This window comes from Antedon mediterranea, chromosome 3 (assembly GCF_964355755.1).
Source record: "Antedon mediterranea chromosome 3, ecAntMedi1.1, whole genome shotgun sequence".
Taxonomy (NCBI): domain Eukaryota; kingdom Metazoa; phylum Echinodermata; class Crinoidea; order Comatulida; family Antedonidae; genus Antedon; species Antedon mediterranea.
This window is the reverse complement of record NC_092672.1, coordinates 13139001-13211089: the sequence shown is the minus strand read 5'-3', so window position 1 is coordinate 13211089 and position 72089 is coordinate 13139001. Positions and strand designations below refer to the sequence as shown.

At 32.8% G+C, this 72089-nt stretch overlaps 6 protein-coding genes, 2 long non-coding RNA genes and 1 pseudogene across 8 annotated transcripts; 1 reads left to right on the top strand and 8 right to left on the bottom strand.

Moving 5' to 3' along the window:
• Positions 1–1101: 1101 nt before the first annotated feature.
• LOC140044057 (uncharacterized) lies at positions 1102–5173 on the bottom strand. The gene is made up of 6 exons (XM_072088537.1): positions 5107–5173; positions 3539–3907; positions 2771–3025; positions 1811–1942; positions 1203–1337; positions 1102–1109 (listed from the first exon to the last, which is right to left on the bottom strand). Exons 1-6 carry the CDS (start codon positions 5171–5173, stop codon positions 1102–1104), a joined length of 966 nt encoding a protein of 321 aa, XP_071944638.1.
• Positions 5174–7250: 2077 nt separating this feature from the next.
• Positions 7251–23275, bottom strand: LOC140044056 (uncharacterized). The gene is made up of 19 exons (XM_072088536.1): positions 23209–23275; positions 21651–22019; positions 20880–21134; positions 20192–20323; positions 19618–19752; positions 18771–18902; positions 18502–18666; positions 17939–18259; positions 16887–17285; positions 16229–16474; positions 16001–16135; positions 15231–15377; positions 12544–12669; positions 10283–10432; positions 9550–9849; positions 8990–9057; positions 8539–8782; positions 8158–8239; positions 7251–7995 (listed from the first exon to the last, which is right to left on the bottom strand). Exons 1-19 carry the CDS (start codon positions 23273–23275, stop codon positions 7638–7640), a joined length of 3831 nt encoding a protein of 1276 aa, XP_071944637.1. The 3' UTR covers positions 7251–7637.
• A 2416-nt stretch (positions 23276–25691) lies between these two features.
• Positions 25692–30840, bottom strand: LOC140043621 (uncharacterized). The gene is made up of 5 exons (XM_072088141.1): positions 30753–30840; positions 27043–27110; positions 26604–26847; positions 26247–26321; positions 25692–26084 (listed from the first exon to the last, which is right to left on the bottom strand). Exons 1-4 carry the CDS (start codon positions 30787–30789, stop codon positions 26248–26250), a joined length of 423 nt encoding a protein of 140 aa, XP_071944242.1. The 5' UTR covers positions 30790–30840; the 3' UTR covers positions 25692–26084; position 26247.
• Positions 30841–30887: 47 nt separating this feature from the next.
• On the bottom strand, positions 30888–31837 carry LOC140045051 (uncharacterized). The gene is made up of 3 exons (XR_011844534.1): positions 31819–31837; positions 31424–31573; positions 30888–31049 (listed from the first exon to the last, which is right to left on the bottom strand). It is a non-coding gene; the product is annotated as an uncharacterized lncRNA (long non-coding RNA).
• An 8002-nt stretch (positions 31838–39839) lies between these two features.
• Positions 39840–43565, bottom strand: LOC140044055 (uncharacterized). Its single transcript, XM_072088535.1, has 5 exons — positions 43499–43565; positions 41949–42317; positions 41181–41435; positions 40513–40644; positions 39840–39991 (listed from the first exon to the last, which is right to left on the bottom strand). Exons 1-5 carry the CDS (start codon positions 43563–43565, stop codon positions 39840–39842), a joined length of 975 nt encoding a protein of 324 aa, XP_071944636.1.
• A 4167-nt stretch (positions 43566–47732) lies between these two features.
• On the bottom strand, positions 47733–52934 carry LOC140044913 (uncharacterized). The gene is made up of 7 exons (XM_072089611.1): positions 52823–52934; positions 50634–50783; positions 49901–50200; positions 49310–49377; positions 48865–49108; positions 48485–48566; positions 47733–48322 (listed from the first exon to the last, which is right to left on the bottom strand). Exons 1-7 carry the CDS (start codon positions 52932–52934, stop codon positions 47965–47967), a joined length of 1314 nt encoding a protein of 437 aa, XP_071945712.1. The 3' UTR covers positions 47733–47964.
• On the bottom strand, positions 52935–68717 carry LOC140044912 (uncharacterized). The gene is made up of 13 exons (XM_072089610.1): positions 68645–68717; positions 67550–67918; positions 66782–67036; positions 66114–66245; positions 65513–65647; positions 64580–64711; positions 64309–64473; positions 63763–64083; positions 63265–63663; positions 62619–62864; positions 62391–62525; positions 56191–56337; positions 52935–52986 (listed from the first exon to the last, which is right to left on the bottom strand). Exons 1-13 carry the CDS (start codon positions 68709–68711, stop codon positions 52949–52951), a joined length of 2541 nt encoding a protein of 846 aa, XP_071945711.1. The 5' UTR covers positions 68712–68717; the 3' UTR covers positions 52935–52948.
• Positions 54321–55635, bottom strand: LOC140044914 (uncharacterized). The gene is made up of 3 exons (XR_011844500.1): positions 55465–55635; positions 54834–54948; positions 54321–54560 (listed from the first exon to the last, which is right to left on the bottom strand). It is a non-coding gene; the product is annotated as an uncharacterized lncRNA (long non-coding RNA).
• LOC140045586 (5S ribosomal RNA) lies at positions 55993–56110 on the top strand (annotated as a pseudogene).
• Positions 68718–72089: the final 3372 nt, after the last annotated feature.

The window sequence follows — 72089 nt, the reverse complement described above, 5'->3', positions numbered from 1 at the left end:
AATTTTCATAAACGACCTACCTGATGCAGTTAAATCTAAAGTATGGATGTTTGCAGATGACACTAAGATGTTTAATGTTGTGTATGAAAACAGAAATGATACTGTTCAAAATGATCTCAAGGCATTATCCGATTGGTCTAAAAAATGGCAGCTGAAATTCAACATTAATAAATGTAAAGTAATACATTATGGAAATTCAAATCCACAAATGCAATTCACTATGCCAACAGAGGAAGGTGACGAGGATCTGCCAAATGCCAATACTGAAAAGGACCTTGGAGTTACTTTTGATCAGTCTTTAAAATTTTCACTACATACGAATGAAGCTGTAAATAAAGCAAATAGACTCATTGGATTGGTAAGGCGATCTTTTGCTTACATGGATAAGGATATGTTCCTGCCCCTTTATAAAAGTATAATTCGACCTCATCTGGAATACGCAAGCTGTATATGGTACCCTCTCCTAAAAGGTGATTTGGATAAGCTTGAAAGAGTGCAGCGTAGGGCCACTAAAATTGTCAAAAAGTTAAGAGATAAATCTTACGATCAGAGATTAAAAGAGCTTGGATTACCTACACTAAATTACAGAAGAAGGAGAGCGGACATTATACAAGTGTTTAAAATTATCAAGGGCTTGGATGATATTGAAGCCGAAACCTTTTTTGACTTTAGAGAGGACAGTAGAACAAGGGGCCATCAATTCAAATTAAGAAAGCCAAGAGCCCGACTGAAAATCAGAAGCCACTCCTTTTCATGTAGAATCGTCAACACATGGAACAATCTATACCACACTACAGTACAAGCAGAAAACATAAATGCATTCAAGGATCAACTAAACAAAGACAGAGCAATGGGAGATAAATTTTGCTACCAATTCTAGATAAATACAGAAGAAATGGAGGGCGTTTAAAAGGCATTTGCCTTAATCAAGAGCCCGAAGATTCAAGTAAGATTCAAGTAAGATTCAAGTAAGATTTAAAGAGCTATCAAACATTACACCTAAGTTTTTAATACACTTTGATAGACGAATAATAATATTGTTATCTCATTTTAATTCAAGATCTGGTAGCGAGACACGATTATTTGCAATGCAAAAAGGACTCAGTTTTCTATAAAAAAAAAAGTAGGACTATAGCAATTTGAATGATACATTTTTGAGATACAAATCAACATAACGATATCTAGCAATTTCGTCTCATTACCTTGATCACATACATGTCCAGTGTACCCAGCATAACAAGAGCAACTGAGTGGATGTGGAGGGCAAAACGTCTTTCCAATGTGTCCTGTTACAGAATTTATAGAACACTCTCTTCCCCAGTTCGACGATTCACAACCTGAAATACAAAGCCTCAGTTGAGTAATAAAACATGCAATTTGTACAGAAATACATCCAAAATTATAAATACGGTCTTTCTCATTGTTATTTATTCTTTGCTAAATATTCTAAGCCGATTTACAGAAAGTAAATAGATGGTATATAAGCCAAACAATTCGATTTTCAAATAATAACGGTTCCCATTTTTTAGGCTAATATTAAAGTAAACATAACCATAATATTTAACTTCCATACAGTAGCAGGGAAGATTAAAGTATTGCTCAATCTTCCCTGCTAGTACAGCTATAATTACACATACCACCAACCAGACTACAAATGCAGCTACTGTCTATTTAGGGTCCAAAACTGTACCATGTCAACGGTACAATAGATAGACAGCAGTGACGTTATTTACACGAAATCAAATTGAAGGATTTATGTTTAAATTTAAAAAAAAAATGAAATGTAAAACAAACTGTGTGTAAACACTACCTTTTGAACAATCTACACCTTCGAACCCAGCCGCGCAGATACATAAGCCGGTAATGTGATCACATATTCCACCGTTGTAACATACAGGACAATTTAAATCACAATCTGTTCCCCACTTCCTTTTCGAACATCCTATTCGAAAAATTTGATATAAGATAATCCTTATAATAACTATGGTTCTGTCTGTCTTTTACACAATCCAGGCTTTATCAGATTATAATCAAACGTCTATCGTTTATTGATTACACAAGTTATCACATGGCTTCAAAGTTCTCCGATTGGTCAAACGGTCAAATCAGGAAAAATATTCTTCTACATTCAATTTTATCATTTTCTTTGTTTCCCTTTGATTCCCTTCTCTTTAAAGTCGCTTTTGACATGCAGAATACTTAATTGTTGATTTTTACAAAAATCAGTATCAGGCCTAATGTGTTTTCAGCTATTTTAAAAATTGTCATATTCCGTTTTAATTATATAATAATACCACATTTATATAGCGCCCTTTTCATGAGTAATCATCAAATCATCAAACCAGTATGTTTTTGGGATCAAACACGTATGGAAACATACTCCCATAATGCAGCCGGTAACCAGCGCAAAGTTGTGTCTAGATCTAACTGGGTACACCTGGGTGGAGAGAGGCAACGTAAGTAAAGTATCTTGCCTACGGATACAAGCAATGCGGCGAGAGTTGGATTCGAACCTAGGTCTGGCGATCGGTAGTCCAACGTCCAACACACTGCGCCACATGCCCTTACTTAATTATAGTTATTTTCATATTGTATATTCCAGATATTGCGTAATTTTCGTACATAACATATTAACACCATAATTATTAGTCGCTTATTCATAAGTTGCATTACATTTTTAGATTTAAACTTTTTATTAAACCAAACCTTCAAAAAGTTAGTATAGTTGAACACTAAAATGCTACAGTCTAAACAATCAGATCATGCATACCTTTAACATTTATTTGAATAATGGCATGCCTTCCGTCTCTTCCTGTTTCATGTAAGTAACACTCATATACACCCGCATCTGCCATACGAACATTGGTCAATTCAAGGCTACTTTTACCATTGTATGAGGTTATAACATTTCCGCCATTATGTCGCCACCTGTAACTACCTGTCCCATAGCTGGTTACCATTATTAAGCCTGTCAAATCATCACCGATGCTTGCAGTTAAAGATCGATACTTAGGAACAACAGTTGCTATGCGGAAAAACAGTGTTGAATTCACTTCATTATTATATTAATTATATTAAGTTGTTAATGTTTTAGTTTTATTTTTGTTACAGTTACATTACGCATACCATAACAACAATAATGTAACAACAATATAAATAAAAGAAAGACATTACAAGTAATAAGAATGGAAAATAGAGATTAAGAACAAAAAACAATACATGCGTGCGATGTATGCAGTTTATGTCTAAATGAGTTCATGTACCTGTCGCCATCGTTAATATTGTCCGACGGAAGGCGTAAAGAAAAAAAAAGATCATGTCAATCGTGTCGGGTCAATGTTTAAGCATGGAAGTATAGACTTTACACAAGACTGAATATTATTTTGGTCTTTAAAATGATCTTATACTATAAGGCCTATGACATATAGACGTGTTTATAATTGTATTGTTATTGATGCCGATGACTTTTCCTTTCCCCATACCATTTCAGACGATCAGTCTATAGAAAATGAAACCAAAAACAAAAATAGAAAACTACCATTTGAATTTAGAATAACAAAAGGTATAAATTCTTCTTTGCTTTGAGCCATTGCTTTTCCGTAAAACGATCCTACTTCTGCAATACCACTACTGTTGGGCATTGTCATTATCAAAGCCTGGTATTCTGAAGTCGTTTCTGTGCCTAAACTTGTTCCAGTTGGAAAGAATGAATTATCTAAGACTATCGGCGGGTTATCACCATCCGTCCATTCCACTTCATTTTCATTAGAATCAGTTTCTGTAAGGATATTTTGACCTAGAAATATTAATGTTGATTCTTCTGATTTATGTAGGTATCCACCAAAATTAACCTCATCGTTTGCATCAACCACGGCACTATTAACCACTATTGTGAAATCCAAAACATCTGTAAAATATAATATTGTATCTTATTTACGTATAGATACCATTGTGGTATTGGCTAAAAACAAAATATGGTACAAATTTTAGTAAAACTTCCCATCACAAAAAAAGCAATAACATCACGTCAACTATTCAAAAACACTTTTTTTATTTGTATACTGCCATTGTGCTTAAGTAATCACCGTACTCCAGGAATAACAGATCTCTATTACTGTGTACAATTTTATTTTAAAAGCAATTGGATCAAATTAAACCAAGTCAATACAAATATAAAAAAAAACATAAACCGTGAAACGGCATTGTTAATACATACAATTGTATATTTTTTTAGTCTTCCATGGAATTAAAGAACACAATTACAGGTAAAATTATGCAAGAAATATACAAATAATGTTAAAAAATACTAAAGTTTATAAACATTACAGCAAATTTATTGGTGTACGAAATATTAGTACGTACATCTAATGAGAAGGCGGAGTAGGATACTAGCTTCTGTTTAAATTGATTAAAGATGTATTGTCCTCCAAAACTTGAAAGATGAAGATTATTTAAATCAGACTTTGAATACATTATTTTGTAGTTTTAATAAAGTTAATTGCTTATGGGGATTAAAAACGATATAAAACTTATAAAATTACAAAATAAATGGTTAAACTCAACCAAAACCCCATTGGCTGGCAGCCAATTTTACCATTTTTTGCTTTAAATTATTATTCAATTACATTTTTTTCATGTAAATACAATTTGTTTCGATCCATTTTTTTTTCAGAGTGGATTAAAAAATGTTTATTTTTCAGGGACACAATACATCTTTAAGGTAATTAATTAATTTCCAATATGATTTGATTTTCAATGTAGATGTATCACAGTGCCAATTTTATTTATTTATTATTTATTTATTTTATTCATTTCGGCAATAAACATAAATAATAATTACAAAAAAAAACATAAAAATATATATATATATATGAAAAACAAGACACGAGGCCGAGGAAAGACAAAAGCATTAAACAAACGCTGTCACCGGTAAGGTGTGTCTCTCCAACAATAATTATAATAATAGTGTAACCTACTACTCTTGAGACTAAGTAAAACTTATTGATTTGTGGCAAACTAAAATAAACGATATGCAATTTAAATAGGACACAAATATTTTTCAAAATAAAAAAATATATAACGTTTTGCAAAAAGATGGTTACTAACCTGCAGACGTCATTGACGCACCAAATGTCAGAATTGCCAGACTTAGATACTCTTTAGCGTTCAACATGGTAGTAAGCAGTAAGTATGTGACGATTAACTAAGTGTAACTAGTTTATCTTTGAAATTGAATTCATTATTATACGTTCATTTCCGTGTGGCTTTGTAACTTTTTTAACATAGTCACCCTCACTCCATGGAGTAAATCAGACAATAGAAAAATACAAAAGGAGTTCGTATCAACAAAATTACGCTCCAATGGTAAATTTTACGGAAGATATAGCAAAACAAATAATAGTTCATCTTAACAAAATAGTAGTAGAATATAATCTAAAAAAAGTGTTTATGTTTATCCGCCGGATTTTACAAAATGCTTTTCAAGAATGAGAACGAGTAAATATACAACTTAGAAGCTGGTTTAAGATAATAAACCAATACAAACATATTCAAAACAGGATAACATAAGAATAATAACAAACAAACTGAATAATAACTGATTGCATACATTTTATTAGGCTATACAGAGCAATAACAAAAGAGAGGAACAGTGTAGCACAAGTTTTAAAAACAGGCACTGTTGATTTGACAATATACTGCTTTAGATAATATTTAGATACGGGTATGTATCCGCTTATATCCCAAATATACATCTAAAATATTTATTATAATTTTATATCGAGGTCTCTCTGTGACTACCCACTGGCTGCGCCCCTGGCGATACCATTACGAAACTTAGCCAGGTAACTAAAACTGATCTAGGCTAACTCTGTTTTTCCAACGATTCCATGTCTTAAGAGTTTCCATTAATTAATCAAAAATCAAAATCATATAAACGATCTAAAGCTAATTTAAATGCTTTTTAGTCTAAATTAGTACGTATATTCTATCAAAACATTCCGCCAGCAGTCAGTCAGTGTTTAATATTGTTATAAATTTAACATTTGTCGGCGCTGTTATATTTCATGTTCAGTATCAGAGTAATCTTTTTCCGTATGAGAATTTTTTTCGTACGTGAAAAAAACACAATATTTAACGATCGTTAAATCTTGCGTACTATTCACACCATGTGACCCAAATGACAGGGATAGATTTAGGTGTTATAATATAAAAGTAAAAAATGGCTCAAAGCAGAAGGACAGTCGTGTAACGTAATAAATTGCGTCACAGCAGTAACGTTTGATTGTTTTAAAGTCCCCCTTTCGAATTTTAGGCCTACAACAATGTATCAACAATACTAAAAGCAACTACATTATGTACAAGAAATGAAATGATGACTCGATTTTAGTAGTTAGTTAGTTAGTTAGTAGTTAATTTCAACCGTGGCCTGTTACAAATACATACAGTTAGCCTAACAATATTGCTACGTATTTATATTGTACTATATTACGTCGTTCTATAAATGACACCTAACCAAAGAGTAACCTTTACAGTAATATAACATATTTATTCAAAAGGCTATTAAGAGATGAAGAGACATTACTATAATATGTAAAAGAAAACAATGATGTAATACCGTACGATACTACATAATTATAATATTTATATAAGTAGGAAAGTTGAGATAGAAACCTAATCCCGCACGCATCCCGCATTTGAATATGCATTAAAACAAAGTTTGCGTTTTCAAATACTTAGCTCATCCATTAAAGATGCATTGTCCCTTTGACTAATTCCAAAAAAATAAAAAATAAAAGATTTCGAAAAAAGTGGGTCATTTTGAAGTATCATAATAGTTATTAATTTTCACCAAAAAATTTGTCGAAAAAAAAATAATTTAACTGAAATACAGACGTTTTTTTTCCAAAAAATAACTTTGACTTCCAGTCAAAGTTTTCGATCAAAATATATCTCATAATGCAACGGCTACTCTCTATGCATAATCATAGAATTTCCGCGCAATCGAAACACCTTCTCATCAACCGTGACGAGTGGTAAACAATCCTAATTAGCATCGTGCATACTCATGGTTTGAAATCTTTGTTTACTTTCGCTCCCGACGATTTTCCAGACGAAATGTAATCAAATTAATCTACCTGTTAATTACGTAAACTTGTTGTTTTTGGCTCGAATTTTCGACTTAAAGTGAATAACTTTAATATTACTTTGATATGGCCAATTTAAATTTTGAATATTTTGACCTTCATTTTTTTGTGTTTCAAGGGACAATACATATTTAAGTTAAATTTAGATGTGCATTGTTTTTCATTTTTAACAATTGTTTTCAATATAATAATGATAAAAATGTAATGTAAAATCCCCACAAAAGAGAAAACAAATCATTCATAAACAGTATTTCACTTGGCAGAATTAGCATATATTTTATTTTACCTATTATTATAAATTAAAAAAAAACAGATACAAAACACTCAAGTCATTTTAATATTTAATAAAAACGCGTTAATCGTAACTTGGTCACTGCGATTCAAGAAATTATATATTTTATAGAAAACTATGTAGCCATATTTATGACATATTTACTGCATAAGCAGAATGCATTTAAAGATTTTTCATGTGTTATACGCCTACAAATTGTGTTATTCTTTGTCATTCGTAATTGTTGGTTTCTTAGGCACCGGAGGTTTTTTTCGAGCATCAGTTCCTCTTTCCTTCTCTAAGCCGCCAACACAGATTTCATCATACGTTGTATCAGTATCGGCTATGGCGTCTTCTGTTTGTTTATTTTGGGATAAATTGGTAACGTTCAAATAAAATATCTCGTCTTTTGGGGTTTCTTGTTCGTAGGTATTGTTAGGGGATTCTGCCAAACAACGCGCTTCTTTTTGCAGTGAAGTGTAACTGTCGTCTTGGTAATTTTGTGACGGTTTTGATATTGTGTTAATCTGAACGTTCCCATAATCCTTTTTATATCCGTTAACCTGGCGTTTCATTCGTCTGAAATAGGAATTAGTAAGCATAATTATTACTCAATGATAAAGGTTTAAATAATGTTATGGCGTTACTGATGAGAGATGAAATGTTGTAAGTTTCAGTTGATTATTCAAATGAATACACTTAATTGCAATATATGTCTAACCAGGGTCATTCGACACATACCTCAATTTGTCAAGAACCACAACGGTAGAAATAACTAACAATGCGACAACTGATGAGAGCACATATATAGCTATCTTTGATCCTAAATAAGAAAATGTATAAACAATTAAATAATTTAGTAGATGAAAGCAAATGTATAAATAATTCGTTTTAGTAGATGAGTGTAAATCAATGTATAAGCAATTCGTTTACTTAGGCCTAGTAGATGAGAGTTAGAAGATGGAAAAAAGTATCGAAACAAGAGTAACAAACACAACTATTTCAAAATATCGTTTACTATTGTTTGAAATTTTCTGGCATTTTGATTTTTTACCGGTAAGCGCACTAATGCTGAGTCTATAGAGTCTGAGTTATTGTCAATTATAAAGAACGAAACCTGACCTGTTTTATTTTCTGGAATTTTAATTGTCCATATTTCACTCCATGGTCCTGTAATTCCTGCTGTATTCACTGCCCTAACTCTAACTTGATATACCATGTCATAAGCTAAAAAGTTAATAGTTGCTTCGGTCTGATCATAATTAACTTGAAATGTTTCCCAAGCGTCGTTAATCCCAGTTTGGTAACCAACGTCGTAATGTAATAAACTGTCACACTGCAACCGCGTAGGATTGAAATCTACAGCCTTCGAAAAAGTAAACCTAACTACAGTAAAATGTCGTTTACATTATTATTAATACTTAAAAGTTTATCGATCAAATTCGATACTGTCTATATACTTGTGACTGGCAAATTTTAAGGCAGATAAAACAATACATTAGCTCAAAAAATGGATGTATTATTAAGCTACAACAACAATAAGGTAATTAAAAAATACATTGAAAATGCCCACCTTCCATTTTACTACAATGGTGTCCTTGATGGTTGACAATGTTTCTACCTTTGGCGAATCAAGAGGTTCTGTAATTGATAATTCATCTTAGTAAATCTTACCTTTCCAGTGCTCTATTATATTCTAGTCTATATTTGATTTTGTATTAAATTGTACTAACATTACAGTTAAGATATACTCCCTGTCATATTATGCGTAAATGTTATGTTCAACCAATATAATATATATATATATATATATTATATATTGTACATGTAATTATACTTCCATTATTGGTTGTACAGGTTTTTACAATAAAATGAATACAAAAAGATAAAATTAAAAATAAAACAGTATTGTATATAAAATTGTCAATTATTATTCTACCACACTCAGTTTTAATGACAATATTGTCGTCACCAAAAGGGTGAGAACTGAATTTTGTAAAAAAAAAATAAAAAGGAAAAGAGATTATAATGCTGAGAATACGTTTTGTTGCGAGTTGTATAGAGTTTATTTTTATTTTTAAACTATAAACAAAACTAGACAAATTAAACTAATTGATCAAGTTTAGAACTTACCAAGACAAATAGTTCTGATTCTTGTAACAGTTATCATAGGACCTCCAATGTCATCATAACCAATCCTTTTGAAAACTTGAACCTTTACTTCAATTGTTGTGTTTGGTATTAAGTCATTGATTGTTGACAGACTTTGTATTGTTTTCTGACAAAACCAATCGGTGGTGCTACGGTAACACAATACATAAGCAGTAGCGGGTCCAGTTCCAAAGTCTTCGCCAAATACCCATAAGTGAGACACATCTATACTAGTTGCTCGTATATCAGTCACGTTCAATCTTCTCAATATATACGGCAAAGCTGTATTAATTTACACAGAATTGATGTACTTTAATTATTATCTTTGTACAATTAATTTTTGATATAATGACTATACCTTTACACGGAAAGGTAATTGTGATTTTACTGTAGTAAGTAAGCATAGTCTTCATCTGCATCTATCACATTGATTTAAAATTTCCAAGACTTTGTTGATATGATTAAGCTAATCGATTATATAATATTCAATCAATGAAACCTTACAGATACCCTTTAAAGATAAAATTACACATTAAAGTAGGAATACTCAATCATGCATCTTTTGAAATCATATGATTTACCTCAAATCTAACTTTAATAAAAAAAATTTTGCCATGCAAACCTTTAAATATTACCTATTTAACTAAAATATACCTTAGATGGCGAATTATTTTGCCTAAAACTAACGTTACACCTATGCTTGTGTAAAACATACCAATACTGCAGTCGGTCCCTGTCCATTCAGAAGTACATCCATTATCACAGCTTCCATTACGATGACAATTTGATGAGTGTTGGCAGTGACAAGGATAGTTACACAAAGCACCAAAGTGACCATTGGAACAAGTACGATCATGCACCAATTCTGAAATTAAAATAACATTTAAATTTACATTTCAGTGGTAGATCGTTCTTGGAAGAAGCTCTTTCTCGGACAACTACCTTTTATTTTGACAATCACCACCAGGACAACTACAACCTTGACAACTATCCTCCTCGGACAACTACCGCCTGAACAATCACCCGTAGGATATTTACTCCAAGTACAATTAACCTTTTGGACAACTACCTTCCAGGACAACATATACACCCCTGGATAACTGTACGAAGCTAATTAATTATTTCATTTAATTTGTTCGCATTTTGCAATAACAAATTACGGTTAAAAAGTATCCATAAACCTTTTGCAATTGGTCCAATATTAGGCATAGAAAATACTAACCACTCCTTGAAAACAACTGTAGCCTATTTCTTACATAACATTACAAAATATATAGGCCTACTGTAACAGCACTCTTAAGTTGTCCGGGTGATGGTGCAACAAATAGGCAGTGTGGCTATTAGGGCTGCACCGGTTCCGCGCCGGACTACCCTAGATTCCATCTTACCAGGACCCACAAAGATCCCATTCAGTGCTTCAAAGAGTTACTTCATTGTTCTCTTTCTTCATATTGTAACATTTTTTTAATTTAAAGCAACTTCCTTGTCCAATGCCCTACCCTTTAAATCAGAAACTCAATATCATTTAATATTTTGTGGTTTGACTAAAGAAATATCCCACCCCAAAATCTACTATAGACACTCTCTATGACAACCTTTTCCCACTTAAAATGTTCATCATCATTATTGGTCTACTGTATTTTTTATTTTAATTTTTTAGGTAATCAAGTCACTCATTGACCATTGTTATGGTAGTACAAGCCTTCGCGGATAATGACTTAAAACTGAAGGTCCAGTGTAAACCCTCGTATGTGCTTTCGGAAAAGTAGAGGTTACCCCGATGGGCTGGTCAATCCATGTCGTTGCGAACATACGAATGAGCGCCGTTTGGTGGCACTCGACACGAAGGGACCTTTAGAAAGGAAACTCGTGTGTCGTCCTATTTTTCCAGGAAACCTATGAAAAATATTGGTCACCCAAAACAAGTTACAATACTTTTTAAACCTTTTTTTTTAATCTGATTTTAGTACCTAGTACTTTTTTTTTAAATCTATAAACATCTGGACTGACTGATGTAACATTATCAAATGAAGTACCCTATAGGAGCTATTTCTAATTATCAATCTAATGATACAAAACATGAAGTTTACATGCAAATAATAATATGGTAAAGTGGTTTGGTCAAAATTGTACTTTTTGAATTTTTTTATTCAAAATTACAATTGTTCCCGAATTTATTTTTATCAAAAATGGATCTTGATGACATATTTTTAAAAACACAGTTTCACAAATATTTTGACAATGAAAATTGTACAATATCAAAGCTGAAACGCGATTTGGTACAGAATTACACGAATTTAAATAGAAACACTCAACATTTGTGGTCAAAGGTTAGACTGGTCCAAACCAGAACAAATTGAATTTTCCTTTCGGAATTTCAAGAAAACTTGAGAACATGGCTCTATTATAACTAAATAGAAGTGAGTTTAGTGAGGCCACATTTAAAAAAACATTGTCCTAATGGGTATGGAGGGTGGTTTGTTCGGGTGGCAGTTGTCCGAGAAGTAGATGTACAGGGGTTAGTTGAGACCACTCTGATTACAATTACTTGGTGTTGAGGTTCACAGACGCATACAAAGAATTACTTACAATTATACCAAAAAGACGTGTGAAACAATAATAATCGGCTTTTCGGAAATATAATATATTATATGAAAATCTAAAAAAATCGAAAACGATAAATTTAGGATTATGTGTGAATAACAATAAAACCATTTTAGCTGCAACGGACTCCAAATACACTTAAAATATTTAAAAATGGTAAGCAAAGATTACGCATGATGCACCAGTTAGGAATTTGAGTATAAGCCTAGTTGTTAGCTTTATATGTTTTTAATGTTATTCAAGCACCGTCATCATTATCATTCTAGTCAATCGGAGGGCATTATACAGTGTGTTTCTGAATAGGATATCGTACTCGACAGATAGGTGATTATTATGTTGAAATATTTAACTACTTCGATTAAGTTTGGTTACCTTGGCATTGAGGTCCAGTATATCCTTCGTAACATATTCCATTACATCCAAACTTTCGATCACAATGACTGACGTCACACTGGCACCTCTGCTGACAATCAGAGCCATACATTCCAGAAGAACATTCTACAAAATGTCCATAATCAAATTTATACCCTTGTTAACTTAATCAATATACTATTTGTAATCATTATACAAATTTAAAGGTTGTTTTGGTTTTTTTTTACACACTAACCAACCACTAACGCTTTCAGAATCTCACGATAATTAATTGCGCACGAATAGAAGCATATAAACGTAATATAAAACATTAATAGAAAACAATTATTATCTTTTTTTCTCTTCTTTAGGTTCTCTTAAATGTGGCACATGCAAGCAAAATCAGACATAAGTCGCCTGTATAGATTTGTAGAGACAGCCAAAAACAATAAAAGGCTAAAAAATTACATTTTTAAAAAGTTTTAGGGCCTACAGAAAATGATAGCTGAAACAGTTTTTCAGACAAATAAATGTATACATTTTGTTGTGGTATATGATATAATTATGTTTGATTTACTTAAAACCTATCACGTTTTATGCTTAAATTTAAAGTGTTCCAATGGGTTATTTGCTATTTAAAATAGTATTAATCCTTAACGATCTTGAATGCCTATCAGATATGCTGGTAACATATTTCTAAATTTGGTAGATTCTAAAAGACTCTTGCCAAACTTTAGAAGAATCTGTTCTCTACGGGACTTTAGAGAAAGCAAACCTATGTGTTCTAAGGCTAATTCATAGCTAACGTAATGTTGGCTTAAAATTATGCGCAATGCCCGTTTTTTAATTTTTTTCATTAAATTAGATTGCTGAACAGTTGTTGATGAATGCCAAACCTGGCAGGCATATTCCAGCACAGGTCTGATATATGATGTAAATACTGTAACCAGGTTACTGACTGGTGCATTAGACCTTTTCAGGATACATAATGAGAATAGCCTAAGTGAGGCTCTTGATGTTATATTATTAACATTTGAACCCCATTTGAGGTCATTTTGGATTATTACACCAAGCAATTTTAACTTATTAACTATTGGAAGATTAAAGTTATCAATAGTGTATACTAAATTAAGCTGCCGTTGCTTTAAAAAATTAAATTCAATTACTTGGCACTTAGCTGCTTTAGGTAGAACATCATTAGATGCACACCATTCACTGACACTATTAAGGACACTCTCTAAGTTAGAGGAAGCACCACATTTGGTTACTTCCCCTAGAGTAAGGTCATCCACAAATTTCCAACGTGTACAACTTTCAATGGCAGCATCATTTACTAGAACCAAAAATAATACGGGTCCCAGTTTGGTTCCCTGTGGTACTCCACAAGAGATTGATTTGGTGAAAGAAATGTGCGTGCCAAGTTTGGTAGTATGAGTTCTTTCACACAGAAGTAGAAATTAGTAAAATCAATTGTACAGAGTTCAACTGATTGTTTGGGCTTGTCAAGACTTTCATATAAATATGATTTAACATATCCACAAGATAATGTATATTAGATGAACCTTTAGTATTACCATACTGTTTAGTGTCTAATTTATTATCAATATCGTCAATAATCCTTTTGGCAATAAATGCCTAAAAAATCTTAGCAAAGACCGGCGTCAATGATATTGGACGAAGATCATCAAAGGAGCGGATCTTGTTTTGTTTTGGAACTGGAACTATTGTAGCAGTTATCCACTGACGTGGAGAGTTTCCCTCATTGAGACAGGTATTAAATAATTTAGTTAGCGAATTAGCAAGTTCAATAGCAAATTCCTTAATTATTTTAATTGGTAAGTCTGATGGGTGGCTTGATTTTTTACAGTTCAATTCATTCAAAGCCTTACGAACTTCCCATTCATGTATAACTGGTGGTTCACTTGCTGGGAGGAAGGCTGGTAGCTTGTTGATATTCAAAGCCGGAAGCTGATTAAGTGCAAAATGGCTATTGATGCATTCAACGGTATTTATAGGGTCAACATCAGAGCCAGGAATACGACTTGATTTCTTTCTCATATTACAGAGCTTCTGGACACTGCGGTGCCATTTTCCAGGTTTGTTCCCTTTCAAGGGAGCAATAGACTTTTCATAGAACGAAGCCTTCGCTAGTTTGACTTCCTGCTGTACATTACAACGTAAGATTTTCTACTGGATATCCTGTCCATTTCGGTAAGCCACATGGCGTTTCAAAATTAATTTTATTAATTTAGTTGTAAACCAGGGCTTGTCATTCAATCTCTTGTTAGTGAAAATGTGAGGAAAATGCTCTTCAAAAGCACTGTTGAGCTCCTGATTAAAAATTTCCAAAAAAATCTGAAGAGTTTTCATAAGCACTACGATGATTCCAATCATGCAAAGTCATCCATTGTCCAAATGATCTGATCGAGGAGTCTCTTAGTGGACGAAACAGCAAATGTGCCGGCTTGTAATTTATCATCTGCAAGATTGGTTGATGGTTCCAACAAAATACAACAATGGTCACTTCGACCAACTGGTATATATATATATATATAATATAATTAGTGAGTACAGTATATAAATATACTTATGACTTTTTTATGGAGGCCAAGACATAATAAAATGAAATACTTATTTTAAATAAACTCAGAAACCAAGCCCTGAATATAATTGATATTATGTAAAAATAAATATTAGATGTATCGTACCGTCAAGACAGTCTGGACCAGTATATCCATCGGTGCACGAACATCCCTGTGGTGACGGCGGACATATCACCTTTCCCATACACGATTCGATATCCTTACTTGAACAAAACATACTGCAATGTCTTCCAAACGTATCCGAACCACATGCTATATTTCAAATAAAAGTAATGAAAAATAAGTTTTTTTCATAATATTTTACTACTACCTTAACTGATACTTGTTATGTTATATATGTTACATTCTCTTGAGGTTTTTTTTTAAATACTTTGTTATGTACAGTAGTATTCACCTTTAGGAAAGAAAGAAAACTATCTCATGATGTAGTTATAAATAATATTTCAGGATATGGTTTTCTTGAAATTACAATATCGTATTACGTAATATTGTACCGTACATGGTTTGCCTATAATAAGGTAGATACTTATGAATTATTGTTAGTAATTATTTAAATGTAGACCTAGGATGTACAGAACGTAAGTTCAACTTGGCATGTACACAAATGATCAAGAACTGTGCTGTGAATTGATTGAATTGTTAATGTGCAACAATTTGTTTTAGTGTCGAAATTATTATTGAGCAGGTTTGAGATCAATCTGAAAACATGAATTAATATAAAACCCGTTGAAGTATCAGTTGAACTATGTCTTGCCGGGTCTTAAATACAAAAATTTGATTATTGGAAACTTGGCTTGATATGTGTTTATATTTTGTATCTTATACGGTATACAATTGTACATAAGTTATAGGAACAAAGAAGGTAACACACACACCTATTTCACAATTGACACCACGAAACCCAACGGTACAGACACATGATCCTGTTACGTCATCACAAACTCCGCCATTGTAACAAGTTGGACAGTTCCGTAAACAATGAGGTGGTCCCCATTTACGAAGAGGACACTCTGAAAATAAAATGTCACTTCTTTGAAGTAATAATCGATTGTTTATTACAAGCCTGTTAGCATTTGAACATTTTAAGTAAACAATTATTTTACCTCTGACAATTAAGTTTGTAATTCCTTTATTCCCATTCTCCCAATTTTCTGTAGGTAAGCATTCGTATATTCCAGCATCTTGTTTTCTTACTACATCTAATTTGATAAAAAGACTGTTGTTCCATTCGTTTAAAGTAATGCCGTTGTGGCGCCACCATTTATCTGTCGAGTTGTCAGCAACCATGTTCATCATTACACGTTCTCCTGTACCTGTTGTCCAAGTTCTTCTAACAGACGTTACTGATGCTACAAGATTATAATTAACATTAACTAATGACTGAACAGTATGACAAAGTAAAATCTAAACAATAAACATATTCTATAAAATTCCGTATTAGAAACTATTAATAATAATTTATTATAATTCTAAATTATATTATTACAACTTCAACATGCTGTATTTGATGAAGACCAAAATTGAATTGATGATTGTTTTGACTGGATACACTTTTTTTTCAATGGTATATTGATGGTAATAAATGGTCGGTCTATAGATAAACATTAAAACACAGTTGGTCTTTTGCATTCTTTCATATAGGCCTATCATTATATACAATATGTAAATAATTATAGTATGGTCGCTAATGTGCACCTCGTGTCCCACCAACGTCATAATCATTCAATTCTCTTACCGTGGAAAGATTTTTCAAAAACTTACCATGTTTACTTAAGATGATTGACACAATTTCGCTAGATATATAACTACACATTCGTAATTTATTAGCTTTTGCGTAAAATGCTCCCAGTTTATTAACGCCACTGGCAGAGTCAATAAACACACGCAATGCATTGGAGTTTTCCGGAGTTGCGAGGTGGACACGAGTTCCAGCTGGAAACATGGTTTCATTGCCCAATATCACTCCTACTTTGGATCCATCGTTCCATGTTATTTCACGACCGAGAAAATCTTCGCCAATTTCAGTTACAATTTTTCCGATTTGTATATCACTTGTTTGATGATCACTGCCACTATATCCGCCAATAAACGTAGACATCGTATTATCATCAACGTCAACTCGTGGTGTGGCACAATAAAATGTAAAATCCATGATTTTGTCTGAAAATAACCAAAATATGTTACTCTCCGTAGTAATAAAACAAGTTCAGTGTAAATAATAATATTTTGATTACATTCTATCAGTCTATTATTGTTGGGGTTTGGAAATATTGTATTGCAGGGTGGGGTGGAAATGTTACAGAGGGAGATAAGGGTAGAATTGATCGTGTGGTAAGAAGGGTTGAGAGGATGTCTGGTTTGTGTCAGCAGTCGGTGGATTAAGTTTATTGCGAGAACCTGGACAGGCTTTTTGGGATGGTGTTGAGGGATGAAAGTCATCCTGTGAATTCCGATTTAGGCTGTCTCAGGAGTGCTCGCAGTGGAAGATTGCGATCCGCGGCTGCGGAGACAAACCGATATCTTTTCTCCTTTCTGCCCACAGGTATCAGGAGACATCAGCGACATTCATCCAGATGAGCACCATGAAATAATATGTAATAATATGTTCTTGTTGTGAGTTTTTAATATTGGTATTGTTGTATTGTCATGTTATTTTATATATTGTAATTATGATGTATTTGAAGACGAGCAATGTAATTTTCTCCTTGTGGGAACGAATAAAGATTATACTTGACTTGACTTGACTATAATATCACTTGTATAAAAACGGTAATAAAATATATCTTGCAAATGAGTTAGTATATCTTTCTTACCTTCTCCTGAGGTAACAACTATTTTACTTGAACCAATTGATGTATAATTCTCTCCATCAATCTGCCTATGTAAAATAATTCTTATTTCATAGTTAGTTCTTGGTTCTAAATCATCAATGTCCACTCGCATTAAATCGTCCACATTTACTTCCCGCCATAATATAAAAGGAAATCCAGAGTTCGGTGGTGTCCGATAGATTACTTGGTATTTTGTGACGGGTCCGGTTCCGTAGTCAATACTACTCGTCCATGGTTCCCAGCTTATAGTTATACTGTTTTCGGTAACACTTGTAGTTGGGTTACGTTTGAGAATTGGCAAAGCTGATAATGATAAAGTCTGAATGTTTTAAAGAATATTGTGTTACATAACGACGACTGTTCAACGATAAAATCGTGTAAGAAAAAAAATGAAATTCGGATCAAATTTATTTATACTATTAATATTTAGTGAGTAAATAATATATTAAAATGTATGCATATGAGCATTGCTTATTTGTTTTAATTGATGATCGAACTACAAATAAAAAAATCTTATACGATTTATTGAATATAAACTAATTCACCTATTTGACAATCAGACCCAGCCCATCCACTAGCACAGCTGACGTCATTTAAACATTCTCCAGTATGTTTGTCACAGCCTCCTATTGTGTCTGTTTTCTTACTCTCACAATGACAAGTATATTGACAAAATTCACCGAACATACCAGGTGGACAGGAGAGGTGTTCTGATTTGTAAAATATTAAACAAGTTTAATTGTTTGATATTAACAATCATAAATGCATTTGTATAGATAAAAAAGTAACGATCGTTGACTGATGTTACACTCACCTAGACATGTCTTTCCTGCATATCCCGGATAACACTCAGAATCTTCAGCACATCCTTTATGCCTATCGCACACATTCGTCGGACAATGACAAACACATGCGCAGTCCGGACCATACATTCCCAGTATACATTCTATGCATAATTAAAAAGTTATTTATATTTATTATTTATTTCAACTTAAGACAAGAGTGTCAGTTTATACGCTTTGGTTTATTTACTACAGTAGTTTGAATTATACATTTTTGAGATACAAACCTATTCAAGTTCAATATTGAATATCGAAACGCGGCAGGCTTAAGGCGCTTGACCTTTGACAAGATCGCCTAAATTTTTAATATATTAACTTTACAATACTTAGTGTTGTATATTCTGGTACAGCCGCTCCATAATCTCTTTGTTTTTCTTCCTTATATCTATATTTTAAAATTTAAACTTAACAAATATCTTTTTATTAATATTATAATAATAATAATATATCAAAAATTTATTAATAATAATAATAATATGAAATCTATGATAATTTAATTAATTGTTATAACAAATTTATTAAATACATAACATCATTTGAATAAAAAGAACAAATCACATATCTACACATAATCATAACATCGTATACTCTATCTCTAACAATTTATTCAATCTTCTATCGACTAAAGCCGAAGTATAGTCGTTATCTCGGGACCGTTCTATGGCCACCACCAGGTAGGCTTACTTCATTAAGGCTTCTATGAATGGATGTACTGGTTGGGAGCAGGAACGCTAGTAGACCAAACCCAGTGTACCGTTTTGATTACGATCAATCGGGAAATTACCTCACGACATAACGATATCTAATACGTTTCACTACCTTGATCACATCCATGTCCAGTGTACCCAGCATAACAAGAGCAACTGAGTGGACGTGGAGGGCAAAACGTCTTTCCAATGTGTCCTGTTACAGAATTTATAGAACACTCTCTTCCCCAGTTCGACGATTCACAACCTGAAATACAAAGCCTCGGTTGAGTAATAAAACATGCGACTTATACAGAAATACATCCAAACTTCTAAAAACGGTGTTTATCACTGTTCATTTATTCCTTGATAACTGTTCTAAGCCGATTTGTTGAAAGTAAATAGATGGTATATAAATACAAAGCAAAATGATTAAATATTAAAATGATAATGGTTCTCATATGGCAAATATCAAAGGAATGATAACCATAATATTTAGCTTCCATACAAGTACCACTGCTAGTAGGCATAAAGCCTACACAGTAGGCCTACACATACCACACAACACATGTAGTTACTGTTTATGGGGTCCAAAACGGTACCATGTCAACTGTACAATAGATAGACAGCAATCAGTGACGTTATTTGGACAAAATCATTTATGTACTTTACATAAAAATGTAAAACAAATTGCATGTAAACCTTACCTTTTGAACAATCAACACCTTCGAACCCAGCCGCGCAGATACACAAGCCGGTAATGTGATCGCATATTCCACCGTTGTAACATACAGGACAATTTAAATCACAATCTGTTCCCCACTTCCTTTTCGAACATCCTATTCGAAAAATTTGATATAAGATAATCCTTATAATAACTATGGTTCAGTCTTTCTTTTACACAATTCAGGCTTTATCAGATTATAATCAAACGTCTATCGTTTATTGATTACACAAGTTATCACATGGCTTCAAAGTTCTTCTATTGGCCAAACGCTCAAATCAGCCAACATATTCTTCTACATGCAATTTTATCATTTCCTTTGTTCCCCTTTGATTCCCTTCTCTTTAAAGTCGCTTTTGACATGCAGAATACTTAATTGTTGATTTTTACAAAAATCAGTATCAGGCCTCATGTGTTTTCAGCTATTTTAAAAATTGTCATATTCCGTTTTAATTATAGTTATTTTCATATTGTATATTCCAGATATTGCGTAATTTTCGTACATAACATATTAACACCATAATTATTAGTCGCTTATTCATAAGTTGCATTACATTGTTAGATTCAAACTTTTTATTAAACCAAACCTTCAACAAGTTAGTATAGTTGAACACTACAATGCTACACTCTAAACAATCATTTGCTTTTAAAGTTTATAAGATCATGCATACCTTTAACATTTATTTGAATAATGGCATGCCTTCCGTCTCTTCCTGTTTCATGTAAGTAACACTCATATACACCCGCATCTGCCATACGAACGTTGGTCAATTCAAGGCTACTTTTACCATTGTATGAGGTTATAACATTTCTGCCATTATGTCGCCACCTGTAACTACCTGTCCCATAGCTGGTTACCATTATTAAGCCTGTCAAATCATCACCGATGCTTGCAGTTAAAGATCGATACTTAGGAACAACAGTTGCTATGCGGAAAACAGTGTTGAATAAAATTCATTATTATATTAATTATATTAAGTTGTTAATGTTTTAGTTTCATTTTTGTTACAGTTACATTACGCATACCATAACAACAATAATGTAACAACAAAATAAATAGAAGAAAGACATTACAAGTAATAAGAATGGAAAATAGAGATTAAGAACGAAAAACAATACACGCGGCGTGAGATGTATGCAGTTTATGTCTAAATGAGTTCATGTACCTGTCGCCATCGTTAATATTGTCCGACGGAAGGCGTAAAGAAAAAAAAAAGATCATGTCAATCGTGTCGGGTCAATGTTTAAGCATGGAAGTATAGACTTTACACAAGACTGAATATTATTTTGGTCTTTAAAATGATCTTATACTATAAGGCATATGAAATATAGACGTGTTTATAATTGTATTGTTATTGATGCCGATGACTTTTCCTTTCCCCATACCATTTCAGACGATCAGTCTATAGAAAATGAAACCAAAAACAAAAATAGAAAACTACCATTTGAATTTAGAATAACAAAAGGTATAAATTCTTCTTTGTTTTGAGCCATTGCTTTTCCGTAAAACGATCCTACTTTTGCAATACCACTACTGTTGGGCATTGTCATTATCAAAGCCTGGTATTCTGAAGTCGTTTCTGTGCCTAAACTTGTTCCAGTTGGAAAGAATGAATTATCTAAGACTATCGGCGGGTTATCACCATCCGTCCATTCCACTTCATTTTCATTAGAATCAGTTTCTGTAAGGATATTTTGACCTAGAAATATTGATGTTGATTCTTCTGATTTATGTAGGTATCCACCAAAATTAACCTCATCGTTTGCATCAACCACGGCACTATTAACCACTATTGTGAAATCCAAAACATCTGTAATATATAATATTGTATCTTATTTACGTATAGATACAATTGTGGTATTGGCTAAAAACAAAATATGGTACAAATTTTAGTAAAACTTCCCATCACAAAAAAAAAAACAATAACATCACGTCAACTCTTCAAAAACACTTTTTTTATTTGTATACTGCCATTGTGCTTAAGTAATCACCGTACTCCAGGAATAACAGATCTCTATTACTGTGTACAATTTTATTTTAAAGGCAATTGGATCAAATTAAACCAAGTCAATACAAATATAAAAAAAACATAAACCGTGAAACGGCATTGTTAATACATACAATTGTATATTATTTTAGTCTTCCATGGAATTAAAGAACACAATTACAGGTAAAATTATGCAAGAAATATACAAATAATGTTAAAAAATACTAAAGTTTATAAACATTACAGCAAATTTATTGGTGTACGAAATATTAGTACGTACATCTAATGAGAAGGCGGAGTAGGATACTAGCTTCTGTTTAAATTGATTAAAGATGTATTGTCCTCCAAAACATGAAAGATGAAGATTGTTTAAATCAGACTTTGAATACATTATTTTGTAGTTTTAATAAAGTTAATTGCTTATGGGGATTAAAAACGATATAAAACTTATAAAATTACAAAATAAATGGTTAAACTCAACCAAAACCCCATTGGCTGGCAGCCAATTTTACCATTTTTTGCTTTAAATTATTATTCAATTACATTTTTTTCATGTAAATACAATTTGTTTCGATCCATTTTTTTTGTCAGAGTGGATTAAAAAATGGTTTATTTTTCAGAGACACAATACATCTTTAAGGTAATTAATTAATTTCCAATATGATTTGATTTTCAATGTAGATGTATCACAGTGCCCATTTTATTTATTTATTATTTATTTATTTTATTCATAAATAATAATTACAAAAAAAACATAAAAATATATATATATATATATGAAAAACAAGACACGAGGCCGAGGAAAGACAAAAGCATTAAACAAACGCTGTCACCGGTAAGGTGTGTCTCTCCAACAATAATTATAATAATAGTGTAACCTACTACTCTTGAGACTAAGTAAAACTTATTGATTTGTGGCAAACTAAAATAAACGATATGCAATTTAAATAGGACACAAATATTTTTCAAAATAAAAAAATATATAACGTTTTGCAAAAAGATGGTTACTAACCTGCAGACATCATTGACGCACCAAATGTCAGAATTGCCAGACTTAGATACTCTTTAGCGTTCAACATGGTAGTAAGCAGTAAGTATGTGACGATTAACTAAGTGTAACTAGTTTATCTTTGAAATTGAATTCATTATTATACGTTCATTTCCGTGTGGCTTTGTAACTTTTTTTACATAGTCACCCTCACTCCAGGGAGTAAATCAGACAATAGGAAAATACAAAAGGAGTTCATATCAACAAAATTACGCTCCAATGGTAAATTTTACGGAAGATATAGCAAAACAAATAATAGTTCATCTTAACGAAATAGTAGTAGAATATAATCTACAAAAATGTTTATGTTTATCCGGATTTTACAAAATGCTTTTCAAGAATGAGAACAAGTCAATATACAACTTAGAAGCTGGTTTAAGATAATAAACCAATACAAACACACTCACAGGAACAGGATCACATAAGAATAATAACAAACAAACTGAATAATAACTGATTGCATACATTTTATTAGGCTATACAGAGCAATAACAAAAGAGAGGAACAGTGTAGCACAGGTTTTACAAACAGGCACTGTTGATTTGACAATATACTGCTTTAGATAATATTTAGATACGGGTATGTATCCGCTTATATCCCAAATATACATCTAAAATATTTATTATAATTTTATATCGAGGTCTTTCCGTGACTACCCACTGGCTGCGCCCCTGGTGATACCATTACGAAACTTAGCCAGGTAACTAAAACTGATCTAGGCTAACTCTGTTTTTCCAACGATTCCATGTCTTAAGAGTTTCCATTAATTAATCAAAAATCAAAATCATATAAACGATCTAAAGCTAATTTAAATGGTTTTTAGTCTAAATTAGTACGTGTATTCTATCAAAACATTCCGCCAGCACTCAGTAAGTGTTTAATATTGTTATAAATTTAACATTTGTCGGCGCTGTTATATTTCATGTTCAGAATCAGAGTAATATTTTTCCGTATGAGAATTTTATTTGCGTACTATTCACACCATGTGACCCAAATGACAGGGATAGATTTAGGTGTTATAATATAAAAGTAAAAAATGGCTCAAAGCAGAAGGACAGTCGTGTAACGTAATAAATTGCGTCACAGCAGTAACGTTTGATTGTTTTAAAGTCCCCCTTTCGAATTTTAGGCCTACAACAATGTATCAACAATACTAAAAGCAACTACATTATGTACAAGAAAATGGAAATGACGACCCGATTTTCAAGTTAGCAAAATATTTTGTTCTGTTGTGGCAGTAGTTAGTTAGTTAGTTAGTTAGTAGTTAGTTTCAACCGTGGCCTGTTACAAATACATACAATTAGCCTAACAATCTTGCTACGTATTTATATTGTACTATATTACGTCGTTCTATAAATGACACCTAACCAAAGAGTAACCTTTACAGTAATATAACATATTTATTCAAAAGGCTATTAAGAGATGAAGAGACATTACTATAATATGTAAAAGAAAACAATGATGTAATACCATACGATACTACATAATTATAATATTTATATATGTAGGAAAGTTGAGATAGAAACCTAATCCTGCATTTGGATATGCATTAAAACAAAGTTCGTGTTTACAAATACTTGTAATACGTAATAAAACATTGCATTAGCTCATCCATTAAAAATAAAAATAAAAGATTTCGAAAAAAGTGGGTCATTTTGAAGTATCATAATAGTTATTAACTTTCACCAAAAAAATTTGTCGAAAAAAAAATAATTTAACTGAAATACAGACGTTTTTTTTCAAAAAATAACTTTGACTTCCAGTCAAAGGTTTCGATCAAAATATATCTCATAATGCAACGGCTACTCTCTATGCATAATCATAGAATTTCCGCGCAATCGAAAACACCTTCTCATCAACCGTGACGAGTTGTAAACAACCCTAATTAGCATCGTGCATACTCATGGTTTGAAATCTTTGTTTACTTTCGCTCGCGACGATTTTCCAGACGAAATGTAATCAAATTAATCTACCTGTTAATTACGTAAACTTGTTGTTTTTGGCTCGAATTTTCGACTTAAAGTGAATAACTTTAATATTACTTTGATATGGCCAATTTAAATTTAGAATATTTTGACCTTCATTGTTTGTGTTTCTAGGGACAATACATATTTAAGTTAATTTTGGATGTGCATTGTTTTTCATGTTTGCCATTATAACAATTGTTTTCAATATAATAATGATAAAAAGGAAATGTGAAATCCCCACAAAAAAGAAAAGAAATCATTCATAAACAGTATTTCACTTGGCAGAATTAGCATATATTTTGGTTTACCTATTATTATAAATTTAAAAAAAAAACAGATAAAACCACTCAAGTCATTTTAATATTTAATAAAAACGCGTTAATCGTAACTTGGTCACTGCGATTCAAGAAATTATATATTTTATAGAAAACTATGTAGCCATATTTATGACATATTTACTGCATAAGCAGAATGCATTCAAAGATTTTTCATGTGTTATACGCCTACAGATTGTGTTATTCTTTGTCATTCGTAATTGTTGGTTTCTTAGGCACCAGAGGTTTTTTTCGTGCATCAGTTCCTCTTTCCTTCTCTATGCCGCCAACACAGATTTCATCATACGTTGTATCAGTATCGGCTATGGCGTCTTCTGTTTGTTTATTTTGAGATAAATTGGTAACGTTCAAATAAAATATCTCGTCTTTTGGGGTTTCTTGTTCGTAGGTATTGTTCGGAGATTCTGCCAAACAACGCGCTTCTTTTTGCAGTGAAGTGTAACTGTCGTCTTGGTAATTTTGTGACGGCTTTGATATTGTGTTAATCTGAACGTTCCCATAATCCTTTTTATATCCGTTAACCTGGTGTTTCATTCGTCTGAAATAGGAATTAGTAAGCATAGTTATTACTCAATGATAAAGGTTTAAATAATGTTATGGCGTTACTGATGAGAGATGAAAGGTTGTAAGTTTCAGTTGATTATTCAAATGAATACAATTAATTACAATATAGGTCTAGCCAGGGTCATTCGACACATACCTCAAAGAACCACAACGGTAGAAATAACTAACAATGCGACAACTGATGAGAGCACATATATAGCTATCTTTGATCCTAATTAAGAAAATGTATAAACAATTAAATAATTTAGTAGATGAAAGCAAATGTATAAATAATTCGTTTGTAGATGAGTGCAATTCAATGTATAAGCAATCCGTTTACTTAGGCCTAGTAGATGAGAGTTAGAAGATGGAAAAAAGTATCGAAACAAGAGTAACAAACACAACTATTTCAAAATATCCTTTACTATTGTTTGAAATGTCCTGGCATTTTAATTTTTTACCGGTGAGCGCACTAATGCTGAGTTATTGTCAATTATAAAGAACGAAACCTGACCTGTTTTATTTTCTGGAATTTTAATTGTCCATATTTCACTCCATGGTCCTGTAATTCCTGCTGTATTCACTGCCCTAACTCTAACTTGATATACCATGTCATAATCTAAAAAGTTAATAGTTGCTTCGGTCTGATCATAATTAACTTGAAATGTTTCCCAAGCGTCGTTAATCCCAGTTTGGTAACCAACGTCATAATGTATTAAACTGTCACACTGCAGCCGTGTAGGATTGAAATCTACAGCCTTCGAAAAAAGTAAACTTAACTACAGTAAAATGTCGTTTACATTATTATTAACATTTAAAAGTTGATCGATCAAAATTCGATACTGGCTATATACTTGTGACTGGCATTGGCTAATACATTAGCTCCAAAAATGGATGTATTATTAAGTTACAACAACAATAAGGTAATTAAAAAAATGATTGAAAATTCCCACCTTCCATTTTACTACAATAGTTTTCTTGATGGTTGACAATGTTTCTATCTTTGGCGAATCAAGAGGTTCTGTAATTGATAATTCATCTTAGTAAATCTTACCTTCCAGTGCTCTATTATATTCTAGTCTATATTTGATTTTGTATTAAATTGTACTAAAATTACAGTTACTAGAGGGTGAGCTCGCTTCACTCGCTCCCCCTCTAGGAAGTGTAGACGATGGTTTTCGGAATGATAATGTTCTACGTTTTCTGTCAGTTACCATATTGAAAATGCTTGACATTCGTAAAACTAAACTATTTTGTTTCACAGTGTTTTAGATGATTAATAACATTTTAAAGTACAGTTTTTATTGTTTGGTAGGGCCCTTTGGGGAGGCGGAGGTCATTTGAGGGAGGTGCTTATTCGAGGGATATATGTTAAATTTTGTAGTTTTAATAATATGGTAACATTTATAATCAAATGAAATCCTCTAATAGATATGAAAAGTGCTAAAAAAGAATAACAAATGCTTGGTAAATAGTAGATAACAGTGCGGTGAATTCTACTAAAAATAGTACCGTATAATTGTGTTGTTATAAATATGTGGATGGACGTTTATTAGATAGTTGGGTTGGGGGGGGGGGGGGGGTTTATTATTCAAAGTGATGTTTTATTGGAGAGGCGTTTATTCAAATGAATACCATCCTAATAATTATTAATACATTATTTAATTTAATCATCTTTTGAAACTAACTGCCGTGACAGAGTGGGCCCAAGAAAGAAGACATTATGGTACGGCTTGCAACATGGGCAGACATCTCGGTCCTAACAGGACACAGGAAGATAGCCTACAGTTATTCCTGCAAGCTTACTCAATAAAACTCAGCTATCGCGATTTCATTCGAAAAATGTCTTATCATCAAATCTCCCTATGTAATTTTATAATACTATATGGCGTATATTTAATTTGATCTTTATTAATTTGCAGTACTAGATGGTACGCTCGCTTCGCTCGCGTACCATCTAGGTCGTGCCCACATATGGTTCTCGAATACATAATAATTTCAGCGTTAAAAAACTGCGATTTCAAATGTACGTACCGCAGGACAAATACATGTCGTTTACAGGAACGAATAAATAGACACTGTGATTTATGTACTCAACTAAAATTAGCACCCTGGGAATTACTTCCGAAAGAGAAACTTGTCACAAAATGAGACCAATTGTTTAAGTCAAATTTAAACAAACTTAATTTGTGTTTTGTATGTAACATTAGGGTTGAGGGATGGGGGAAGAGGATGGGTGCAAAGAGGAACAATTTTTAAATATATTCTTTATCTATTTAGTAACAAAATATTAACTGTTTTCATGTTTTACAAATAATATACCACTAAACACAGTAAAACATTGCAATGTAATACTTTGTTGAAACTATCACCGTCCAAGTCGATTGAAATAGTACAGTACATGTAACGATACATCACTACGACGTGTATATGTTTATATAATGTAAAACAATTTGTGAAAACCACCTCTATTCGGGGAAAATCATAAATTCGATTTAATCGTCAATAAATATTAAATTATCTAACTCAACTTAATAAGTAGGCCTAATGGTTTTCAATTGTTTCTAAGAGCCAATTCATACTTAAGTTGGTTCCTACCCTACCCACCAAAGTTTTTCTGAGTTTAGGGCGGCATGTGATGTACTGTAGGCCTATCCTCTACTGGATTTACAACGCTACTCATGCCAGTGAGAGAAGGGTGATGATGTGGGTGGTTTAATTGCAATAATAAAGATTTGTACATAATATACGGCGAGTGAAAACTCTAGCTCATTATCCGTTTTAAAACAAGAATATTTCTTACAAAAAACGCTGCTCGCTTATTGTTATTGCTAAGGTCAAGTCTGGGGGTCACTTCATCACGCCTAGATACTTCAAGTATCCTATTACAAACAAAAACTTCAATGGACTGTTTTGATAATAATTCAATGATTATCTGACAGCGAATTATATCATGGGACTCATAAATACCAGAAGGCTTTGGGATTTGTCATTAGACTCTTTTCTCAGCCGTTTTTGGATTCAACAGGTGGTACCAATAAATTATAATGGAGTTTCCATTTTAACAAAAATGTCAAAGTGTAGTACTATAAAGCTGCTTGATTTCATCTAATGAATGAGTCATCTCGTGTGACGTAGCGGGCTAGAGCAGCAGGATGAAAAATGTATATCCAACCACTGCAGCACAGATTGAAAAAAAAAATGTATCGAATTTCTGTTATGAGTATACAGCACTTGCCTTTACGACGCCTGAGGGAATAGACACTTGAGGAACAGAGATTGGAATGTTCCATTCATCGCAAATCAATACATTTGTATAAACGTATATTAAATCTATCAAAATAGTATTTTTTAAAGAAAATCGGCCTGTCTTCAACATTATGATGCTGTACTCGAGCTGTTCAACCGGTTTTCAGCCATTAAAAACAATTATCGTAGGAGGAGATAGGAAAATGCGAAGCATCCTCGTATTATCGTCTGCGGGTATTTTTCAAGACGGACATCCATTCGACAGTGTATACCACGATCGAAAAACACCCCTATTTGGGGCAAATCGTTGAACCTAAATTCGTTTTAATCGTCAATAACTAATTATCGAACTCAATTTAATTAGTAAACAGGGTTACATCAAGTGGTTAAAATCAGTACCGAAAGTACGAACTAACTTTATATACCATCGAGTAAACATTCTAGAAATAACGCGCGATTTACCGAATTTTGCCCTTACGTAAATTTATATATAGATAATTCCTATTATTTAACTACTGTACCTTCACAAACGCGCCGCGGTATGTTTTAAAATAAACAAAAACTGAAATGGCTATGATTAATGGCCTATAACTGATTTTTTTTTCGTCTTCCAAAGGGACACTGTATTGATTGATGCAAAGTGCCTGTTTCCAGTCACCTTTAGGGTCAAATCTATTATTTTAACTGCTCCCTTGTGTATAAAAGAGAGAAAATATTTGAAACCAGGTTGCTGCAAGGTGAACTTATCTTAAACCCGGAAATTACTTTGACCGGGAAGAATTGAAATTGAGATGAAAATCTAATGTTGAAATCATAAATTGTGTTAAAAAACTCTTTATAATATCTTCCCAAGATAGAAATATGGAACAATAGCGTCGCCGTGAACACTAATGTTATCAAATCTACGTTTCGCGGTACATCTCAGATAGATAAGGTAGGTATCCAAGGCGGAGATTTGTACCGAAGTTTTTGCATTGTGCTCGCCTATGTCAGAATTAACCATAATTTATATATAGATGATATACTCCTTGTCATATTATGCGTAACTGTTATGTTCAACCAATATAATATATATATTATATATTGTACATGTAATTCTACTTCCATTATTGGTTGTACAGGTTTTTACAATGAAAATGAAAAATCAAAATGAATAAAAAAAGATAAAATTATGAATAAATCAGTATTGTATATAAAATTGTCAATTATTATTCTACCACATTCAGTTTTAATGACAATATTGTCGTCACCAAAAGGGTGAGAACTGAATTTTTTAAAAAGATATTTAAAGGAAGTGAGATTATAATGCTGAGAATAAATACGTTTTGTTGCGAGTTGGATAGAGTTTATTTTTATTTTTAAACTATAATCAAAACTAGACAAATTAAAGTAATTGATCAAGTTTAGAACTTACCGAGACAAATAGTTCTGATTCTTGTAACAGTTATCATAGGACCTCCAATGTCAGTATAATCAATCCTTTTGAAAACTTGAACCTTTACTTCAAGTGTTGTGTTTGGTATTAAACTATTGATTGTTGACAGACTTTGTATTGTTTTCCGACAAAGCCAATCGATGGTGCTGCGGTAACATAATGTATAAGCAGTAGCGGGTCCTGTTCCAAAGTCTTCACCAAATACCCACAAATGAGACACTTCTATACTAGTTGCTTGTATATCAGTCACGTTCAATTTCGTCATATACGGCAGAGCTATATTAATTTACACACACTTGATGGACTTGATTATTTTAATATAGGAATATTCCCTTTACGGAAAGGTAAATAATTATGAACACTGTATAGCAGTAGGTAAACCTACTCTGTTTATCTGTCTCTATTTGAAGACTTAACATTGTTATCACATAGTAAAAGTTGATTAAGCTAATTGGTAATACATCATCAATTCAGGTACTACTGCATTAAATATCACAAAAAACTCTTCAAAATGGTGAAATAGGCATTCTCAATACTATATTTCCTTTAGGAAACACATGGTGTATCGCAAACCTACCCTTACTATTGTTTATTCGTCGAGGTGGCACATTATTCTTCTGCCTAAAACTAATATTAGAACAAAAACATACCAATACTGCAGTCGGCCCCTGTCCATTCGGCAGCACATCCATTATCACAGCTTCCATTACGATGACAATTTGATGAGTGTTGGCAATGACAAGGATAGTTACATAAGGCACCGAAGTGACCATTGGAGCAAGTACGATCATGCACTAATACTGAAAAAAGTCAAATTTACATTTTTAATGGTAGAAGGCAAGAAGGGCAATTGGTATATAACTATGAAACGCACAACATCTACTAAAATAACTTTTAAAAGTCATCATAGAGACATTTATTCTAGTTTAAATCAATTTAAAACCATATATTTTTGATAAATAAACATTATCCAATGTTTTTTGGGAAATAGGACCGTACTCGACAGATAAATATGGAATGTTCCCTTCTTCGATAAGTGTATTACCTTGGCATTGAGGTCCAGTATATCCTTCGTAACATGGTTCATAACATCCAACCTTTCGATCACACAGACTAACGTCACACTGGCATTTCTGCTGACAATCAGACCCATACATTCCAGAAGAACATTCTGCAAATTGCATTTATATATAACATTAATAATTTTAATTTATTTAATTTCAAAATACTTGCATAAATAATATAACAATAATTAAAAGATAACAGAATATAACAGGACCAAAACAAAAGTATTGGAAACAATAAAAACTATCACATAAATATATCGGTAATTTTGTATCTAGAAGCATAAATAAGATAGATTAAGTGTAGATTGAATACATTAACTAACGCATACTCTTAAATTATATATTCTTTTGTATTTTTATATGTAAGTATATACCTAAATAAATTGATAAAAAATTAAAGATTGTTTTAACAAAAATGTACCACTTTATAATAATAATATTTATAATAACGAAACTGGTTTCGACTTAATAATTTTATTTACTTAAAGTAATTTTATACCAGCTCTGTATTTTTTGCTGATCTGAAGGGTGTTTTATTTGGCAAATACACATTAAACAACCGCCAAACCAATACAAGTTTGGATCATCGCTATCATACTAAGGAATGCATAGTATTCTTCACGAACATACGCATAATAATATTAAGATGACTTCGATAAACAAAGCGAAATACACAATGGATAATATCACATTCCTTAAAACGACAACTGATACCACCAAAATGCACATTATATAACTTATATACACAATAAGTACATGTAAATTAATCCTGTTATAATCAAATGTGTGCTAATGTATATTAATACAGAATTATGTTTAAAATAATTAAACTGTTATTTTATTTTCGCTAAAGGCCTATAATATTGTGTTGAGCAATAAACAGGAACATAAGCTGTGTCATAATGATATTGTTTAGGTCATCTTTTTCACGTATCATACCTTGATTACAGTCTAGACCAGTATATCCATCAGTGCAAGAACATCCCTGTGGTGATGGTGGACACATCATGTTGCCCATACACGATTCAACACTCTTTGTTGAACAATGCATATCACAATTCCTTCCAAAAAATTGTGAACCACATGCTATATTGTGAATAACATTTAATGGAAAAAATAAGACAGGTTAACCATTTCCTAAATATAGGCTACTACTCTATAATACTAAATGGTATCTGGTTCTTAGTTATGTAGTGATGGATTGCTTGAATCATGCTTGAACGGGGTTATTGTTTCTGAAGTCGGCGATACGTCGTCTTAATATTAATAAAAGATAAACATTTTGATGATTTGATTGTTTTATTTGAAACATGGAGTAAAGAATAAGAGGAGGCACAACTTGAATAGTTCAGTCAGTTCATCGTGTTTACCGCTTGCTTAAGGCTATGCTTGTAATGAGTATTTAAGGAGGTGCTAAACACTGCCGTTACGTAACCCAATTAGCAAAGAGTACAATGTTTACTGCCCGCGGTCAATTTTGGTGTTAGTACACATGCGTATTAGGACGTCACAATACTCTTGCTAGGCGATGTGCGTTCAAGCGTGAAAGGTGTACTATATACTGTTTGTAGACCTACTGAACTTGTATTCCGACCTTGTTTATTAATTTTTATTAAAAAGCAGCGCTATATATATATTCTACTGGATATCTTTTATTAATAAATTAATAATACGAGTTTTATACGGCACCAATAAAGGAATTATATTTATATGGTTTACTGTGTACTAAATGTTGGTAATTTCTCCAGACAACTTATCATGAATCATGATGAATAAATGGGTTTAATAAGGACCAGTGGTGGTGCCAGCGGGGGGTTACGGGGGCTGTATTCCCTCGTCGTCTCCCCCCCCCCCCCCCCCCTCCCCTCTTCCCCGTCTGGGAAACGCGAGTACTTTTCGTCGGGGAATATAATATACAGTAAAAATCATTCGCGTTCACTTCGTATAACTTCAGCGCCTAGAAAAACCACGACGTTCCATTTTTTTTAGTACTGTACGTTGCTTGGTGGAGCGGAGAGCAATTGCACTTTGCATGCATTATTGCCAGCGATCTAATAAACAATGATTAGGTACGCACTTGTCTGGCGGTTCCCCTTTGTACGAATTGTTTAACATTGGACCTGCTCCATTGCGGTTTACGTGTGATATCATGTTCCATCCAGGGACCAGAATGTGTACTGTACTAGTTACTTTCCAGGCGAAGTTTACAGCCGCATCAGTCGTGATCGACGTACGCAATACAGCAAAAGGGTACGAATAATGTTGGCGATCTATTGTTCGTATGTCCGATTTTTTAATTTTACGATTAACCGCTATGTACCGAACTGTACATAATCCTTTTATACAATGGCTTATAATTACAAAAGAGCATAGACTATATTTGTAATTGAATTTTTAACCAACACATATCATTTGTAGTTGTTGTTACGGGTTGATACTAAACGAATATTCTCGTAGTACCGTACCATTTTATACCATATTATATAATATTATAATAACGACCAACCGAAAACTAAAACTAATTGATTGATTTCTTCTTTAATAAAATATTACTACTATTTGTTTTCTAACCTTATTACAATTATTAATATATTAATATAGACCTACATAAAAAAAACCTATTATTATTATTGATATTGTTTATTGTTACTATAGGCGCGCCTATGCCTGAACCTATTAGGCCTACCGGTTACGGTATGCACTAAATATGTCCATCATTATGGGATTAAATATTATCCTTATTTAGGCTATTTATTAAATAATAATATATTACGAACTACTAGGCCTATGTGTAGCCACAAATCGTTAAACGATATATAATTTAAGTCCTACAAGTTCACTGAACTCTAAGTATGTGATCGTAAAAATCATATATTTTATGATATTAATATCATAAATAATTTAATTATACAATATCAGACTAAAATAGAAGAATGTTAGTTTTGCTAAACAGTCATAATATAGACTGAAACATAAATTAAATGTCATATACAGTAATAAAAATAAGAAATTGTGTCGTTGGAATTCTACTATACGTATATTTTTGAATATTCATGAGAACAAATTATATAATTTTTTTCATGCGCGCATTTGCGCGCACTAAAATGTGATTTTAAAATAAGTTGGAGTCTTTAATATGCTACAAAATGCACTAGGGTTCGTAAATTAAAAAGTTGTTTAAACGGTAAAATTTCGATTTACCAAATGATACGTCTATGGCTTGATAAAAAATATGATTAATTTGTTAGCTGGTATAAAAACTGCGATATCTCCGTGAAAATTTACTCGATTTTTAAACGGTTTTTTCGAGAAAAAAGCTCAAAGAACAATGAACAACTGCACAAAGGTCATGCTTCACTATGATGTATTAGAAACTACTGCGCAGCCTCTGTTTACTTTTTTTGTCACCGATGTCATGCCTGGCTTCTTCCTTAATTAGGGTGTTACGTAATCAGAGCCGACTCTGCAGCGAGCTGCACGGGTAAACAGGATGTTCTTCAAAGGATCGTTATGGGAAGTTTATTACCCTATGCTTAAGCACTACCGCACAGCGTGATACTAATTGGATTAACTGGATAGCTAGGCCGAGTTGTGCCTCCTCTTATTCTTTACTCCATGTTTGAAAGTACACCGGTGACTAGTATAAATGTACATACTTAAGGGGCATTCACACCTGCTCCGTTTCGCGGAACGGAAGACGGCGCCGTTTCTTTCAACGTGACGCGCCCGTTCACCGTTCCGTTTTAAACATTCACACCTGTTCCGTTTTGTGACGTATTCCGTGAGAACGGGCAAACGTTAAAATGGCAGCCGTTTCTGGATGGTCATCGGATGGTAGTGAGGACGAAATTATTCTTTCCGCTATAATTTTAGCCAAAAGAAGGAAAAGAAAATGGGTGAACGAGGTCTGTTCAGAAAGAAAGAAATTTGGTCAATTTGAAACGTTGGTAAAACGTAATCTGGCGACCAATGAAGACGAATTCTTCAATTATTTTAGAATGACGCCTCACCAATACGGTCATCTTGTCAGTTTAATTAAAGATATTACAAAACGGGACACAAGATTCAGAGAGAGTATCTCAGCAGAAGAACGTTTATCCATCTGTTTAAGGTACGGTAATGCTCCGAGGTTTATTAATTTAAATTATATTCGTCTACTTAGTTGTCACCAAACTTCAATAGGCCATTGTTTAGTAGTAGGTCTTGTATATGATTATAGGCAATTACGGGCATTAGGGCCTATCATTTTCACCAACATAATAATTATTAAATAATTTAATATAATACAGTTTTAGTATTTAACTCTACCAAAGTTCATGAATACGCATGAACTTAGTAGAACGTCTTACGAAGAGATTTTTACATCGTAAATGAGGCTTTTTGAAATAATATTTTATAGGCCAAATTAGTAATATTAAATAGCCTAACTGCCGTTTACATTGGAGTAATTTTGAAACTTGTTTTTATGTCTTGTTTTAGGTATCTTGCTACGGGTGATTCATATCCGACGATGTATTTTGCATATCGTGTTGGGAAGTCGACTATATGTAAAATTATTCCAGAAGTCTGCCAGGCGATTTGGGATAATTTAAAAAACACTTACATGGCTATTCCATCACGTAGCGATTGAAAGCAAATCGCGGAGGAGTTTAATTCGAAATGGAATTTCCCAAATTGCATTGGAGCAATAGACGGCAAACATGTACAGATTGTAGCTCCAGATAGATCGGGGTCATTGTTTTATAACTATAAGTCGACACACTCAGTTGTGCTACTAGCACTGGTCGATGCTGACTACTGCTTTTCTTTCATTGATGTCGGGAACTACGGGTCAAACAGCGATGGCGGAATTTAATTAATAAAGCCGAAGTATAGTCGTTATCTCGGAACCGTTCTATGGTTACCACCAGGTAGGCTTACTTCATCAAAGCTTCTATGAATGGATGTACTGGTTGGGAGCAGAAAAACTAGTAGACCATACCCAGTACCGTTTTGATTACGATCAATCGGGAAATTACCTCACGATAATTATTCTTATGGATTTATACAGAAAATTACTAATATTTAAACTTCACAGACCTGTTTCACAGTTGATACCACGAAAACCGACGGTACAGACACATGATCCTGTTACGTCATCACAAACTCCGCCATTGTAACAAGTTGGACAGTTCCGTAAACAATCAGGTGGTCCCCATTTACGAAGTGGACAGTCTGGTGTGAAAATAAAGTATCACGACTTTAAAATCAATTATTACAAGTCGTTAGGCATCACATTGTTTAAAGTAAAGAATTCGTTTTACCTCTAACAATTAAATTTGTAATTCCTTTATTCCCATTCTCCCAATATTCTGTAGGTAAGCATTCGTATATTCCAGCATCTTGTTTTCTTACTACATCAATTTTGATAGAAAGACTGTTGTTCCATTCGTTAAGAGTAATGCCGTTGTGGCGCCACCATTTATCCGTCGAGTTGTCAGCAACCATGTCCATCATTACGCGTTCTCCTGTACCGGTTGTCCAAGTTCTTCTAACAGACGTTACTGATGCTAAAAGATTATAATTAACATTAAGTAATGACTGAACAGTATCACAAAGTAAAATCTAAATAATAACCATATTTTATAAGAATATTTCGTAATAAAAGAAAATATTAGGCCTAATAAAAATAATTATAAAACCCCGGCGAATACGCGGTATAATGATGATAATAAATAAATATAGATATAAATTAAAACTCATTTGGTCTTTTTGCATTCTTCATATATTCTTATCTTTGTATACATCCAGAGAATGTTGTTATTCTTCATGAAGATTGTTAATGTTGTATGGTCGCTAATGTGAAGTGTCCCAACAACCACTTTATTCGTGGCTGTGCAATGCAACACAAGGAATCATTTCACAACAACATAAGGAACATAAAATCGGTCAAATAGACATACTACGTCATAATAATTCAATTCTGTTATCGTTCAATTACTTACCATGTTTACTAAAGACGATTGATACAATGTCGCTAGATATATGCCTACTCGTTCCTAAATATTTATTAGCTTTTGCGTAAAATGCTCCCAGTTTATTAACGCCACTGGCAGAGTCAATATACACACGTAATGCATAGTAGGTGAGTTGAGTTGAAATTTGGACACGAGTTCCAGCTGGAAACATGGTTTCATTTCCCAATATGATTCCTTCTATTTTTGATCCATCATTCCATGTTATTGCACGACCGAAGAAATCTTCTTCATTTTCAGTGACAATTTTTTCGATCTGTATATCACTTGTTTTATGATCACTGCCACTATATCCGCCAATAAACGTAGACATCGTAGTATCATCAACGTCAACTCGTGGTGTGCCACAAAAAAATGTAAAATCCATGATTTTGTCTGAAAATAACCAAAATATATTACTCTCCGTGGTAATATGACTTAAAAAAAAAATGGTAATAAAATATATCTATCTTGCAAATTCAACTTTAACGTTACGTATAGCTTTCTTACCTTCTCCTGATGTAATTACTATTTGACTTGAACCAACTGATGTATAATTCTCTCCTTCACTCTGCCTATATAAAATAATTCTTATTTCATAGTTAGTTCTTGTTTCCAAATCATCAATGTTCACTCGCATTAAATCGTCCACATTTACTTCGCTCAATAATATAAAAGGAAATCCAGAGTTCGGTGGTGTCCGATAAATTACTTGGTATTTTGTGACGGGTCCGGTTCCGTAGTCAACACTACTCGTCCATCGTTCCCAGCTTATAGTTATACTGTTTTCTGTAACACTTGTAGTTGGGTTACGTTTGAGAATTGGCAAAGCTGATAATGATAAGTCTGAATGGTTTAAATCTTAACCCTCTCCAATGTTGTTAAAGGTTAGTGAGTAAATAATATATAACAATGTATTTATTATGAGCAATACTTATTTGCCTTTTGTTGATGATAAAAAAAAGCGTTTACAATTTCTTGAATATAAAATTTACCTATTTGACAATCAGACCCACCCCATCCACTAGCACAGCTGGCGTAATTTAAACATTCTCCAATATGTTTGTCACAGCCTCCTATTGTGTCTGTTTTCTCTCTCTCACAATGACAAGTATATTGACAAAATTCACCGAACATACCAGGTGGACAGGAGAGGTGTTCTGATTTGTAAAATATTAAACAAGTTTAATTGTTTGATATTAACAATCATAAATGCATTTGTATAGATAAAAAAGTAACGATCGTTGACTGATGTTACACTCACCTAGACATGTCTTTCCTGCATAACCCAAATGACACACAGAATCCTCGGCACAACCTTTGTGTCTATCGCACACATTCGTCGGACAATGACACACAAATACGCAGTCCGGACCATACATTCCCAGTATACATTCTATGCATAATTCAAAAGTTATTTTTATTTATTATTTATTTTAACTTAAGACAAGAGTGTCAGTTTATACGCTTTGGTTTATTTACTCCAGTAGTTTGAATTATACATTTTTGAGATACAAACCTATTCAAGTTCAATATTTAATATCGAAACGCGGCAGGCTGAAGGCGCTTGACCTTTGACAAGATCGCCTAAATTGTTAATATATTAACTTTACAATACTTAGTGTTGTATATTCTGGTACAGCCGCTCCATAATCTCTTTGTTTTTCTTCCTTATATCTATATTTTAAAATTTATACTAACAAATATCTTTTTATTAATATTATAATAATAATAATATATCAAAAATTTATTAAATAATATTTATCGCATAATATGCAATCTACGATAATTTAATTAATTGATATAACAAATTTATTAAATACATAACATAAAGCCGAAGTATAGTCGTTATCTCGGGACCGTTCTATGGCCACCACCAGGTAGGCTCACTTCATTAAGGCTTCTATGAATGAATGTACTGGTTGGGAGCAGGAACGCTAGTAGACCAAACCCAGTACCGTTTTGATTACGATCAATCGGGAAATTACCTCACGACATAACGATATCTAATACGTTTCACTACCTTGATCACATCCATGTCCAGTGTACCCAGCATAGCAAGAGCAACTGAGTGGACGTGGAGGGCAAAACGTCTTTCCAATGTGTCCTGTTACAGAATTTATAGAACACTCTCTTCCCCAGTTCGACGATTCACAACCTGAAATACAAAGCCTCGGTTGAGTAATAAAACATGCGATTTATACAGAAATACACGCGCCTTGAGCACTCTGGAGTGGTATGTGCGCTATAAAAATATTATTATTATTATTATTATTATTATTACATCCAAACTTCTAAAAACGGTCTTTATCACTGTTCATTTATTCCTTGATAACTGTTCTAAGCCGATTTGCTGAAAGTAAATAGATGGTATATAAATACAAGGCAAAATAATTCAATATTTAAATGATAATGGTTCTCATATGGCAAATATCAAAGGAATGATAACCATAATATTTAGCTTCCATACAAGTACCACTGCTAGTAGGCATAAAGCCTACACAGTAGGCCTACACATACCACACAACACATGTAGTTACTGTTTATGGGGTCCAAAACGGTACCATGTCAACTGTACAATAGATAGACAGCAATCAGTGACGTTATTTGCACAAAATTAAATTGTAGGATTTATGTATTTTACATAAAAATGTAAAACAAATTGCATGTAAACATTACCTTTTGAACAATCAACACCTTCGAACCCAGCCGCGCAGATACACAAGCCGGTAATGTGATCGCATATTCCACCGTTGTAACATACAGGACAATTTAAATCACAATCTGTTCCCCACTTCCTTTTCGAACATCCTATTCGAAAAATTTGATATAAGATAATCCTTATAATAACTATGGTTCTGTCTTTCTTTTACACAATTCAGGCTTTATCAGATTATAATCAAACGTCTATCGTTTATTGATTACACAAGTTATCACATGGCTTCAAAGTTCTCCTATTGGCCAAACGGTTAAATCAGCCAAAATATTCTTCTACATGCAATTTTATCATTTTCTTTGTTACCCTTTGATTCCCTTCTCTTTAAAATCGCTTTTGACATGCAGAATACTTAATTGTTGATTTTTACAAAAATCAGTATCAGGCCTCATGTGTTTTCAGCTATTTTAAAAATTGTCATATTCCGTTTTAATTATAGTTATTTTCATATTGTATATTCCAGATATTGCGTAATTTTCGTACATAACATATTAACACCATAATTATTAGTCGCTTATTCATAAGTTGCATTACATTTGTAGATTTAAACTTTTTATTAAACCAAACCTTCAACAAGTTAGAATAGTTGAACACTAAAATGCTACACTCTAAACAATCAGATCATGCATACCTTTAACATTTATTTGAATAATGGCATGCCTTCCGTCTCTTCCTGTTTCATGTAAGTAACACTCATATACACCCGCATCTGCCATACGAACATTGGTCAATTCAAGGCTACTTTTACCATTGTATGAGGTTATAACATTTCTGCCATTACGTCGCCACCTGTAACTACCTGTCCCATAGTTGGTTACCATTATTAAGCCTGTCAAATCATCACCGATGCTTGCAGTTAAAGATCGATACTTAGGAACAACAGTTGCTATGTGGAAAACAGTGTTGAATTAAATTCATTATTATATTCATTATATTAAGTTGTTAATGTTTTAGTTTTATTTTTGTTACAGTTACATTACGCATACCATAACAACAATAATGTAACAACAATATAAATAGAAGAAAGACATTACAAGTAATAAAAATGGAAAATAGAGATTAAGAACGAAAAACAATACACACGTGCGATGTATGCAGTTTATGTCTAAATGAGTTCATGTACCTGTCGCCATCGTTAATATTGTCCGACGGAAGGCGTAAAGAAAAAAAAAAGATCATGTCAATCGTGTCGGGTCAATGTTTAAGCATGGAAGTATAGACTTTACACAAGACTGAATATTATTTTGGTCTTTAAAATGATCTTATACTATAAGGCCTATGACATATAGACGTGTTTATAATTGTATGGTTATTGATGCCGATGACTTTTCCTTTCCCCATACCATTTCAGACGATCAGTCTATAGAAAATGAAACCAAAAACAAAAATAGAAAACTACCATTTGAATTTAGAATAACAAAAGGTATAAATTCTTCTTTGTTTTGAGCCATTGCTTTTCCGTAAAACGATCCTACTTTTGCAATACCACTACTGTTGGGCATTGTCATTATCAAAGCCTGGTATTCTGAAGTCGTTTCTGTGCCTAAACTTGTTCCAGTTGGAAAGAATGAATTATCTAAGACTATCGGCGGGTTATCACCATCCGTCCATTCCACTTCATTTTCATTAGAATCAGTTTCTGTAAGGATATTTTGACCTAGAAATATTGATGTTGATTCTTCTGATTTATGTAGGTATCCACCAAAATTAACCTCATCGTTTGCATCAACCACGGCACTATTAACCACTATTGTGAAATCCAAAACATCTGTAAAATAATAATATTGAATCTTATTTACGTATAGATACCATTGTGGTATTGGCTAAAAACAAATTACGGTACAAATTTTAGTAAAACTTCCCATCACAAAAAAAGCAATAACATCACGTCAACTCCTCAAAAACACTTTTTTTATTTGTATACTGACATTGTGCTCAATAATACCTTACTCCAGGAATAATAGATCTCTATTACTGTGTACAATTTTATTTTAAAAGCAATTGGATCAAATTAAACCAAGTCAATACAAATATAAAAAAAACATAAACCGTGAAATGGCATTGTTAATACATACAATTGTATATTATTTTAGTCTTCCATGGAATTAAAGAACACAATTACAGGTAAAATTATGCAAGAAATATACAAATAATGTTAAAAAATACTAACGTTTAAAAACATTACAGCAAATTTATTGGTGTACGAAATATTAGTACGTACATCTAATGAGAAGGCGGAGTAGGATACTAGCTTCTGTTTAAATTGATTAAAGATGTATTGTCCTCCAAAACATGAAAGATGAAGATTATTTAAATCAGACTTTGAATACATTATTTTGTAGTTTTAATAAAGTTAATTGCTTATGGGGATTAAAAACGATATAAAACTTATAAAATTACAAAATAAATGGTTAAACTCAACCAAAACCCCATTGGCTGGCAGCCAATTTTACCATTTTTTGCTTTAAATTATTATTCAATTACATTTTTTTCATGTAAATACAATTTGTTTCGATCCATTTTTTTTTGTCAGAGTGGATTAAAAAATGTTTATTTTTCAGGGACACAATACATCTTTAAGGTAATTAATTAATTTCCAATATGATTTGATTTTCAATGTAGATGTATCACAGTGCCCATTTTATTTATTTATTATTTATTTATTTTATTCATAAATAATAATTACAAAAAAAACATAAAAATATATATATATATGAAAAACAAGACACGAGGCCGAGGAAAGACAAAAGCATTAAACAAACGCTGTCACCGGTAAGGTGTGTCTCTCCAACAATAATTATAATAATAGTGTAACCTACTACTCTTGAGACTAAGTAAAACTTATTGATTTGTGGCAAACTAAAATAAACGATATGCAATTTAAATAGGACACAAATATTTTTCAAAATAAAAAAATATATAACGTTTTGCAAAAAGATGGTTACTAACCTGCAGACGTCATTGACGCACCAAATGTCAGAATTGCCAGACTTAGATACTCTTTAGCGTTCAACATGGTAGTAAGCAGTAAGTATGTGACGATTAACTAAGTGTAACTAGTTTATCTTTGAAATTGAATTCATTATTATACGTTCATTTCCGTGTGGCTTTGTAACTTTTGTTACATAGTCACCCTCACTCCAGGGAGTAAGTCAGACAATAGGAAAATACAAAAGGAGTTCATATCAACACAATTACGCTCCAATGGTAAATTTTACGGAAGATATAGCAAAACAAATAATAGTTCATCTTAACGAAATAGTAGTAGAATATAATCTAAAAAAAATGTTTATGTTTATCCGGATTTTACAAAATGCTTTTCAAGAATGAGAACGAGTCAATATACAACTTAGAAGCTGGTTTAAGATAATAAACCAATACAAACACACTCAAAACAGGATAACATAAGAATAATAACAAACAAACTGAATAATAACTGATTGCATACATTTTATTAGGCTATACAGAGCAATAACAAAAGAGAGGAACAGTGTAGCACAAGTTTTACAAACAGGCACTGTTGATTTGACAATATACTGCTTTAGATAATATTTAGATACGGGTATGTATCCGCTTATATCCCAAATCTACATCTAAAATATTTATTATAATTTTATATCGAGGTCTCTGCGTGACTACCCACTGGCTGCGCCCCTGGCGATACCATTACGAAACTTAGCCAGGTAACTAAAACTTATCTAGGCTAACTCTGTTTTTCCAACGATTCCATGTCTTAAGAGTTTCCATTAATTAATCAAAAATCAAAATCATATAAACGATCTAAAGCTAATTTAAATGCTTTTTAGTCAAAATTAGTACGTATATTCTATCAAAACATTCCGCCAGCAGTCAGTCAGTGTTTAATATTGTTATAAATTTAACATTTGTTATATTTCATGTTCAGAATCAGAGTAATCTTTTTCCGTATGAGAATTTTTTTTCGTACGTGAAAAAAAAACAATATTTAACGATCGTTAAATCTTGCGTACTATTCACACCATGTGACCCAAATGACAGGGATAGATTTAGGTGTTATAATATAAAAGTAAAAAATGGCTCAAAGCAGAAGGACAGTCGTGTAACGTAATAAATTGCGTCACAGCAGTAACGTTTGATTGTTTTAAAGTCCTCCTTTCGAATTGTAGGCCTACAACAATGTATCAACAATACTAAAAGCAACTACATTATGTACAAGAAAAGGAAATGATGACTCGATTTTTAAGTTAGCAACATATTTTGTTCTGTTGTGGCAGTAGTTAGTTAGTTAGTTAGTTAGTTAGTTAGTAGTTAGTTTCAACCGTGGCCTGTTACAAATACATACAATTAGCCTAACAATCTTGCTACGTATTTATATTGTACTATATTACGTCGTTCTATAAATGACACCTAACCAAAGAGTAACCTTTACAGTTATATAACATATTTTATTCAAAAGGCTATTAAGAGATGAAGAGACATTACGAGTTGTAAACAATCCTAATTAGCATCGTGCATACTCATGGTTTGAAATCTGTGTTTACTTTCGCTCGCGACGATTTTCCAGACGAAATGTAATCAAATTAATCTACCTGTTAATTACGTAAACTTGTGGTAAAATGAATAAAGGGGGCATAGGTATGCCTGATTTCGCACTACACATAAACTCTCTGAAAATGATATGGGCAAGAAAATTACTGTGTAGAAAACACGTAAGATGGAAAATCTTACCACTATACTATTTTAACAAATTTGGAACCGAACAACTAATTTTAAGTATGTCAAATATCAATTTTCAAAATAACATGGGCTTAGATCGATAATATACCATCTTTTTATTATAATGTTCTAAAGTGTTGTGTTGAATTTAATAATATGAATAATGAAGGTACAATTAACGAGTATGAAGAAGTGATAAAGCAAAACTTATGGGGTAATAATGATATTAAATATAGAAACAAACCACTATTCTTTAAGAACTGGATAGATACAGGTTTTAATCAAATTGGAGATATAATTATTTTCAATCGTCTAATGAAACCTTCTTAAATGAAAGAACACAGATTGTTAAGTTTAGGGGTAGCGTATCTAAGCAGTTAACTTGTAATACAGGTGCACCACAGGGATGCGTTCTCTCACCCTTACTTTTTTCATTATATTCTGATTTTTATAGTGATATTGACCCAAGTAAATCATTCAATGTTAAGTTTGCAGATGATACTTGCCTAGTTGGTTTAATTTCAAATAATGATACATCCCTGTTTAATGAATATGTTGAACATTTTGTAGTCTGGTGTAAACAAAATTTTCTTGAACTAAATGCCAAAAAAACTAAAGAGGTTATTGTCGATTTTAGAAGGAAAAATAAAAGTAATCATATAAATATTGAAATCGATAATGAAATTGTTGAAATTGTAGAAAGTCATAAGTACTTGGGATTAATAATTGATAATAAACTAAATTGGGAGAGCAACACTAAAGAACTCCGTACCAAGGCTAATAAGAGAATGTACTTTATATACAAAATGAAACGGTTTAATGTTAGTTCTCATCTCATTCATATGTTTTATTCCTCTGTTGTTCAATCAATCATTTCTTATTGTATTATTGTTTGGTTTTCTCTTGTCAATGTAAACAGTAAAATTCAAATTCAGAGATTAGTAAACAAGGCCAGCAGAGTGAAATCTTTAGATGAAATGTTTAATATATTCATACTTAAGAAAGTTGACACAATTATGCAAGACCTATCACACCCATTACATTCAGACATCATTATACGTAGATCAGGAAGGGTTAGACTGACACAGAAAAAAATATCCACAAACCTTTTCAGATTTTCACAAATGTACATAGCATGCTATTTATTTAACAAAAACTTTTCAAGATAGTCACTTGTATCATTTGTATTTTATATTGTTATCACATCGTATTATTTATTCTACTCAGGTACAAAACATATCTCGAAATTGTAAACAATTTTGACAATAAAGTTATCTTGTATCTTGTATCTTGTATCTTGTATCTTGTAAACCTATAGAAATAATTAAGCAATTACGTATTAAGAAAAACTGGATAGCTGAATATGTTTCTTTAACCAGAGCTATTCCAAAAGAGTGGTTAAGTATAATTAAACATAATATGCCAAATATGAACCAATATATGAATGTGAATCTGTAATACAATATCAACAATATAATTAAGATGACAACAAAAGATGTTTATTCTAAGTTTGTTAATAATGTTTTTATTCCTCCGAAAAGCATACTTAAATGGAATAACATATTTAATGATGATATCAAGTGGTGTGATGTCTGGAAAAGAAAAGTGAAAAACGAAAAAATTCAGAAATTTGCCCAACTGAATTACAAATTACTAAATAGAATTGTACCTACAAATCTAAAACTGTATATCTGGAAACTGAAAAATAATAACATATGTAACAATTGTGGAGTCATTGAAGACGAAAAACATATGTTTTATTATTGTAGACGTAATCAAATACTGTGGAAAAAATTGACAATATATTTAAAAAGCTAGATAACAGCAGTAGCTTGTTCAAAGAACTCCTGTTAGGAAATAAATGTCAATTAAAAAATCAATTGTATTCAATAGCTGTGTACGTCATATACATAATTAAAATTAAAACTGAACTTAAAAAACCTTTATGCCAGAATCCTTGGATTCAGTTTAAATATATTTTAAAAGATATGAATACACTAGGCATGTTGTAACTTATAAGTGGCATCCATATTTGTATTTTAAAATGTACAGTTTTTTGTATGCATATAATCAAACCACTATATGTATAAAGGTTAAAAGAGTAAAAATCAGAAAATAACGAAAAAAGTAGAAAACGGAAATTTAATATATGAAAATGAAATGTGAACGAAATATGTATGAAAGAATGAATAAAGGTGGTGGTTAATCACAAAAGAGAAAAAAAGAACTTGTTGTTTTTGGCTCGAATTTTCGACTTAAAGTGAATAACTTTAATATTACTTTGATATGGCCAATTTAAATTTAGAATATTTTGACCTTCATTTTTTTGTGTTTCAAGGGACAATACATATTTAAGTTAAATTTAGATGTGCATTGTTTTTCATGTTTGCCATTATAACAATTGTTTTCAATATAATAATGATAAAAATGAAATGTAAAATCCCCACAAAAGAGAAAACAAATCATTCATAAACAGTATTTCACTTGGCAGAATTAGCATATATTTTATTTTACCTATTATTATAAATTAAATAAAAACAGATAAAAAACACTCAAATCATTTTAATATTTAATAAAAACGCGTTAATCGTAACTTGGTCACTGCGATTCAAGAAATTATATATTTTATAGAAAACGATGTAGCCATATTTATGACATATTTACTGCATAAGCAGAATGCATTCAAAGATTTTTCATGTGTAATACGCCTACAAATTGTGTTATTCTTTGTCATTCGTAATTGTTGGTTTCTTAGGCACCGGAGGTTTTATTCGTGCATCAGTTGCTCTTTCCTTCTCTAAGCCGCCAACACAGATTTCATCATACGTTGTATCAGTATCGGCTATGGCGTCTTCTGTTTGTTTATTTTGGGATAAATTGGTAACGTTCAAATAAAATATCTCGTCTTTTGGGGTTTCTTGTTCGTAGGTATTGTTTGGAGATTCTGCCAAACAACGCGCTTCTTTTTGCAGTGAAGTGTAACTGTCGTCTTGGTAATTTTGTGACGGCTTTGATATTGTGTTAATCTGAACGTTCCCATAATCCTTTTTATATCCGTTAACCTGGCGTTTCATTCGTCTGAAATAGGAATTAGTAAGCATAATTATTACTCAATGATAAAGGTTTAAATAATGTTATGGCGTTACTGATGAGAGATCAAAGGTTGTAAGTTTCAGTTGATTATTCAAATGAATACAATTAATTACAATATAGGTCTAGCCAGGGTCATTCGACACATACCTCAATTTGTTAAGAACCACAACGGTAAAAATAACTAACAATGCGACCACTGATGAGAGCACATACATAGCTATCTTTGATCCTAATTAAGAAAATGTATAAACAATTAAATAATTTAGTAGATGAAAGCAAATGTATAAATAATTCGTTTTAGTAGGTGAGTGTAAATCAATGTATAAGCAATTCGTTTACTTAGGCCTAGTAGATGAGAGTTAGAAGATGGAAAAAAGTATCGAAACAAGAGTAACAAACACAATTATTCAAAATATCGTTTACTATTGTTTGAAATTTTCAGGCATTTTAATTTTTTACCGGTAAGCGCACTAATGCTGAGTTTATAGAGTCTGAGTTATTGTCAATTATAAAGAACGAAACCTGACCTGTTTGATTTTCTGGAATTTTAATTGTCCATATTTCACTCCATGGTCCTGTAATTCCTGCTGTATTCACTGCCCTAACTCTAACTTGATATACCATGTCATAAGCTAAAAAGTTAATAGTTGCTTCGGTCTGATCATAATTAACTTGAAATGTTTCCCAAGCGTCTTTAATCCCAGTTTGGTAACCAACGTCGTAATGTAATAAACTGTCACACTGCAACCGTGTAGAATTGAAATCTACAGCCTTGGAGAAAAGTAAACATAACTACAGTAAAATGTCGTTTACATTATTATTAACACATAAAAGTTGATCGATCAAAATTCGCTACTGTCTATATACTTGGGATTTTAAGACAGATAAAACAATACATTAGCTCAAAAAATGGATGTATTATTAAGCTACAACAACAATAAGGTAATTAAAAAATACATTGAAAAGGCCCACCTTCCATTTTACTACAATGGTGTCCTTGATGGTTGACAATGTTTCTATCTTTGGCGAATCAAGAGGTTCTGTAATTGATAATTCATCTTAGTAAATCTTACCTTCCAGTGCTCTATTATATTCTAGTCTATATTTGATTTTGTATTAAATTGTACTAACATTACAGTTAAGATATACTCCCTGTCATATTATGCGTAAATGTTATGTTCAACCAATATATATATATATATATATATATATATATATATATATATATATATATTATATATTATATATTGTACATATAATTATACTTCCATTATTGGTTGTACAGGTTTTTACAATAAAAATGAATACAAAAAGATAAAATTATGAATAAAACAGTATTGTATATAAAATTGTCAATTATTATTCTACCACACTCAGTTTTAATGACAATATTGTCGTCACCAAAAGGGTGAGAACTGAATTTTGTAAAAAAATAAATAAAAAGGAAAAGAGATTATAATGCTGAGAATACGTTTTGTTGCGAGTTGTATAGAGTTTATTTTCATTTTTAAACTATAATCAAAACTAGACAAATTAAACTAATTGATCAAGTTTAGAACTTACCAAGACAAATAGTTCTGATTCTTGTAACAGTTTTCATAGGACCTCCAATGTCATCATAACCAATCCTTTTGAAAACTTGAACCTTTATTTCAAGTGTTGTGTTTGGTATTAAGCCATTGATTGTTGACAGACTTTGTATTGTTTTCTGACAAAGCCAATCGGTGGTGCTACGGTAACACAATACATAAGAAGTAGCGGGTCCAGTTCCAAAGTCTTCGCCAAATACCCATAAGTGAGACACATCTATACTAGTTGCTCGTATATCAGTCACGTTCAATCTTCTCAATATATACGGCAAAGCTGTATTAATTTACACACAAATGATGTACTTTAATTATTATCTTTGTACAATTAATTTTTGATATAATGACTATACCTTTACACGGAAAGGTAATTGTGATTTTACTGTAGTAGGTAAGCATAGTTTTCATCTGCCTCTATCACATTGATTTAAAATTTCCAAGACTTTGTTGATATGATTAAGCTAATCGATAATATAATATTCAATCAATGAAACCTTACAGATACCCTTTAAAGATAAAATTACACATTAAAGTAGGAATACTCAATCATACATCTTTTGAAATCATATGATTTACCTCAAATCTAACTTTAATAAAAAAATTTTTGCCATGCAAACCTTTAAATATTACCTATTTAACTAAAATATACCTTAGATGGCGAATTATTTTGCCTAAAACTAACGTTACACCTATGCTTGTGTAAAACATACCAATACTGCAGTCGGTCCCTGTCCATTCAGAAGTACATCCATTATCACAGCTTCCATTACGATGACAATTTGATGAGTGTTGGCAGTGACAAGGATAGTTACACAAAGCACCAAAGTGACCATTGGAACAAGTACGATCATGCACCAATTCTGAAATTAAAATAACATTTAAATTTACATTTCACTGGTAGATCGTTCTTGGAAGAAGCTCTTTCTCGGACAACTACCTCTTGACAATCACCACCAGGACAACTACAACCTTGACAACTATCCTCCTCGGACAACTACCGCCTGAACAATCACCCGTAGGATATCTACTCCAAGTACAATTAACCTTTTGGACAACTACCTTCCAGGACAACATATACACCCCTGGATAACTGTACGAAGCTAATTAATTATTTCATTTAATTTGTTCGCATTTTTCAATAACAAATTATGGTTAAAAAGTATCCATAAACCTTTTGCAATTGGTCCAATATTAGGCATAGAAAATACTAACCACTCCTTGAAAACAACTGTAGCCTATTTCTTACATAACATTACAAAAATATATAGGCCTACTGTAACAGCACTCTTAAGTTGTCCGGGTGATGGTGCAACAAATAGGCAGTGTGGCTATTAGGGCTGCACCGGTTCCGCGCCGGACTACCCTAGATTTCATCTTACCAGGACCCACAAAGATCCCATTCAGTGCTTCAAAGAGTTACTTCATTGTTCTCTTTCTTCATATTGTAACATTTTTTTTTATTTAAAGCAACTTCCTTGTCCAATGCCCTACCCTTTAAATCAGAAACTCAATATCATTTAATATTTTGTGGTTTGACTAAAGAAATATCCCACCCCAAAATCTACTATAGACACTCTCTATGACAACCTTTTCCCACTTAAAATGTTCATCATCATTATTGGTCTACTGTATTTTTTATTTTAATTTTTTAGGTAAACAAGTCACTCATTGACCGTTGATATGGTAGTACAAGTCTTCGCGGATAAGGACTTAAAACTGGAGGTCCAGTGTAAACCCTCGTATGTGCTTTCGGAAAAGTAGAGGTTACCCCGATGGGCTGGTCAATCCATGTCGTTGCGAACATACGAATGAGCGCCGTTTGGTGGCACTCGACACGAAGGGACCTTTAGAAAGGAAACTCGTGTGTCGTCCTATTTTTCCAGGAAACCTATGAAAAATATTAGTCACCCAAAACAAGTTACAATACTTTTTAAACCTTTTTTTTAAAATCTGATTTTAGTACCTAGTACTTTTTTTTAAATCTATAAACATCGGGACTGACTGATGTAACATTATCAAACGACCCTATAGGAGCTATTTCTAATTATCAGTCTAATGATACAAAACATTAAGTTTACATGCAAATAATAATATGGTAAAGTGGTTTGGTCAAAATTGTACTTTTTGAATTTTTTTATTCAAAATTACAATTGTTATTAAAAATGGATCTTGATGACATATTTTTTAAAACACAGTTTCACAAATATTTTGACAATGAAAAATGTACAATATCAAAGCTGAAACGCGATTTGGTACAGAATTACACGAATTTAAATAGAAACACTCAACATTTGTGGTCAAAGGTTAGACTGGTCCAAACCAGAACAAATTGAATTTTCCACTTGGAATTTTAAGAAACCTTGATAACATGGCTCTATTATAACTAAATAGAAGTGAGTTTAGTGAGGCCACATCTCAAAAACATTGTCCTAATGGGTATGGAGGGTGGTTTGTTCGGGTGGCAGTTGTCCGAGAAGTAGATGTACAGGTGTTAGTTGAGACCACTCTGATTACAATTACTTGGTGTTGATGTTCACAGACGGATACAAAGAATTACTTACAATTATACCAAAAAGACGTGTGAAACAATAATAATCGACTTTTCGGAAATATAATATATTATATGAAAATCTAAAAAAATCGAAAACGATAAATTTAGGATTATGTGCGAATAACAATAAAACCATTTTAGCTGCAACGGACTCCAAATACACTTAAAATATTTAAAAATGGTAAGCAAAGACTACGCATGATGCACAAGTTAGGAATTTGAGTATAAGCCTAGTTGTTAGCTTTATATGTTTTTAATGTTATACAAGCACCGTCATCATTATCAGTACTCGACAGATAGGCGATTATTATGATGAAATATTTAACTACTTCGATTAAGTTTGGTTACCTTGGCATTGAGGTCCAGTATATCCTTCGTAACATGTTCCATTACATCCAAACTTTCGATCACAATGACTGACGTCACACTGGCACCTCTGCTGACAATCAGAGCCATACATTCCAGGTGAACATTCTACAAAATGTCCATAATCACATTTATGTCCTTGTTACCTTAAAGTTGTATTGTCCCCCAAAACATGAAAAATAAAGATGAAAAAAAATCAAATTTTGAATAGACCATTTTGTAGTTATAATAAAGTTATTCACTTTCGCCGAAAAAAAATCCGAAAAAAATATTGATTTCGCTTATAAAAAATCAAAATAAGTTTACCATTTTTTCGAACTCATAAGTTCAGAAATTCCAAAATAACGATGGTTAGCTAACAGCTCATAAATATGCATGATATGTTAATGAGTATCCAAACAGGGGAGATCCGATCTGTTCACCACGTAAACAAACATGTGCGAAGAACAGAAGAAAGTGCTGGGGTTTCCCTGATCGTATGATGTAAAAAGCTCTGCCGTTAATTTGCTGGTAAGTAGAATTCTATTTTAGATGAATGACACATCCTCCTATAATAGTTTTTGGCGTATAGTTATAGGCTTAGCTATCTAGGCTAGGGCTATAATATAAGCCTACTTCTACTATCTAGTAGGGCCTAGCCTCTAGGCCTAGAGTTAGTACTGCAGTTTACTACTGTGTAGTGTAGTGTAGCAGCAGCTGTAGGCAGGCAGATAATCGGGTCAGAAAAGTAGACGGGAACCCACTTTGAGGCCTAGCTAGGTCCTATATGTCGTACTCACCTAGCTAAGCCATCACTCCACAACTAGCTACAGGAAATAGGCCTACTATGTTGATGTACCACTGATATACATTTGGAGCTCGAATTAATTTTAAAGTCTAAAAAAGACTAACTGATGACAAAAAACGAACATTTGGAAAATGATCAGCATACAGTACCAAAGAAGTTGACGGTAGAATAGATTGTTGTTGATAGCAACCAAAACGAAAACACTAGTAATTAGACTAGGCCTTTTTTAGGGAGGAGATGCACTTTTCAGGGATTCCTTACTGTACATTAGTACCCCAAATTGAAAACTTCAGATTCATGTACAGAAATAATAATTATATGTATGCAATAAATTGTGAAATATTTAAATTTTCTATTTGATTTTTGTATTTATACATCATTGTTTTTCAATTTATAGACTTAAGCTAATGAAGACTGGAACAGAAGTTACACCCATACAGCATTTTAAAGGCAACTGGCAGTAGACTCGGTAGTGGAACACAAGATAAATATTGGATGACTATCATAAAGCATTAGGCAAATGTGTCGGTTGTTTTCCAGCTTTTAAAATGTTGTATAGTTTTCATAATTAGAGCAATAACATTTGTATACAGCATTAAATAAATAAAAAATACTACTACAGTACATGAGATAAAATCACCATAATTTTAATGTGTGAAGATTTACAGTACAGTACAGTAAAAAATGAGTTAATTACTTGTATATTTCATTGAATTTCTGCATTATTGTTGACAATTTATTTTCAACTATTAATTGATGTGTTGATTGTGGCATTACAGCAATAGCTTGTCTTCTGTGATTGTTCATCCATTTTAAAGTGTCATAGTAAGAAACGTTCAAATAAATATTGTGAATGTTGCTACCACATTTTGTGTTGATTTCTTCACCATTTTCCACTACTTGCTCATATTGTTCATTCAAGTGTGTTAATACCTATTAAAAGAAAGACATTATTTATTAAAATATGTACATAAAAAGTTTAATTGTGTGAATGTTGGTTTGAACGTTATTGCTTTGGAAGAATTTTCAACATAACGGTACTAAGTACTGTAAAGTACACATTCCAAAAAATATTCAACTTAGATTATTTGGTCATTTTTCCTAAAATAATTACATTATTGGATGTACAGTATAGGCCTAGTTACAATTTTCACAAATTTATATTAGCATTAAAATCTAATTAATCATGAAGGAAAAACCAAGCACCATAATCTCTCCTGGCCCTGGTGGTGACCTTATTTTCTATTTTTGGCAGCCATTCACAAGTTTTCGCTTTTTGAGTTTCGCTGCTCTTATGTATAATTTTTTTAAATCACAAACTCTACATAGAAAAGAAAATTAAATGTTTTAAAATGAATGAAAAGTGATATGAATAATGATAAATTAAAGACTATTATTAATATTATAGTATTATACTAAAAATAAGACGAGTTGGTGGTGTCGAAATTCACACAAGTCACAATAAAACCATGGAGGTATAAAATATTTTATTTTTATACCTCCATGCTAAAACCTTATTCCTTACTCCATGCTCACAGATGAATGTTATAGGCCTAATCCTATTTAAAGCTAGGTTGGCAATAACTATTAATAAGGCTTACAAGTTGTATCTATTAGTATTAGCTAGGCCTGCTACTCACTCAGGGTGAACCCTCACTCAGGCCTACAACTAGGCCTAGTACTACTACCCCTACTAGACTAGCTACTACTCTAGGCCTAGCCAATAGATAGGGGATAGTACACTAGATAGCCAGTACAGCTGTAATGGGCTAGCTAGGCTTCCTAGGCCTATACTAACTAACAAAGCTACACCATAGAAACTACAGTTCTTACTTACCAATCTGCTAGGGCCTAGCCATAGTCTTTTCTTCAAGTAGGAGTTGTTTTTTTTGTTGTTAAACTACAGAACTTTCCCACATCGTCGTCTCGCCATATCACGTCGTATTTTTTTTCTGATGACCTAGAGGTCACATACACGCACAAGAATCATACAATATGCATAATTCATAAGCTAATTCAGGTCAAGGGTTAAATTAAACCGGAAGCCAGCTGGCTGCCAGCCAACCGACTTCCGGTTGACTATCTTTTACTTTAAATTACGATTTTCTAAGGTAAATAATTTTTTTTTTGATCCAATTTTTTTTCAAAGTGAATAACTTTTATGTATCATTAAAATGGCCTTTAAAAAAAAAAAAATTTTTGTTCAGGGGGACAATACATCTTTAATATACTATTTGTAATCATTATACAAATTTAAAGATTGTTTTTGGTACGGTACTCTTTTTGACAGACACACTAAATAACCACTAACGCTTTCAGAATCTCACAATAATTAGTTGCGCATGCAATGGAAGCATATTAAACGTAATACGGCTTTACCACGTTGAAACACCGGTTCTCGTCAGATCACCGAAGTTAAGCAACGTTGGGCCTGGTTAGAGCTTGGATGGTAGACCATCTGGGAATAGCGGGTGCTGTATATGGAGCTGGGGTCCCGTTACTCAGAAACCAAGCACTGAATAAAATTGATATTATGTAAAAATAAATATTAGATGTATCGTACCGTCAAGACAGTCTGGACCAGTATATCCATCGGTGCACGAACATCCCTGTGGTGACGGCGGACACATCACCTTTCTCATACACGATTCGATATCTTTACTTGAACAAATTATACTGCAATATCTTCCAAACGTATCCGAACCACATGCTATATTTCGAATAAAAGTAATGAAAAAGTAGTTATTTCATAATATGTTACTACTACTGATACTTGTTATCTTATATATGTTATACCCTCTTGATAAGTTTATTGTTACTGTTTTTTGTACAGTAGTAGTCACCTTTAGGAAAGAAGGAAAACTATCTCATGATGTATTTATAAAAATGATACTTCAGGATATGGTTTTCTTGAAATTACGAAATCGTATTACGTAATATTGTACCGTACAAGGTTTGCCTATAATAAGGTAGATACTTATGAATTATTGTTAGTAATTATTTAAATGTAGACCTAGGATGTACAGAACGTAAGTTCTACTTAGGCATGTACACAAATGATCAAGAACTGTGCTTTGAATTGATGAAATCATGCGACAGTTAATGTGCAACAATTTGTTTTAGTGTCGAAATTATTATTGAGCATGTTTGAATTAAATCTGAAAACATGTATTAGATAAAACTCGTTGAAGTATCAGATGAATTATGTCTTTCCAGGTCTTAAATACCAAACTTTGATTATTGGAAACTTGGCTTGATATGTGTTCATATTTTGTTTCTCTGTTACATTAAATATATGTTATACGGTATACAATTGCACATATAGTGTAGGCTGGTATGTCGTTTATATGAATGTCGTGTATATTTTTGTTAAAAGCAAACTTTGACTTTGATTTCATATCTTGATAATATAAGGAATGGAAAAAAATGTGTTGCCATTTTTTATAAAGAAATTTAAGGACCAAATTCAAGATGGCCGCCAACATTTAAATAACCCTATTTAAAACTAGAATATCACCAATAACACAAATTATGAATGTGGAACAAGTCCGTTTTGATGGTGTTACACATTATACAATCATAACTATGTAAAGCGATAATCTGTCGACCATCTTGGATTTCAAAATGGCCGCCACTAAAATTAAATTCTTTAAATAATGGTTGTTGTTTGTACACAATGTTCTAAAATAGTCACTTATCATAGGATTGTCTAAATATAAGGCTGTCTAAAGTTGTCTATATAATAGATATATAATACCCCTACTAATTACCTAATCGTTCAAAGTTGGAGTTGCAAAAAGTATGGAACAACTTACGTTGGTATCAAATATTCAGCAACAATTACTTCTAAATCTAAATTATAGATCTCATTTCTTTCCATAAAAGTGAAACTTGTATTTACCACAATATAAAACAAGTGTATTTATACCTTACTAGCAATTATATCCGCCCCAGGGCGGGTTTCTAGATTAGTTTAAAGCCTTCACAGACCCCAGTGTCTCCCTATACCACCCCTCTTCAATAAGATCCCACACTCTTTTTTAAAAACAAATTCTTCACAGGACAAATTTCAATTCAACCTGATAGTAGAGAGGCCATATACACAAAAGTCCTCTATAAAAAGTTTGTGTGGAATTTTTTGTTAATAGCAGGCAACCATGTTGAATGTATCCTTTGTGGGGTGAAAAAACGATAGAGGTGGATGCCATCTTCAGTTTTGGGTTTTATGGTCAGTTTATCTGGTCAAGAGGTCAAAAAAGGTCAAAATATAGGATTTTTTTTTATTCACGGAAAATCATCTACATCGTCAGATCTATCCAAAAAACTGATTTAAAACTTTATATTATAGTAATTATGAGATAAACATTTTATTTTACACATAAATACATTAGAAATTAAATATAAAAGTGTCATTTTCTCAAAATGTTGTTTTTACATACTTCTGTAAAGTACACACATCTTTTAGTCGCGTGCAACGCGACTCTACACCTCACTATGTCGGTCGGTTGGTCGGTTGGTTAAATGTTATTACGCACTCTTTTTGCCCGATTTCTGTTTTCTTGACTTACTTTTCAACTTGAAATTACGTTATACGAACACGTCAAAAGTGACAGGCTACGCACGTGTAGATTAAAAAAATATAAATGTTTTTGAACATTTCAACATTTTTAAACATGTTCAGCAATTTCGGTCAGTTGGTAGGTTGTTCGGTCGGTTGGTCGGTCGGTAAACACTAATGAGCACGCGACTGCAGCCATCTATATGGCCTTGTTAATAGGCTGTCACCAGTCTGTTTTCTTTTTTGTGTTGTCCACCAGTCATCATTTTGATTTTTGTCGGTGTTATATGTATGAAACGCCATATGTGCCAAAAGATTGTTTTTTTACTATAATATTATTAATATTAATAATGTAATAATATTTAGAAATTTTTTTTTTTAATTCGAAAACAGGGACCCCCTATATTACCTAATGTCGAGATGTGTTTGTTGGGGTCAGAGACCCCCTGTAATGTAATTATATAAACATTTTTTTCATTCTTTCAATGATACAAGTTTTTGTTGAAATTTGTTGTTTCCAGAAATCTCGAAAAAGGATCCTGGGTATCGATTCTTTGTTTTCACAAACCCTAACTATTGGACTTTATCAAGGTTGGAAGGAGTGGTAAATGGGTTCTCCTTCTTGAGGCCTTCGCATCTATGCTATCTTGGCTGACGGTGATAACAGATATAAAACTCCTTAAGTAATTAAGAGGTCCTTTATATACATGGATACGGTTTTAACGTTATTTACAAACATTACGTTACGTACTGTGTCCAGGTATGGAATCCATTCTCCAAAAAGACATAAACGCACTTGAAAGAGGACAATGTCATGCGACAAATCAAATTCCAGCTATCCATTCTTATTCATATGAAAATCGTTTAAAGTTTCTTGACCTAACAACCCTGTATGACAGACGAATTCGTTGTGACTTGATTGAAATTTTTCAAAAGGTTTCGAAGGTGTAGCCAAGGAAGACTTCCTTCAAATGAGATGCAATCTAAGCTGAAATAAATTTCACAAAGGACTGATGGAGATCCAGTTTTTCACAATGAGTAATCATATATTCGAATAGTTTGCCAACCGAAGTCGTCATTTCTGAAACCACTAACACATTTAAAAACCGATTAAATTTGTTGTAGAATGAGGTTAAAAGGATAAACAAGTTTACCTATCTAAACTAATCAGAACCAAGTACCAAATATTGATTCTGCATGACATGGTCAGACTGATCACGAATCACACATAATACACAATATTCTTTCGACCTGACAGATGATAAAGAAGATCTTATATTTAAATTAACAACTTATTGAAAGAAAAAAAAACCACTGAGAAAGCATCGGATTTCTATAAGGCAACTGTTTCGATAAAGTATATAAAAACAAAAAAACTGACAGAAAATCTGCTGATCAACCATTGGAGTATGATCATAGCCCAATTTTTATATCTTTAACCAAATAATTATGACTTCACATACCTTGATGGATGGCGTTGAAATACCCACAGATGTTCCAGAAGAAAAGTTAAAAACATGATGGTCATGCACTATAGGATTCAGTAAACATGGCCTTAAAACATTTGGTGACTATGCAAGTATTTATGCAAGTTACCTGGATATTTCGTCATTTTGTTGTATTTGATCATTACATTGAAAAGGGGTGGATAAAAGCAGTGACACGATTGAAAGGATAGTCTCAATGTACTAATCTGTACTTCCGTATGTGTTTTAGGCCACACTCATCGGCTTGAGCAGATAACTGTATAATAAAAGACTACTCTTTGGAGGGTCTTAAAATGCTACCTCCATCTAGATTCAGTGACCATATATCATTAACATTAGTGATATAAATTTAACCTTAAATATTAAGTATTTCACTTTACTCAATAAATATTTAAGTACTGTATTTCCACTTTTAGGGAAATACTTAAAATTTCAAAAACTCACCTAAGGTAAATACAGACATCAGAAACTAAACATACGAGCCAACTATCAGGCAGAGATCAGTATGTGGCCTAAATGAATGGGGTCGTTTGGAAGCCCCTGACCGAGTTGTCAGTTTGGAACTTGTTACATGTGTATGTATTCTGTAAACTAAAGAGTCAGATGAAGTTGTGACCGAAAGCATGCATGTGTGGTTGTAATTCAATCGTTTGCCGTAACCCAGATGGCCATTATATATTAGTGCTGGAAGAAATACCCACCTCAGAGCGTTTACCTTCTTCCATCCCAGAAAAAGTTCGAATATTGGCATGGGCCCATGCTGCCCATTACTCCGAACCCTCAAACCCCCTGTGACCGTTTTAAAATAAAATTTAAGACATTCCAGTAGGACTCCAATTTAGGTTCGGCCTATTTTGATACTGTAGGACTCATCCTCCCCATCCATTGAACATCTTCCAGGAGTGACTCAAAAAGTTTAAATCTTCCCAGTACAATTCTGGTCTTTTTGACACCACACTATAACCATCAGCCCAATGAAAATTATATTTATTTCAATTATTAATACCGATAATTAACAGGCCTGTGCTCTATCTGACCTTATGACCTTGAAAATGACTTTAAACTTGTAAGTTGAAAAATTGATGAACTTGACCATCTACAGCAATATGTCAATAATGATCCAATAATGGTTACATTTCTTTTAATTAGCTTATACGTTGTTGAAAACAACTGAAACTTCTATTTTACCATATTTGACCTTATAACCTTGAAAATGACCTTTGACCTGAAATTTTGGAGCGGCATCCACCTTTCTCCTATCACCATTCTAGCCACAATAACAAACCTAACTCTTTCCATGGCAATTGAAATGTAGTAACTTTCCCTAGTACAATTTCAATCACGTTATACTTCATTACGCCAGGGCTAATTAAAATACTTCATAACAATTTCCTACCACACAGTTCTGGTCTAAGCAAAATTAAATTCCCGGTACAATTGCGGGCATTTTGATACACCATATGTATGGTTACGTGCTGAAATAGAACAAACATTGAAAGTGAGGAAAAGTGGGCCATTTTGACCACATTTTGACCCCTAATGCCTGGTTCCCACTAGAGACGCAACACAACGACGTAACGCAACGTAAGGGATTTAACCAATCACAAGCGATGGTCGCTTGTCATTGGTCAACTGGTTTGCGTTGCGTCTACGTCCTTGCCTTGCGACCTAGTGGAAACCAAGCTTAACTTTGATCCTAGATGGCTGATGATGTTAAAGATGTATTGTCCCCGTGAAAAAATAATTCTTAACAACATTTTTGTTGAATATTCTATTTTAATGTAACATAATAGTTATCGACTTCGACCAAAAATCGGATCGGAAAAAAATGTATTTACCCGAAAAAATGTAATTTAAAGCAAACATTGTCAAATTGGCTGCCAGCCAATTGTCAAAATTGCTGCCAGCCAATGAATTTTTGGTTGAATTAACCATTTTCTTTGTCATTTTACAAGTGAAAAAATATTTTGTTGTGTTTTTTTTATGGAAGTGATTAACTTTATTAACACTACAAAACTAAACACACATATTCAAAGTCTGATTTAACTAATCTTCATTTTTCATGTTTTTGGGGACAATATATCTTTAAAATGTAGTTTAGAACTTTCCCGGTACAATTCTGGTCATTTTGATACCCAATATGCAAGATTAGGCCTATGTGCAGTAGCAAAAATTTGCATAACGAAAAAACAGACGTACAAACTCTCTCACTTATAATATAGATTGTGAAATCCTGTAAAAATATGGTGTTAAATAATAAATCCGTTATTGCCAGGTAATTCAATGTCTGAACCTTCAGGGCCATGGTCACGTTTTAATAAGAAATGTAATCGATTTAAAAAAATGATATACTGATGAATATAGGTTTATAATAATTGTTATATAGCAGAAAACCCATATGTCATTAATTGTAACTAAATATTATTCATAATGGGTGTTACTTTGTCCAAAATGGTACATTTATTGGATATCTTACGTATTGGCGGCCATCTTGGATTTGACAACCTTAAGCTTTTTAAAAAAAAATTGCAACATGTTTTTTTTATTACTTTACATCCTAAAGATACTGATGAATATAATAATAATTTTTATATATTTTACTTTAAATCCCAAAAACGCTAAATCAGCTGGAATTTTGCTTTTAACAAAAAAATGACACGAAATTACATAGTGGTCTACACTAATAGGCTATGAACAAATGAGGAACACTTCACACACCTATTTCACAATTGATACCACGAAACCCGACGGTACAGACACATGCTCCTGTTACGTCATCACAAGCTCCACCATTGTAACAAGTTGGACAGTTCCGTAAACAATCAGGTGGTCCCCATTTACGAAGAGGACACTCTGAAAATAAAATTTCACTTATTTGAAGTAATAATCGATTGTTTATTACAAGTCTGTTAGCATTTGAACATTGAAAGTAAACAATTGTTTTACCTCTGACAATTAGATTTGTAATTCCTTTATTCCCATTCTCCCAATTTTCTGTAGGTAAGCATTCGTATATTCCAGCATCTTGTTTTCTTACTACATCAATTTTGATAAAAAGACTGTTGTTCCATTCGTTTAAAGTAATGCCATTGTGGCGCCACCATTTATCTGTCGAGTTGTCACCAACCATGTTCATCATTACACGTTCTCCTGTACCGGTTGTCCAGGTTTTTCTAACAGACATTACTGATGCTACAACATTATAATTAACATTAACCAATGACTGAACAAAGTAAAATATAAACAATAACCACATTTTATAAAATTCCGTATTAGAAACTATTAATAATAATTATAATTCTAAATTATATTATTACAACTTCAACATGCTGTATTTGATGAAGACCAAAATTGAATTGATGACTGCTTTGACTGGATACACTTTTTTTTCAATGGTATATTGATGGTAATAAATGGTCGGTCTATAGATAAACATTAAAACACATTGGGTCTTTTGCATTCTTTCATATATGCCTATCATTATATACAATATGTAAATAATTATAGTATGGTCGCTAATGTGCACCTTGTGTCCCACCAACGTCATAATCATTCAATTCCATTACCGTGGAAAGATTTTTCAAAAACTTACCATGTTTACTTAAGACGATTAACACAATTTCGCTAGATATATAACTACACATTTGTAATTTATTAGCTTTTGCGTAAAATACTCCCAGTTTATTAACGCCACTGGCAGAGTCAATATACACACGTAAGGCATTGAAGTGTTTCGGAGTTGCGATTTGGACACGAGTTCCAACTGGAAACATGGTTTCATTGCCCAATATCACTCCTACCCTGGATCCATCGTTCCATGTTATTTCACGACCGAGAAAATCTTCTCCAATTTCAGTTACAATTTTTCCGATTTGTATATCACTTGTTTGATGATCACTGCCACTATATCCGCCAATAAAGGTAGACATCGTATTATCATCAACGTCAACTCGTGGTGTGGCACAATAAAATGTAAAATCCATGATTTTGTCTGAAAATAACCAAAATATGTTACTCTCCGTAGTAATATCACTTGTATAAAAACGGTAATAAAATATATCTTGCAAATGAGTTAGTATATCTTTCTTACCTTCTCCTGAGGTAACAACTATTTTACTTGAACCAATTGATGTATAATTCTCTCCATCAATCTGCCTATGTAAAATAATTCTTATTTCATAGTTAGTTCTTGGTTCTAAATCATCAATGTCCACTCGCATTAAATCGTCCACATTTACTTCCCGCCATACTATAAATGGAAATCCAGAGTTCGGTGGTGTCCGATAAATTACTTGGTATTTTATGACGGGTCCGGTTCCGTAGTCAATACTACTCCTCCATGGTTCCCAGCTTATAGTTATACTGTTTTCTGTAACACTTGTAGTTGGGTTACGTTTGAGAATTGGCAAAGCTGATAATGATAAAGTCTGAATGTTTTAAAGCATATTGTGTTACATAACGACGATCGTATAAAAAAAAAAATGAAATTCAGATCGAATTTATTTATACTATTAATATTTAGTGAGTAAATAATATATTAAAATGTATGCATATGAGCATTGCTTATTTATTTAATTGATGATCGAACTACAAAGAAAAATATCATATACGATTTATTGAATATAAACTAATTTACCTATTTGACAATCAGACCCACCCCATCCACTAGAACAGCTGACGTCATTTAAACATTCTCCAGTATGTTTGTCACAGCCTGCTATGATGTCTGTTTTTTTACTCTCACAGTGACAAGTATATTGACAAAATTCACCGAACATACCAGGTGGACAGGAGAGGTGTTCTGATTTGTAAAATATTAAACAAGTTTAATTGTTTTGAAATTAACAATCATAAATACATTTGAATAGATAGAAAAGTAACGATCGTTTGACTGATGCTGCACTCACCTAGACATGTCTTTCCTGCATAACCCAAATGACACACAGAATCCTCGGCACAACCTTTGTGTCTATCGCACACATTCGTCGGACAATGACACACACATGCGCAGTCCGGACCATACATTCCCAGTATACATTCTATGCATAATTTAAAAGTTATTTATATTTATTATTTATTTTAACTGAAGACAAGAGTGCCGAAATCGCTCCTCTCAAATCGACAGGTAGCGTGTTCCAGATCTGTTCAGCGGTGACAGAAAAAACACCGTCACCAGCTTTCCGATTAGATCGTGGAACGAAAAGTCGGGTGGGATCATTGGAGGAGTGAAGTCGACATTAGTAATTAAATGAAAGCTGATCACGGTTAAACGTAATTAAATCAAAAAGGTACAAAGGAACAACAGAGTAAATACATTTATAAACAAAAACAATAATTCTGTACAAAATTCTTTTTTTTTTATATGAAGCCAATGGAGATCTTTTAATAACACACCCGAATGCTGATCCCGTCCACACGCAACGACCAGTCTTGTTCTGCAATCGCTGTAATCGTTTAGGATCAACTTCGAGGGCACCAAGCAAGAGCGAGTTAACGTAGTCAAGGCGGGACAGGCATTGGGGCTTGCATCCTTAGAAATATATTGAAGTATGTGCCACTTACGGAGTTGGTAATTCAATGACTTTCATAAAGCATTTACTTTAGAGGACATATTTAAAGAGCTATCAAACATTACACCTAAGTTTTTAATACACTTTGATAGACGAATAATAATATTGTTATCTCATTTTAATTCAAGATCTGGTAGCGCGACACTATTATTTGCAATGCAAAAGAACTCAGTTTTCTATAAAAAAAAAAAGTAGGACTATAGCAATTTGAATGATACATTTTTGAGATACAAATCAACATAACGATATCTAGCAATTTCGTCTCATTACCTTGATCACATACATGTCCAGTGTACCCAGCATAACAAGAGCAACTGAGTGGATGTGGAGGGCAAAACGTCTTTCCAATGTGTTCCGTTAGAGAATTTATAGAACACTCTCTTCCCCAGTTCGACGATTCACAACCTGAAATACAAAGCCTCAGTTGAGTAATAAAACATGCAATTTGTACAGAAATACATCCAAAATTATAAATACGGTCTTTCTCACTGTTATTTATCTTTTGCTAAATATTCTAAGCCGATTTACAGAAAGTAAATAGATGGTATATAATTAAAGCCAAACAATTCGATTTTCAAATAACGGTTCCCATATAGGCTAATATTAAAGTAAACATAACCATAATATTTAACTTCCATACAGTAGCAGGGAAGATTAAAGTATTGCTCAATCTTCCCTGCTAGTACAGCTATAATTACACATACCAACAAAACTACAAATGCAGCTACTGTCTATTTAGGGTCCAAAACTGTACCATGTCAACTGTACAATAGATAGACAGCAGTGACGTTATTTACACGAAATCAAATTGGAGGATTTATGTTTAAATTTACAATAAAATGAAATGTAAAACATTGTGTGTAAACATTACCTTTTGAACAATCTACGCCTTCGAACCCAGCCGCGCAGATACATAAGCCGGTAATGTGATCGCATATTCCACCGTTGTAACATACAGGACAATTTAAATCACAATCTGTTCCCCACTTCCTTTTCGAACATCCTATTCGAAAAATTTGATATAAGATAATCCTTATAATAACTATGGTTCTGTCTTTCTTCAGGCATTCAGGCTTTATCAGATTATAATCAAACGTCTATCGTTTATTGATTACACAAGTTATCACATGGCTTCAAAGTTCTCCTATTGGTCAAATGGTCAAATCAGGAAAAATTATTCTTCTACATGCTATTTTATCATTTCCTTTAATTCCATTTGATTCCCTTCTCTTTAAAATCGCTTTTGACATGCAGAATACTTAATTGCTGATTTTTACAAAAATCAGTATCAGGCCTAATGTGTTTTTATGCTATTTTAAAAATTGTCTTATTCCGTTTTAATTATAGTTATTTTCATATTGTATATTCCAGATATTGCGTAATTTTCGTACATAACATATTAATACCATAATTATTAGTCGCTTATTTATAAGTTGCATTACATTTTTAGATTTAAACTTTTTATTAAACCAAACCTTCAACAAGTTAGTATAGTTGAACACTAAAATGCTACACTCTAAACAATCAGGTCATGCATACCTTTAACATTTATTTGAATAATGGCATGCCTTCCGTCTCTTCCTGTTTCATGTAAGTAACACTCATACACACCCGCATCTGCCATACGAACATTGGTCAATTCAAGGTTACTTTTACCATTGTATGAGGTTATAACATTTCCGCCATTATGTCGCCACCTGTAACTACCTGTCCCATAGCTGGTTACCATTATTAAGCCTGTCAAATCATCACCGATGCTTGCAGTTAAAGATCGATACTTAGGAACAACAGTTGCTATGCGGAAAAACAGTGTTGAATTAAATTCATTATTATATTAATTATATTAAGTTGTTAATGTTTTAGTTTTATTTTTGTTACAGTTACATTACGCATACCATAACAACAATAATGTAACAACAATACAAATAGAAGAAAGACATTACAAGTAATAAAAATGGAAAATAGAGATTAAGAACGAAAAACAATACACATGTGCGATGTATGCAGTTTATGTCTAAATGAGTTCATGTACCTGTCGCCATCGTTAATATTGTCCGACGGAAGGCGTAAAGAAAAAAAAAGATCATGTCAATCGTGTCGGGTCAATGTTTAAGCATGGAAGTATAGACTTTACACAAGACTGAATATTATTTTGGTCTTTAAAATGATCTTATACTATAAGGCCTATGACATACAGAAGTGTTGATAATTGTATTGTTATTGATGCCGATGACTTTTCCTTTCCCCATACCATTTCAGACGATCAGTCTATAGAAAATGAAACCAAAAACAAAAATAGAAAACTACCATTTGAATTTAGAATAACAAAAGGTATAAATTCTTCTTTGTTTTGAGCCATTGCTTTTCCGTAAAACGATCCTACTTTTGCAATACCACTACTGTTCGGCATTTTCATTATCAAAGCCTGGTATTCTGAAGTCGTTTCTGTGCCTAAACTTGTTCCAGTTGGAAAGAATGAATTATCTAAGACTATCGGCGGGTTATCACCATCCGTCCATTCCACTTCATTTTCATTAGAATCAGTTTCTGTAAGGATATTTTGACCTAGAAATATTGATGTTGATTCTTCTGATTTATGTAGGTATCCACCAAAATTAACCTCATCGTTTGCATCAACCACGGCACTATTAACCACTATTGTGAAATCCAAAACATCTGTAAAATATAATATTGTATCTTATTTACGTATAGATACCATTGTGGTATTGGCTAAAAACAAAATATGGTACAAATTTTAGTAAAACTTCCCATCACAAAAAAAGCAATAACATCATGTCACCTCTTCAAAACACATTATTATACTGCCATTGTGCTCAATAATACCTTACTCCAGGAATAATAGATCTCTATTACTGTGTATAATTTGAATTTAAAAGCACTTGGATCAAAGTAAACCAAGTCAATACAAATAAAAACCCATAAACCGTGACACGGCATTGTTGATACAGACACGTGTATAATTTCAGTCTTCAATAGAATTAAAGGACACAATTACAGGTACTATTATGGAAGAAAATATACAAATAATGTTTAAAAATAGTTTAAAAACATTACAGCAAAGTTATTAGTGTACGAAATATTAGTACATATGAGAAGGTGGAGTATGATATTAGTTTCCGTTTAAATTGATTAAGGTAGGCCTAACATTAATTAATTTCCAATTGTTGGTGGAGATGTATCGCAGTGCCCATTTTATTTATAATTATAGTTATAGTATAGTAACCTACTGCGCTTAAGACTATAATTATACATTTTGCTTTGTGGAAACTAAAAGAAACAATATGCAGTAATTGAAAGAGAATATAAACAATTTTTCTCAAAATATAAAATAGATACAAATTCAAGATATACAACATTATCTACAATAAGTTGGTTACTAACCTGCAGACGTCATTGACGCACCAAATATCAGAATTGCCAGACTCAGATACTCTTTAGCGTTCAACATGGTAGAAAGCAGTAAGCATGTGACGATTAACTGAGTGTAACTAGTTTATCTTTGAAATTGAATTCATTATTATACGTTCATTTCCGTGTGGCTTTGTAACGTTGAAAGTTTTTTTACATAGTCACCCTCACTCCAGGGAGTAAATCAGACAATAAAAAAGTACAAAAGTAGTTCATATCAACAACAATTACGCTCCAATAGACTAGGCCATGAATGAGGTAGGTGCCACCCGGAGAGGTAGAAATTCTCATATAACTTTTCTAGACCAGTTTTTTCTGGGGAATCCAAATATATTGGGTAAACGGGCTGTAACCTGAGAACTTGCGTGAGGGCACTTTTTTTCAAAATGGCTGCCAGTTAGAGTAGACTATGATATCTTGGCAACCACTGGTCATAGAGAGTTGATTTTGGTGTCAAATTGTTTGGAATGTACATGTTCCTATTTGATGTAATAGAACATTTTGTCCGAAAATGGCCGGAAATACCTCTATTGACCTTTGACCCAATATCTAACAGATATCATATCTCCGTAACTACTCGACACAGAAAGTTGTAATTGGTGTCAAACTCTCCAAAATATAGATGTTTATATTCAAACTAATAGAACATTATCTGTAAAAATGACCGGAAATAACGTTACTGACCTTTGACCCAAAATGCAAGACATTTCTCCTATCTGATCACGTTAATCCTGTCAATTAATTCATTTTGTGCCAATTGGAGGTTGACATTCTCATATTATTTTCTGGACCAGTTTTTCATGTGCAATCCGAATATATGAGATAAATAAGCCAAAACAAGGCCAAGAATTTAATTCTTTTACTACATACATGCTTCCCTTTAGTGTTTCAGTCTGTATGTCGTGTATTAATCTTCAAGATCGCTCACATCACTGCAATCTGAAAAGTCTTCATATTCATTATGTGTAAACAGTTCCTGGACATCAGTAGGCATCACTGTCTCAATCCATTTAGGCTCCATTTGTTCGTTCCATCCATTGTGTGTACTGTTGTTGACAAAATCATTGACGTCTGCTGATTGCCATTCTTTAGTAATGAAGTTTGCTCTAAGTATATAAAACTCAAGGGTCTGCTGACATAGTGGCAGTAATGATATATCTGTAATCTTGTTGTGTCTGGAAAACTTTCTGTTGAAGATATCATATCTTGCTTGATTTACACTTTTCCCCTTCACTCCATACAATGGTAAAACATACTCTTCAAGTTCCTCATACAACTCTTTTGATGGAACATCTGACACTCCAAGGTTGCAGAATGTGTCAACAAATGTTGCTTTTGATTCCAGAAGTTTCCAGCAGGTACGTTTTCCTTTCCGAACGAAAGCGGAGTTATACTCGTTACCTGTAAAAGCATGGAATCCAATAAGGGATGATTTCTGCGCTCTTGTTAAATCAATGTCACTCAATTTCAGTACATTTCGGTATTTCCCAGTGTTTGTATCAATAATTACCCTCTGCCCATCATCTATGAAATGAGATAGTGAAATGACTGGAATGTCAATGTCTCCAGAATGGGAACGAATTATTGCTACGCCTTGATTGTTATTTGTTAAAGCATGCTTTGCATGCAGGATGACTTTCGTGTCGGCTTCTTCTTGGCTACTATTAAGCTCCGGAACCAATACAACATCTCAGTTTAGTAACGTAGATGCATTCTTTGTACGATGAAAAGTAAATAACATCACTCCTCATATCTGTTAGAATGCTTTCTTTCTTTGACACTAGTACACAGCGAATAAGCTCAATCAATCTGGTCTTGTTCTCGCCGTTGGCAAGGAAATTGTTGAAATCACGGGGCAACTTTGATATTTTTGAGCTTACAATTACTTTTGGTGCAATACCGCGTCTGTTTCTCGCAGTGCTCGACCAGGATCCATAACATCATCTCACTTTATTTTCGAATAGTGGGAAGAAACTAGAAATCAAGGCAAATGGGAAAGTAAAAGTAATATAAGCTAATCGGGATGTTTTAGGAAAGCTTCTTGCCACCTCAACAAAGCATGGTAGAATAATTGACTTTAAGAAAGCCTTTGAGTATCCACTTACCCCTGTCCCGCTAAGCCTTGCTAATGCAGATGGGACAAGACGAACAACTCAGAAAAGTGTCCTAATGGAAATTCTCATCGAAAGTTCAACAGATGTTATAGATCCTGGTCGGGCACTGCCAGCAAAGGCTACTGTCATTGCCTATGTTGTTGACTTGATGGCATTAATCAGAACATTTACATCTTACCCTGATACGTACGAGGATCTTGTAGCAAAGGTTTTCAACAGCATCCCTAAAGGATACAAGCGTGTTGATATTGTTACCGATGCATACCTGCCAAAAAGCATTAAGTCTGTTGAGAGAAACATACGCGGTATTGCACCAAAAGTAATTGTAAGCTCAACAATATTAAAGTTGGCCGTGATTTCAACAATTTCCTTGCCAACGGCGAGAACAAGACCAGATTGATTGAGCTTATTCGTTGTGTACTAGTATCAAAGAAAGAAAGCATTCCAACAGATATGAGGATTGATGTTACCTACTTTTCATCGTACAAAGAATGCATCTACGTTACTAACTGAGATGTTGTATTGGTTCCGGAGCTTAATAGTAGCCGGAAGAAGAAGCCTACACGAAAGTCATCCTGCATGCAAAGCATGCTTTAACAAATAACAATCAAGGCGTAGCAATAATTCGTTCCCATTCTGGAGACATTGATATTCCAGTCATTGCACTATCTCATTTCATAGATGATGGGCAGAGGGTAATTATTGATACAAACACTAGGAAATACCGAAATGTACTGAAATTGAGTGACATTGATTTAACAAAAGCGCAGAAATCATCCCTTATTGGATTCCATGCTTTCACAGGTAACGATTATAACTCCGCTTTCTTTCGGAAAGGAAAACGTACCTGCTGGAAGCTTCTGGAATCAAAAGCAAAATTTGTTGACGCATTCTGCAACCTTGGAGTGTCAGATGTTCCATCAAAAGAGTTGTATGAGGAATTTGAAGAGTATGTTTCACTATTGTATGAAGTGAAGGGGGAAAGTGTAAATCAAGCAAGATATGATACCTTCAACAGAAAGTTTTCCAGACACAACAAGATTACAGATATATCATTACTGCCACTATGTCAGCAGACCCTTGAGTTTCATATACTTAGAGCAAACTTCATTACTAAAGAATGGCAATCAGCAGACGTCAATGATTTTGTCAACAACAGTACACACAATGGATGGAACGAACAAATGGACCCTAAATGGATTGAGACAGTGATTCCCACTGATGTCCAGGAACTGTTTACACATAATGAATATGAAGACTTTTCAGATTGCAGTGATGTGAGCGATCTTGAAGATTAATACACG

What these genes read in the sequence shown, in the direction of transcription:
- LOC140044913 (XM_072089611.1), bottom strand. Translation starts at nt 52,934, where the DNA reads ATGTATGGCTCTGATTGTCAGCAGAGGTGCCAGTGTGACGTCAGTCAT. An exon ending in TACTGGACCTCAATGCCAAG is followed by an intron (nt 50,784 to 52,822) that starts GTAACCAAACTT and finishes TTTTAATTTCAG; the next exon opens with AATTGGTGCATGATCGTACT. An exon ending in CCATTGTAGTAAAATGGAAG is followed by an intron (nt 49,109 to 49,309) that starts GTGGGCCTTTTC and finishes CTTTTCTCCAAG; the next exon opens with GCTGTAGATTTCAATTCTAC.
- LOC140044057 (XM_072088537.1), bottom strand. Translation starts at nt 5,173, where the DNA reads ATGTTGAACGCTAAAGAGTATCTAAGTCTGGCAATTCTGACATTTGGT. An exon ending in TGTTATTCTAAATTCAAATG is followed by an intron (nt 3,026 to 3,538) that starts GTAGTTTTCTAT and finishes TTTTCCGCATAG; the next exon opens with CAACTGTTGTTCCTAAGTAT. An exon ending in AGGTGTAGATTGTTCAAAAG is followed by an intron (nt 1,338 to 1,810) that starts GTAGTGTTTACA and finishes TTTGTATTTCAG; the next exon opens with GTTGTGAATCGTCGAACTGG.
- LOC140044056 (XM_072088536.1), bottom strand. Translation starts at nt 23,275, where the DNA reads ATGTTGAACGCTAAAGAGTATCTAAGTCTGGCAATTCTGACATTTGGT. An exon ending in TGCAGGAAAGACATGTCTAG is followed by an intron (nt 18,667 to 18,770) that starts GTGAGTGTAACA and finishes TTTACAAATCAG; the next exon opens with AACACCTCTCCTGTCCACCT. An exon ending in AATCATCTTAAGTAAACATG is followed by an intron (nt 16,475 to 16,886) that starts GTAAGTTTTTGA and finishes ATAATCTTGTAG; the next exon opens with CATCAGTAACGTCTGTTAGA.
- LOC140044055 (XM_072088535.1), bottom strand. Translation starts at nt 43,565, where the DNA reads ATGTTGAACGCTAAAGAGTATCTAAGTCTGGCAATTCTGACATTTGGT. An exon ending in TATTCAAATAAATGTTAAAG is followed by an intron (nt 40,645 to 41,180) that starts GTATGCATGATC and finishes TTTTTCGAATAG; the next exon opens with GATGTTCGAAAAGGAAGTGG. An exon ending in AGGTGTTGATTGTTCAAAAG is followed by an intron (nt 39,992 to 40,512) that starts GTAATGTTTACA and finishes TTTGTATTTCAG; the next exon opens with GTTGTGAATCGTCGAACTGG.
- LOC140044912 (XM_072089610.1), bottom strand. Translation starts at nt 68,711, where the DNA reads ATGTTGAACGCTAAAGAGTATCTGAGTCTGGCAATTCTGATATTTGGT. An exon ending in TGTTATTCTAAATTCAAATG is followed by an intron (nt 67,037 to 67,549) that starts GTAGTTTTCTAT and finishes TTTTCCGCATAG; the next exon opens with CAACTGTTGTTCCTAAGTAT. An exon ending in AGTTGTTACCTCAGGAGAAG is followed by an intron (nt 63,664 to 63,762) that starts GTAAGAAAGATA and finishes GGTTATTTTCAG; the next exon opens with ACAAAATCATGGATTTTACA.
- LOC140043621 (XM_072088141.1), bottom strand. Translation starts at nt 30,789, where the DNA reads ATGATAACTGTTACAAGAATCAGAACTATTTGTCTCG. An exon ending in AATCAGAACTATTTGTCTCG is followed by an intron (nt 27,111 to 30,752) that starts GTAAGTTCTAAA and finishes TATCAATTACAG; the next exon opens with AACCTCTTGATTCGCCAAAG. An exon ending in CTATTGTAGTAAAATGGAAG is followed by an intron (nt 26,848 to 27,042) that starts GTGGGAATTTTC and finishes CTTTTTTCGAAG; the next exon opens with GCTGTAGATTTCAATCCTAC.